Source organism: Tachypleus tridentatus, chromosome 10 (assembly GCF_004210375.1).
Source record: "Tachypleus tridentatus isolate NWPU-2018 chromosome 10, ASM421037v1, whole genome shotgun sequence".
Lineage (NCBI taxonomy): Eukaryota > Metazoa > Arthropoda > Merostomata > Xiphosura > Limulidae > Tachypleus > Tachypleus tridentatus.
This window is the reverse complement of record NC_134834.1, coordinates 5,182,288-5,254,376: the sequence shown is the minus strand read 5'-3', so window position 1 is coordinate 5,254,376 and position 72,089 is coordinate 5,182,288. Positions and strand designations below refer to the sequence as shown.

The window sequence follows — 72,089 nt, the reverse complement described above, 5'->3', positions numbered from 1 at the left end:
GTTTAAATGAACAATGTAAAAATACGTAACTAGATACTAAAGTGTTTATAAACAATATAAGAATATGTGACCTGTCACTAAAGTGTTTATAAGCAATTTAAGAATAAGTAACAAGGCATTAAACATGTCATTAAAGTGCCTAGAAACAATGTAAGAATATGTAACTATATAATAAGGTGTTTATAAACAAAGTATGAATATGTAACCAGTAAGCAAAGTGTTTATAAACAATGTAAGAATATGTAAGGAGTCATTAAAGTGTTTGTAAACAATATAAGAATATATAACAAGTTACTAAAGCGTTTATAAACAAGGTAAGAATAGGTAACTATATAGTAAAGTGTTTATAAACAATGGAAAAATATGTAATCTTTCAGTAAAGCATTTATGAACAATGTAAGAATATGTAACATGTTACTAAAGTTTTTGTAAACAATGTAAGAATATATAACCACTTACTATTACTTACTAAAGTGTTTATAAAAAATGTAAGAATATGTAACCAGTCTCTAAAGTGCTTATAAACAATGTAAGAATATGTAACAATGTAAGGATATTAAATACTGAGTAATGTGTTTATAAACAATGTAAGATTATTTAACTTGTCATTAAAGTGTTTATAAACAATGTAACAATATGTAACATGGCACTATAATGTTTATAAACAATGTAAGAATACGTAACAAGTTACTAAAGTGTTTATAAGCAATGTTACAAAATGTAACCTATCATTAAAGTGTTTATAAACAATGTAAAAATATGTGACGAGTGACAATTGTTTATAAGCAATTTAAGAGTATAACAACTAATCACTGAAGCGTTTATAAAGAATGTTAGAATATGTAACCAGACACAAAAGTGTTTTTGAACAAAGTAAGAAGATGTAATAAGTCACAAAAGTGTTTATAAACAATGTAACAATATGTGACCAGTCATGAAAGTGTTTACGAACAATGTTAGAATATGTAACTTGGTAAATCAGTTATTGATTTTTTAAATCAGTTATTGCTTAAAATATCATTTATTGTTTGTTAAATCAGTTTTTGTTTAGGATATCAGTTATTGTTTGGTAAGTCATTTGAATTTTTAATAAGTCAGTTGTTTGTTTAGTAAATCAGATGGAATGAATAGAAAGTTTATCATACCACCAAATATTCTGACCATAAACCTATTTCGACTAACTTTAAGCTATTAAGTTCGATTGTATTGTAATGATGTTAAAATAACATAGACGCAACATTTTACCCAGAGCTACTCTCGCTGACGTGGCTTCGTGGTTTATCCAAAACGAAACCCAAGACAGCATCACAATGAGAATGGATGGCAGGTACGTTTGGAAGATGAAATAACCAATGTTTCTCTTCAACTCAAAACTCAGAGAAAGCCGCTGGTAGATCCCTGAAAACATTAACACGATATTCATATAAGTCACTTAATTATGATAATAGTACAGACGTCTGAACTTCTTTTCATTTATCAGCGTATCAACTAACTTGTAATTAACTAATCACCTTCACTACACTTAAACATTTTCACTTTTCTCATCCCGCCATCTCTTGAGTTCTTCTGAAGTTATTTATCTCTATGGGTAAATAATTTCAGGTGTTTTTGTCGATAAATTTATCATTTTCTTAATACGCAATTTATCTTTACCTAATTAACTGCTATATTTTTTCTACAATAATATAATATTCTAAAGCGCTTTGCACGAGTAACAGGATATAATAAACTGTATAACAACAAAATATATCTTAACGTTTAAAATTTAATGTGTTATTTCGAATTTTTATATTTATGTGTGTGAATGTGTTTTCTTATAACAAAAGTCACAGCGGGCTATATGCCGAATCCACAGAGGGGAATCGAACCCCTGATTTTAGCATTATAAATCTGTATATTTTTTATGTTTAATAAAATAAATTATAAATCATATCCTAAAGAAATGTTGTTTTTTCTACATACTTTGATTTACGAGAAAAAGAAACTTTTACTCGAATTACCTGTTTTATAGTCCGTGAAAATAAATCATACACAGAAGTATCGGTTTAATCGTGTTTACCTGTGGCTAGAACTTCTGTTCTATCTGTAGTTTCGTATCGTATGATTGAGAACTGAGGTAGCTTGGCCTCTTCTACACCGACAACAGGGTATGGTTTCCAATACATGACGACATCTCGTACAGTGTATCCATCTGGCAGAAAGAAACAGAGATATCGAACTGAAATCATCGAAGTTAGCCGAGAGTTTAAACTAATAACGATAAAGTTTATATATATAGGTATGTATGTATATATATATGACTCTGGGTAATACTTAAGGAAAACAGAAACAAAAACTAAATTTTGAAAGTTATTTACCTACTGACAAGCTGACCCGAGTTTAAGACTTTACAAATTGCAACCTTCTGCAGAATAAGCTGCTATTGTTCTTTAACAATCCATTAAAATTTGTTGTTATTGTTTTAAACCAAGCGCATATAACAAACAATAATCAGGTGAATCAATGTAACTTCTCTTATTTGTTTGTTTTCACATAGATTGAGATGAATAAAATTAAACTGACACAAACATCGACCCAATAATAAATAAGACCTCAGATCTTCAGTAATGAGACACAAACATCGACCCAATAATAGGTAAGGCCTCACATCTTCAATAATGAGACACAAACATCGACCCAATAATAAATAAGACCTCAGATCTTCAGTAATGAGACAAAAACATCGACCCAATAATAGGTAAGGCCTCACATCTTCAATAATGAGACACAAACATCGACCCAATAATAAATAAGGCCTCAGATCTTCAGTAATGAAACACAAACATCGACCCAATAATAGGTAAGGCCTCAGATCTTCAGTAATGAGACACAAACATCGACCCAATAATAAATAAGGCTTCAGATCTTCAGTAATCAGACACAAACATCGACTCAATAATAGGTAAGGCCTCAGATCTTCAGTAATGACACAGAAACATCGACCCAATAATAGGTAAGGCCTCACATCTTCAATAATGAAACACAAACATCGACCCAATAATAGGTAAGGCCTCACATCTTCAATAATGAGACACAAACATCGACCCAATAATAAATAAGGCCTCAGATCTTCAGTAATGAAACACAAACATCGACCCAATAATAGGTAAGGCCTCAGATCTTCAGTAATGAGACACAAACATCGACCCAATAATAAATAAGGCTTCAGATCTTCAATAATGAAACACAAACATAGACCCAATAATAGGTAAGGCCTCAGATCTTCAATAATGAGACACAAACATCGACCCAATAATAGGTAAGGCCTCAGATCTTCAATAATGAGACACAAACATCGACCCAATAATAGGTAAGGCCTAAGATCTTCAGTAATGAGACACAAACATCGAACCAATAATAGATAAGGCCTCAGATCTTCAATAATGAGACACAAACATCGACCCAATGATAAATAAGGCCTCAGATCTTCAGTAATGAGACACAAACATCGACCCAATAACAGGTAAGGCCTCAGATCTTCAATAATGAGACACAAACATCGACCCAATAATAAATAAGACCTCAGATCTTCAGTAATGAGACACAAACATCGACCCAATAATAGGTAAGGCCTCAAATCTTCAGTAATGAGACACAAACATCGACTCAATAATAAATAAGACCTCAGATCTTCAGTAATGAGACACAAAAATCGACCCAATAATAGGTAAGGCCTCAGATCTTCAGTAATGAGACACAAACATCGACCCAATAGTAAGTAAGGCCTCAGATCTTCAGTAATGAGACACAAACATCGACCCAAGAGTAAGTAAGGCCTCAGATCTTCAATAATGAGACACAAACATCGACCCAATAACAGATAAGGCTTCAGATCTTCAATAATGAGACACAAACATCGACCCAATAATAGGTAAGACCTCAGATCTTCAGTAATGAAACACAAACATCGACCCAATAATAGGTATGGCCTCAGATCTTCAGTAATTGGACACAAACATCGACCCAATAATAGATAAGGATTCAGATCTTCAGTAATTGAACACAAACGTCGACCCAATAATAGATAAGGCTCCAGATCTTCAGTAATGAGACACAGACATCGACTCAATAATAGGTGAGGTCTCAGATCTTCAATAATGAGACACAAGCATCGACCCAATAATAGGTGAGGTCTCAGATCTTCAATAATGAGACACAAACATCGACCAAATAATAGGTAAGGCCTCAGATCTTCAATAATGAGACACAATCATCTACCCAATAATAGGTAAGGCCTCAGATCTTCAGTAATTGGACACAATCATCGACTCAATAGCTGATAATGTTTCAGATCTTCTGTAAAAATCACAAACATCGAGTCAAATAAACTAAAGGCTTCAGAATTTCAGTGAGAAAGCAAAGAGTTGAACCCTGAAGAGACATGATCTTAAAGTTAACAAGGTTGTAGATTTACATTACTTGTGTTCCATGTTAACAAGAGACACTACATCAGTTCTGTTACAAGTTAGTTCTGTATCATGCTGACAATATTGTACACCTTAGTTCTGTTATAAGTTCTGTATCACGCTAACAATATTGTACACCATAGTTCTGTTATAAGTTAGTTTTGTATCATGCTAACAATACTGTATACCTTAGTTTTGTTACAAGTTAGTTCTGTATCATGCTAACAGTATTGTACACCTTAGTTTTGTTATAAGTAAGTTCTGTATCATGCTAACAATACTGTATCCCTTAGTTTTGTTATAAGTTAGTTCAATATCATCTTAACAATACTGTATACCTTAGTTCTTGGTGAGAAACACTTTCGTTACATCATACAACCAATAATGTCTCAACAACAGTAAGAAACACTTTCCCTACATCCTACAACAAATAACTTATCAACAACAGTGAAAAAAACTTTCGTTACATCATACAACGAATAATGTCTCAATCACAATGAGAAAAACTTTCCTTACATAATACAACAAATAATGTCTCAACAATATAGAGAAACACATTCGTTACATCATACAACGAATATATTATCAACAACAGTAAGAAACACTTTCCTTACGTCATAAAACAAATAATGTCTCAACAACATAGAGAAACATATTCCTCACATCATACAACGAATAATGTCTCAACAAGAGTGAGAAACACTTTCCTTACATCAAACAACTAATTATGTCTCAACAACAGTAAGAAATACTTTCTTTACACCATACAACGAATAATGTGTCAACAACAGTAATAAACACTTTCCTTACATCATACAACGAACAATGTCTCAACAACAGAGATAAACACTTTCCTTACATCATACAACGAATAACTTATCAACAACAGTAATAAACACTTTCCTTACATCATACATCAAATAATGTCTCAACAACAGTGAGAAACACTTTCCTTACATCATACAATAAATAATGTCTCAACAACAGTGAAAAACACTTTCGTTACATCATACAACGAATAACTTATCAACAACAGTAAAAAACACTTTCCTTACGTCATAAAACAAATGATGTCTCAACAACATAAAGAAACACTTTCCTTACATCATACAAAGAATAATGCCTCAACAAGAGTGAGAAACACTTTCCTTACATCATACAACTAATTATGTCTCAACAACAGTAAGAAATACTTTCTTTACAACATACAACGAATAATGTGTCAACAACAGTGAAAAACACTTTCCTTACATCATACAACGAATAATGTCTCAACAACAGTGAGAAACACTTTCCTTACATCATACAACGAAAATCGTCTCAACAACAATGAGAAATAATTTCCTAACATCATACAACGAATAACTCATCAACAACAGTAAGAAATAACATCATACAACAAATAACTTATCAACAACAGTAAGAAACACTTTCCTTACGTCATAAAACAAATGATGTCTCAACAACATAAAGAAACACTTTCCTTACATGATACAACGAATAATGTCTCAAAAACATTGAGAAACACTTTCCTTACATCATACAACGAAAATCGTCTCAACAACAATGAGAAATAATTTCCTAACATCATACAACGAATAACTCATCAACAACAGTAAGAAACACTTTCCTTACATCATACAACGAATAATATGTCAACAACAGTGAGAAACACTTTCGTTACATTATACAACGAATAACTTATCGACAACAGTAATAAACACTTTCCTTACATCATACAACGAATAATGTCTCAACAACAGTGAAAAACACTTTCTTTATATCATACAACGAATAATGTGTTAACAACAGTGAGAAACACTTTCCTTACAACATACAACGAATAATGTCTCAACAACAGTGAGAAACACTTCCCTTATATTATACAACTAATTATGTCTCAACAAGTGAGAAATACTTTCCTTACATCATACAACGAATAATGTGTCAACAACAGTGAGAAACACTTTCCTTACATCATACAACGAATAATGTGTCAACAACAGTGAGAAACACTTTCCTTACAACATACAACGAATAATGTCTCAACAACAGTGAGAAACACTTCCCTTACATCATACAACTAATTATGTCTCAACAAGTGAGAAATACTTTTCTTACATCATACAACGAATAACTTATCGACAACAGTAATAAACACTTTCATTACATCATACAACGAATAACTTATCAACAACAGTGAGAAACACTTTCCTTACATCATACAACGAATAACTTATCGACAACAGTAATAAACACTTTCATTACATCATACAACGAATAACTTATCAACAACAGTGAGAAACACTTTCATTACATCATACAACGAATAATGTCTCAACAACAGTGAGGAACACTTTCCTTACATCATACAACTAATTATGTCTCAACAAGTGAGAAATACTTTCCTTACATCATACAACGAATATTGTGTCAACAACATTGAGAAACACTTTCCTTACATCATACAACGAATATTGTGTCAACAACATTGAGAAACACTTTCCTTACATCATACAACTAATTATGTCTCAACAAGTGAGAAATACTTTCCTTACATCATACAACTAATTATGTCTCAGCAAGTGAGAAACACTTTCCTTACATCATACAATGAATATTGTGTCAACAACATTGAGAAACACTTTCCTTACATCACAAACGAATAACTTATCAACAATATTGAGAAACACTTTCCTTACATCATACAACGAATATTGTGTCAACAACATTGAGAAACACTTTCCTGACATCATTTCAAACTTTAGATATGTTGTTAAAGCAACTTCTTTCTCCAACAGTAACTGATATGCTTTCATGGATTCTCCTGTTTGCTAAGTAAAAATGAACAACATCAACACGCTAGTAAGTGTCTCAGTGAGATAAAACAGTTATCTTTTTACAAGTTTCTAACCTCATACATGTATCGTATTTTGTATTAAAAGAATAAAAGTTTATTCTAATTTCATAACTGAAAAATAGGTAAAAGAAAAACAGTGCAATAGGGAAAGTTATTGAAACTTTAACGTTTGTTTTACTTACAACTTTCTATCTCTACTGTGCAATTCTGAGAATCCAGAGGATAATAGTGTAGGTCCATCATACAGGCCAGCGTTGTGGTAAACCTGGAATGTTTTTGGTAAAGAAGTCGTTAGCATGTGAAACGAATGAACAAAAACCCTGTTAAGATTAGACGTATCAAATATACACTAAGTCATGACTCTAAGTCATACATTAAGTCATGATCATACACTAAGTCATGAATTAGTTAATCGAGATGCAAGATTACGGGGCTGATATGAAGTCAATAGAGGTTGTTTGCGGAGACAGAATAATTTATTTGTAGCTAAGAAGGTAAGATCATATTTGAGGACACAGATTGCTATAAAAAAACAAATAAACATTGTTTATAATTGAAATATTTAAGAACAAAACTAAATTTGGTATGAAACAAATACACTTCACAAAAAACATTATAGAACTGATAATAAAACACAATACCAACTCTGTATGTATAATAGTTGTTGTTTTGAATTAAGCACAAAGCTACACAATGGGCTATCTGTGCTCTGCCACCGCGGGTATCGAAACCCGGTTTTTAGTGTTGTAAGTCCGCAGACACACCGCTGAGCCACTGGGGGCGTATATAAGAGAAATAAAACAAAGTGATACTTTACACAACCTTTTATGTAAATGTAATAAAAGAAAGTGATACTTTACACAACCTTTTATATAAGAGAAATAAAACAAAGTGATACTTTACACAACCTTTTATGTAAGTGTAATAAAAGAAAGTCATACTTTACACAACCTTTTATGTAAGTGTAATAAAACAAAGTGATACTTTACACAACCTTTTATGTAAGTGAAATAAAACAGATATTTTGCATAACCCTTTACGAAAGTGAAATAAAACAATGTGATACTTTACACAACCCTTCATACAGGTCAAATAAAACAATGTGATATTTAGATAACTCTTTAAATAAGAAAAATAAAACAAAGGGATACTTTACACAACGCTTTAAATAAGTGAAATAAAACATAGTGATACTTTACACAACCTTTTATATAAGAGAAATAAAACAAAGTGATACTTTACACAACCTTTTATGTAAGTGTAATAAAAGAAAGTCATACTTTACACAACCTTTTATATAAGTGACATAAAACAGATATTTTGCATAACCCTTTACGAAAGTGAAATAAAACAATGTGATACTTTACACAAACCTTCATACAGGTCAAATAAAACAATGTGATATTTAGATAACTCTTTAAATAAGAAAAATAAAACATAGTGATACTTTATACAACGCTTTATATAAGTGAAATAAAACATAGTGATATTTTACACAACGCTTTATATAAGTGAAATAAAACATAGTGATACTTTACACAACGCTTTAAATAAGTGAAATAAAACATAGTGATACTTTACACAACGCTTTAAATAAGTGAAATAAAACATAGTGATACTTTACACAACGCTTTAAATAAGTGAAATAAAACATAGTGATACTTTACACAACGCTTTAAATAAGTGAAATAAAAACATAGTGATACTTTAAGCAACCCTTTAAATAAGTGAAATAAAACAAAGTGATACTTTACACAACGCTTTATATAAGTGAAATAAAACATAGTGATACTTTACACAACGCTTTAAATAAGTGAAATAAAACATAGTGATACTTTACACAACGCTTTATATAAGTGAAATAAAACATAGTGATACTTTACACAACGCTTTAAATAAGTGAAATAAAACATAGTGATACTTTACACAACGCTTTAAATAAGTGAAATAAAACAGTGATACTTTACACAACGCTTTAAATAAGTGAAATAAACATAGTGATACTTTACACAACGCTTTAAATAAGTGAAATAAAACATAGTGATACTTTAAGCAACCCTTTATATAAGTGAAATAAAACATAGTGATACTTTACACAACGCTTTAAATAAGTGAAATAAAACATAGTGACACTTTACACAACGCTTTATATACGTGAAATAAAACAAAGTGATACTTTACACAACGCTTTATATAAGTGAAATAAAACAAAGTGATACTTTACACAACGCTTTATATAAGTGAAATAAAACATAGTGATACTTTACACAACGCTTTAAATAAGTGAAATAAAACATAGTGATACTTTACACAACGCTTTAAATAAGTGAAATAAAACATAGTGATACTTTAAGCAACCCTTTAAATAAGTGAAATAAAACAAAGTGATACTTTACACAACGCTTTATATAAGTGAAATAAAACATAGTGATACTTTACACAACGCTTTATATACGTGAAATAAAACAAAGTGATACTTTACACAACGCTTTATATAAGTGAAATAAAACATAGTGATACTTTACACAACGCTTTATATAAGTGAAATAAAACATAGTGATACTTTACACAACGCTTTATATAAGTGAAATAAAATATAGTGATACTTTACACAACGCTTTATATAAGTGAAATAAAACATAGTGATACTTTACACAACGCTTTATATAAGTGAAATAAAACAAAGTGATACTTTACACAACGCTTTATATAAGTGAAATAAAACAAAGTGATACTCATAAAACTTTGTATAATTGTAACATAAAACGTGATCGTCAAGGACCTTTTAGAGTTGTAGTAAATATACTTTACAAACCTCATTGAAGACTGTTGTGATACTTGAAAAACATATGTGAAATTATAGTAAAGCAAAGCAACACTTAATAAAAACTGAAAACAATAAGGTTTATTTTTATCAGTTACTCTGCATCTTTAGTAAAGTTTTTGATGATTTATAAAAGAATTATACGTAAAGTATCTCAAGCATCTATTACTTACACTCAAATGATTTATTTTTGAAAACCCAATCTCTGTTTCACAAGAAGATAGAAGAAATAGCAAATTATTGATATGAATTTCAAAAAGTTTTAAAAAATGGTCTTTTTAAGTATACTTTAGTTTATACTTTGACATAGTTTATACAATGGACTTTACAAGTATAGCATAGATTACAGAATGGACTTTAAAAGTACCCTATAGTTTACACAATGCCCTTTATAAGTATGCCATAGTCCATACAGCGGACTTTAGAAGCATACTATAGTTTACACAATAGCCTTTATAAGTACACTACAGGTTGCACCGTAGACTTTACACGTATAACATAGTTTATACACAATGGACTTTACAAGTACGCTACAGGTTGCACAACAGACTTTATGAGTCTACCATAGTTTACAAAAGGTCTTTATAAGTATACTATCGTTTATACATCGACCTTTATCAGTATGCTATAGTTTAATCAAAGGACTTTACATGTACACTATAGTTTACACAATGGACTTTATAAATACACTACAGGTTACACAATAAAGTTTAAAAGTATACTATAATTTACACAATGGACTTTATAAGTATACTATAGTTTAACCAAAGGACTTTACAAGTATACTTCAGTTCAAACAAATGCCTTTACAAGTATACAATAGTTTACACAATGGTTTACAAGTATACCATAATTTATACAATGGATTTTACAAGTTTACTATAGTTTACAAAATGGCCTTTATACATGTAAGTATGCCATAGTTTATACAATGGACTTTACAAGTAAACTATAGTTTATCCAATGAACTTTACAAGTACACTATAATTTTCACAATGGACTTCACAAGTATACCATACTTTAGACAATGGTCTTTTTAAGTACACTACAGGTTGCACAATAGACTTTATGATTCCACTATAGTTTACCAAAGGTCTTTATAAGTACACAATAGTTTATACATTGGACTTTACAAGTATACTATAGTTTACACAAGTGAATACCATATGCGAAATATTTACTAAACAAGCGAATATCTCAAATTAAAAATTACACGGAGAACTTGTGCAAAGTATGATATACTTATAAACTGTATTGTATAAACTATGGTATACAGTCTATTGCATTAACAATAGTATGCTTACAAAGAACATTGTATAAATTATGGTAAACTTATAAAATTAATTGTGTAAATTATGGTACACTTATAAAATTCATTGTGTTTACAAAAGGTCTTTATAAGTATACCTTTGGATGCCTTTATAAGTTTACCTTAATTTATACAATGGTCTATGTACAATGGTATTTATACCATAGTTTATATAATAAAGTTTATAAGTATATCATACTTTGCACACGTTCTTCGTGTAATTTTTAATTTGAGATATTCACTTGTTTAGTAAATATTTCGGATATGGTATTCACTCGTTAGGAAAGTTTTAAAAGTAAACGAACTTTTAAATCAACAGTGACATGGATGAAATGTTTCAAGAAATAATATACAAGAAAAACAAACCAATTATCGTTTTTTTTAAATCCAAAAGCAACTTTAGATATTTAACCCTAAGAACCAAAAAGTGTTAAATTTGAAACTCACCTCATGCCATATACAATATGGCCGTCAGACTGTAGTCTCACCATTTTGTTCTTTTCAGTTACTTGATGGAGAAAAGAGTTTTTATCATTCGCGAAAAACGTGTCGGGCACCCAGATTTTGTCAGCAAAGTCTCCCGTGAGAGTCAATTCGTACGAGTCGTTGCTAAAGGCCAGACGACTGTCCTGCCAGTACTGGTTGAGATACAAGGTGATTGTGTAATCCTGAAAAACGTATAAAGATAGCTATTAAATAAAAGCCATATAACAATAAATCATAGGAAAAAATAAAATATTCATAGGTATATGTATAGAAATGTTTTGTATTACTTGGATTAATACGCTACAAGGAGACTGAGTGCTTCTGAAAAATAAATTATCGGACCAATAAATAATTATGAATCGTGGGGAATAAAAAATATTTATAGATGTGTAGATATATCTTTTGTAATACTTGGAATATTTATAACAATAAGCAACAAATAATTAGTTTTTTTGGAATATTGATAACGAGAATCTAATAATAAATAGTATCAAAATAATATACATATTTATAAACAAGGCGATACTTTTGTACACGTCATAAAACTAAAGAACTCTACAACAACATACAAGGGCAGCAATCAAGTCCAATATTCCTAGTAACTTCAGATTATTACTTTATCAAACGAAAAGTTTCACCTACATACATTTAAGTATTAAACATACACTTTAAAGATTATACAAATTATAACTTGTAAAATAAAGAAACAGACGTGTTCTATAGACATCTACTTAAAATAATTCAAGATTAACAATACTGTTATATTATTACAACAATAGTGATAAAAAACTACGAAGGTTAACGATGACATTGTTAGGGAGTAATTTAAAAAAAAAAGATTATTAATGTATGTGTAGGAATAACTGAACAATTAAAGAAAGATTATTAATGTATGTGTAGGAATAACTGAACAATTAAATAAAGATTATTAATGTATGTGTAGGAATAACTGAACAATTAAAAAAAAAGATTATTAATGTATGTGTAGGAATAGCTGAACAATTAATAAAAAGATTATTAATGTATGTGTTGGAATAACTGAACAATTAAAAAAAAGATTATTAATGTATGTGTAGGAATAACTGAACAATTAATAAAAAGATTATTAATGTATGTGTAGGAATAGCTGAACAATTAATAAAAAGATTATTAATGTATGTGTTGGAATAACTGAACAATTAAAAAAAAGATTATTAATGTATGTGTAGGAATAACTGAACAATTAATAAAAAGATTATTACTGTATGTTTGGAATAACCGAACAATTAAAGAAAGATTATTAATGTATGTGTAGGAATAACTGAACAATTAAATAAAGATTATTAATGTATGTGCAGGAATAACTGAACAATTAAAAAAAAGATTATTAATGTATGTGTAGGAATAACTGAACAATTAATAAAAAGATTATTAATGTATGCGTTGGAATAACCGAACAATTAAAGAAAGATTATTAATGTATGTGTAGGAATAACTGAACAATTAAATAAAGATTATTAATGTATGTGTAGGAATAACTGAACAATTAAAAAAAAAGATTATTAATGTATGTGTAGGAATAACTGAACAATTAAAAAAAAGATTATTAATGTATGTGTAGGAATAACTGAACTATTAAAAAAATATTATTAATGTATGTGTTGGAATAACTAAACAAGTAAAAAAAAAGATTAATAATGTATGTGTTACAGACAAAACATACCAATAAACATAATATATATAAGTTTACATAGTATTAATAAGAAACAGTTATAGATAAAACATACCCATAAACATAATATGTATACGTGTGCATAGTGTTAAGTAAATACAGTTCTACACAAAACATATCTATAAATATAATATGTATACGTGTGCATACTGTTAAGTAAATACAGTTCTACACAAAACATATCTATAAACATAATATATATACGTGAACATACGGTTTAGTAATTTATATGCAAAAACGGCTCGTTTGGGCTGAGAAAACACTTTACATAGAAGAGCGAACAACGTTTCGACCTTCTTCGGTCATCGTCAGGTTCACAAAGAAAGAGGTAACTGACCGGAAGCTGACCACATGTTTGAAAGGGGTTGTGTAACTGTGTGTCGAAATGTAGAGGGCGGTATTAGATGTTTGAATATATAATTTATTATATTAATATAGGTATAAAGGCGTTCCTTTATATTGGTTTATTTTGGGTTCAAGTTGTTGTATAAGTAAGGCTTCTTTAATTTTACGTTTGTTTATGTTTGTTTCTTTATTTAATATTTGAGTGTTTTCTATGGTTATGTTGTGTTTATTTGACTTGCAGTGTTCGAAAACGTGTGAAGGTGACTTTTTATGTTCTTTGAATCTGGTTTCCATTTTTCTACTTGTTTCTCCAATATAGAAGTCGTGGCAGTTATCACATTGTATTTTATAAATAATGTTGGTGTGGTGTTTGTCAGTGTAGTTTTTACATAGTATAGACCTCAGTTTTGTGCCGGGTTTTTGAATAAATTTGGTATTAATTGGAATGTCATATTTTGTTACTAATTTTTGCCAAATGTTAGTTATTTGTTTGCTGATGTTGGGAATATATGGTATACAGCAGTATATGGTTTCGTGGTTTTTTGATTCGTGAGCTGTATTTACTTTAGTTGGTTGATTTTGCTTTCTGTCTAGGTGTGTGCGTATAATGTTTTCTACGGTTTGTGGAGGAAACTTATTGATATTGGTGAAGTATTGTTTTATTTTGTCTAATTCATCGTTAATTTTATCTGGTGAGCATAGTTTTATGGCTGTGTTTATTTGGTTTCTTAGTATGTTGAGTTTTTGTGTTGTTTCATGTGCTGAGTCCCAAAGAATTTTCTCACAAAACCCCGGCACAAAACTGAGGTCTATACTATGTAAAAACTACACTGACAAACACCACACCAACATTATTTATAAAATACAATGTGATAACTGCCACGACTTCTATATTGGAGAAACAAGTAGAAAAATGGAAACCAGATTCAAAGAACATAAAAAGTCACCTTCACACGTTTTCGAACATTGCAAGTCAAATAAACACAACATAACCATAGAAAACACTCAAATATTAAATAAAGAAACAAACATAAACGAACGTAAAATTAAAGAAGCCTTACTTATACAACAACTTAAACCCAAAATAAACCAATATAAAGGAACGCCTTTATACCTATATTAATATAATAAATTATATATTCAAACATCTAATACCGCCCTCTACATTTCGACACACAGTTACACAACCCCTTTCAAACATGTGGTCAGCTTCCGGTCAGTTACCTCTTTCTTTGTGAACCTGACGATGACCGAAGAAGGTCGAAACGTTGTTCGCTCTTCTATGTAAAGTGTTTTCTCAGCCCAAACGAGCCGTTTTTGCATATAAATTTCTCAACAAGTGGGTTTCTCGTCATCACTGATTATACGGTTAAGTAGTTACAGTTCTAGAGAAAACATACCTATAAACATAATATGTATACATGTACATACTGTTAAGTAGATACAGTTCTACACAAAACATACCTATAAATATAATAAATCTGTATGCTTTGGGTACTTTAAACAAAATACACCTATAAATAAAATAAATACGTATGCTTTGGGTATTCTAGACAAAACACACCTATAAATATAATAAATCCGTATTCTTCAGGTATTCTGGCCTGAGATATCTATAAACATAATAAATCCGATTTCCTCGGATATTCTAGAAAAAGTATGTCTATAAACATAATAAATCTGTATTCCTCGGACATTCTGGACAAAACACACCTATAAACATAATAAATCCGTATGCTTTGGGTATTTTAAACAAAATACACCTATAAATAAAATAAATACGTATGCTTTGGGTGTTCTAGACAAAACACTCCTATAAATATTATAAATCCGTATTCTTTGGATATTCTAGACAAAATACACCTATAAATATAATAAATCCGTATCCTTTAGGTATTCTAGACAAAACACACCTATAAACATAATAAATCCGTATGCTTTGGGTATTTTAAACAAAATACACCTATAAATAAAATAAATACGTCTGCTTTGGGTGTTCTAGACAAAACACTCCTATAAATATTATAAATCCGTATTCTTTGGATATTCTAGACAAAACACTCCTATAAATATAATAAATCCGTATGCTTTGGGTGTTCTAGACAAAACATACCTATAAATATAATAAATATGCACTCTTTAGGTTTTCTGTACGAAACATACTTACTAACATAATAAATACGAATTCTTCGGATATTCTATCGAAAATAAACCTTAAAACATAATAAAAAGGTGTTCTTTGGATATTGCGCACAAAACATAGCTATAAATATAATAAATCCGTATTATTCGGGTATACTGGGTAAAACATACCTATATATGTATATAATAAATGTGCACACTTTTGATGTTCTGCACAAAACATACCTAAAAACACAATAAATTTGTATTCTCCTTGTGTTCTAAAAACATACCTATAAACAGAATAAATCCCAATTCTTTTGATATTCTGCACAAAACATACTTATAAATATTACAAATCTCCACTCTTTAGGTATTCTGGACAAAATGTACCAAAAATCATAATAAATCCGTATTTTTCGGTAAGTCTGTGGTAAAACACATCTATAAACATAATAAATCCGAACTCTTTGGATATTCTGAACAACACATACCTAAAAACATAATAAATAGGTATTCTTTGGATATTCTGCACAAAACCTAGCTATAAATATAATGAATCTGAACTCTTTTGGTTGTGTAGATAAAACATACCTAAAAACATAATAAATCAGTATCCTTCGTGTTGTCAGGGTAAAAGACACAATTAACATAATAAATCCAAATTCTGCGGATATCCTAGATAAAATACACCTATAAACATAATAAATCTGTATTTTCCACGTATTTTGAAGAAAACATACCGATAAATATAATAAATCTGTATTCCTCGGATGCTCTGGACAAAACATACCTAAAAACATAATAAATCAGTATGCTTTGGGTATTCTAGACAAAACAACCTAAAAACATAATAAATCAGTATGCTTTGGGTATTCTAGACAAAAAACCTAAAAACATAATAAATCAGTATGCTTTGGGTATTCTAGACAAAACAACCTAAAAACATAATAAATCCGTATTCTTCAGGTATTCTTGCCTAACATATCTATAAACATAATAAATCGGATTTCTTCGGATATTCTAGAAAAAGTATATCTATAAATATAATAAATCTGTATTCCTCGGACATTCTGGACAAAACACACCTATAAACATAATAAATCCGTATGCTCTGGGTATTCTGCACAAAACATACCTACAAATATAATAAATCCGTATTCTTTGGATATTCCAGACAAAAACACATATAAATATAATAAATCCGTATTCTTTGAATATTCCAGACAAAACACACCTATAAATACAATAAATCCGTATGCTTTGGGTATTTCAGACAAAACACACCTATAAATATTATAAATCCGTATTCTATGGATATTCTGCACAAAACATACCTATAAATATAATAAATCCGTATGCTTTGGATATTCCAGACAAAATACACATATAAATATAATAAATCCGTATGCTTTGGATATTCCAGACAAAACACACATATAAATATAATAAATCCGTATGTTTTGGGTATTCCAGACAAAACACACCTATAAATATAATAAATCCGTATGTTTTGGGTATTCCAAACAAAACACACATATAAATATAATAAATCCGTATGCTTTGGGTATTCCAGACAAAACACACATATAAATATAATAAATCCGTATGTTTTGGGTATTCCAGACAAAACACACCTATAAATATAATAAATCCGTATGTTTTGGGTATTCCAGACAAAACACACATATAAATATAATAAATCCGTATGCTTTGGGTATTCCAGACAAAACACACATATAAATATAATAAATCCGTATGTTTTGGGTATTCCAGACAAAACACACATATAAATATAATAAATCCGTATGCTTTGGGTATTCCAGACAAAACACACCTATAAATATAATAAATCCGTATGCTTTGGGTATTCCAGACAAAACACACCTATAAATATAATAAATCCGTATGCTTTGAATATTCCAGACAAAACACACATATAAATATAATAAATCCGTATGCTTTGGGTATTCCAGACAAAACACACCTATAAATATAATAAATCCGTATGCTTTGGGTATTCCAGACAAAACACACCTATAAATATAATAAATCCGTGTGCTTTGGATATTCTGCACAAAACATACTTATAAATATAATAAATCCGTATGCTTTGGGTATTCCAGACAAAACACACCTATAAATATAATAAATCCGTATTCTTCGTGTGTTCTAGACAAAACACACCTATAAATATAATAAATCCGTATGTTTTGGGTATTCCAGACAAAACACACCTATAAATATAATAAATCCGTATTCTTTGGGTATTCCAGACAAAACACACCTATAAATATAATAAATCCGTATTATTCGTGTGTTCTAGACAAAACACACCTATAAATATAATAAATCCGTATGCTTTGGGTATTCCAGACAAAACACACCTATAAATATAATAAATCCGTATTCTTCTAAACATAATAAATATGCACTCTTCAGGTATTCAGCACAAAACATACCTATAAACATAATAAATCCGTATTTCTCGGATATACTGAACAAAACATACATAAAAAGATAATGAATCCGTATTCTTCGTGTTGTCTGGGTAAAACACACCAATAAACATAATAAATTCGTACTCTTCGGGTTCCCTGGACAAAACACACTGATAAATATAAAAAATCTGAGTTCTTCGTATATTTTCTACAAATCATACCTATAAACATAATAAATGCATATTCTTTGGGTATTCTGTAGAAAGCATACTTATAAATATGATAAATCCGTATTATTGGGGTATTCTGGGTGAAACATACCCATAAGCATAATAAATTCAGAATGTTGAAATATTTTGTATATCTCCTGACTACAAGATTTCACTGAATGTTTACATATTATACTTATTGTATTTACTCTTTCTATCGCTGATTTATCGTATCTTCTCTCTATAATATAAAACATGTGGCCTGTTTTCTAAATATATTTCTACATTGTACTAATACAAGGGTAATAATAATAAACGTGTACCATATTAACTTCAGATATAGTGTCGAAACTGGCTATGGTAAGGTCCATTCCGATGTAAAGAGGTGGTCCTGAAAAAATTAAACAAACTACAGATTTATAATTTATACTTTTAGGCGTCAATATAACTTAAATTATCTGGAATTAAAATGACTTTATACTATCAGGCTTGTTTGTTTTGAATTTCGTACAAAGCTACACGAGGGCTATCTCCGCTAGCCGTATCTATTTTTGCAGTGTAAGACATTTACTTTAATAATAAATTACTTTCAGAATGTTGAACATTTACCACAGATTTTTGGACATCAAAATAAAAAATGTACAAAATAACAATAATTAGTTTTATTCAAAGTGATGAGTATAACATTATGTTATGTATTAATATGTATGTATAATTAATAAGTATATATATATGTATTAATAACAAATCATTCGGTATCGTTCTTTAAAATAATAATGTACCTGGCACTACAACTTAACAGAATCACCACTGCGTGTAAGAAACACTATTTTCATAGTAGCTAATAGCACAACTTAAAAAGAATCACCAATATGTGTTAGAAACACTAGCTGGTAGTAACACTGTGTGTGAGAAAATCTACTTTCATTGTAGCTGGTAGTACAACTTAACAGAATCACCAATATGTGTTAGAAACACTAGCTGGTAGTAACACTGTGTGTGAGAAAGTCTACTTTCATTGTAGCTGGTAGTACAACTTAACAGAATCACCACTGTGTGTTAGAAACACCAACTGGTAGTAACACTGTGTGGCAGAAAGTCTATTTTCATTGTAGCTGGTAGTACAACTTTACAGAATCACCACTGTGTGTTAGAAACACTAACTGGTAGTAACACTGTGTGGCAGAAAGTCTATTTTCATTGTAGCTCGTAGTGCAACTTAACAGAATCACCACTGTGTGTTAGAAACACTAACTGGTAGTAACACTGTGTGGCAGAAAGTCAACTTTCATTGTAGCTGGTAGTACAACTTTACAGAATCACCACTGTGTGTTAGAAACACTAACTGGTAGTAACACTGTGTGGCAGAAAGTCTATTTTCATTGTAGCTCGTAGTGCAACTTAACAGAATCACCACTGTGTGTTAGAAACACTAGCTGGTAGTAACACTGTGTGGCAGAAAGTCAACTTTCATTGTAGCTGGTAGTACAACTTTACAGAATCACCACTGTGTGTTAGAAACACTAACTGGTAGTAACACTGTGTGGCAGAAAGTCTATTTTCATTGTAGCTGGTAGTACAACTTAACAGAATCACCACTATGTGTTAGAAACACTAACTGGTAGTGCTACTGTGTGGCAGAAAGTCAACTTTCATTGTAGTCTTAGCACAACTTCACAGAATCACCATTATTTGTGTGTGTGTGAGAAACAAAGTATGAAACAATGTTTCTACGTTAAGTCTGCAGTCTAATAACATGTAATAAACGGTACCCAGTATTAGAAAGAATATACTTACCACCGAAGTCGGGTCTCAATCGGATATCGTAGTTGCTTAATATGGTTTTCAACACGTGTGTGACATTGTCCAATTGGCCAGGTAGGCGAGGAAACTGACAACAGCTGGGGTAAAACAAGATACGTGTATTGTACCAGTTACCGTCTTAAAATGTTTCACAGATATTCTATCATCAAATACCCCAGTCTATTATTTTAATCTAAAATATCTCCATTTGTTCCACTGTTTTAAGTACTACCTCAAAAGTAATATTTTTTTGTGATAACCAATTATTATAATAAGCTAATACTTATAGATAGACGTCAATTTGTTTTGGAATTTACCTTCCAGTCTTGCATTGAAATTTGAATACCAGGTATCAAATATTATTGTACAATATTCTAGAGAGAAGATTTGTTATATTGCATTGAACTGATCATACGTGGTATGTGTCATCTTACATTCAAATTTATCATATGTGCTGTGTGACATTTTAAATTCAAATTTATGATACGTGGTATGTGACATCTTGAATTCAAACTGATCATACGTGGTTTACGACATTGTACAATCAAACTGGTCATACCAGGTATATGGCATAGCACAATCAAACTGGTTATACCTGGTATGTGACATTGTACAATCAAAGTGATCATATCTGGTATATGACATTGTACAATCAAACTGATCATACCTGGCATATGACATAGTACAATCAAACTGATCATGCCTGGTATATGACATTGTACAATCAAAGTGATCATATCTGGTATATGACATAGTACAATCAAACTGGTCATAGCAGGTATATGACATTGTACAATCAAACTGATCATACCTGGCATATGACATAGTACAATCAAACTAATCATGCCTGGTATATGACATTGTACAATCAAAGTGATCATATCTGGTATATGACATAGTACAATCAAACTGGTCATAGCAGGTATATGACATTGTACAATCAAACTGATCATACCTGGCATATGACATAGTACAATCAAACTGGTCATACCAGGTATATGACATTGTACAATCAAACTGATCATACCTGGCATATGACATAGTACAATCAAACTGGTCATACCAGGTATATGACATTGTACAATCAAACTGATCATACCTGGCACATGGCATAGTACAATCACACTGGTCATACCTGGCATATGGCATAGTACAATCAAACTGGTGAAACCTGGTATATAACACAGTACAATCAAACTGGTCATACCAGGTATATGACATTGTACAATTAAACTGATCATACCTGGCATATGGCATAGTACAATCACACTGGTCATACCTGGTATATGGCATGGTACAATCACACTGGTCATAACTGGTATATGGCATAGTACAATCAAACTGGTCAAACCTGGTATACGGCATAGTACAATCAAACTGGTCATACCTGGTATATGGCATAGTACAATCAAACTGGTCATACCTGGTATATGGCATAGTACAATCAAACTGGTCATACCTGGTATACGGCATAGTACAATCAAACTGGTCATACCTGGTATATGGCATAGTACAATCAAACTGGTCATACCTGGTATATGGCATAGTACAATCAAACTGGTCATACCTGGTATATGGCATAGTACAATCAAACTGGTCATACCTGGTATGAACTGTACGTTCATTCGTATCCCAATTAATATATGACACACAAAAACCTATCATAACTCATATATGATATCGTACATTAAAACTTATCACAAATGGCATAAAATTTATACCTTTAAAATATTACTCCTGTATGAGAGTAAGTCCTAAAAATAATAGAAAACATATCTGTATCATATAAAATAATAAGTCTTAGCTACCTACAAATTAAAACAAGATAATATTTATTTAAACACGTGTTACTCAAAATCAGTCTTTGAAAGTTAACACATGCAGATGTTTATCTAAACACGTGCTACTTAACATCAGTCTTTGAAAGTTAACATATACAGATGTTTACCTAAACACATGTTACTTTACATCAGTCTTTGAAAGTTAACACATACAGATGTTTATCTAAACACGTGCTACTTAACATCAGTCTTTGAAAGTTAACACATGCAGATGTTTATCTAAACACGTGCTACTTAACATCAGTCTTTGAAAGTTAACACATACAGATGTTTATCTAACCACGTGCTACTTAACATCAGTCTTTGAAAGTTAACACATACAGATGTTTGTCTGAACATGTGCTACTTTACATCAGTCTTTGAAAGTTAACATATACAGATGTTTACCTAAACACATGTTACTTTACATCAGTCTTTGAAAGTTAACACATACAGATGTTTATCTAAACACGTGCTACTTAACATCAGTCTTTGAAAGTTAACACATGCAGATGTTTATCTAAACACGTGCTACTTAACATCAGTCTTTGAAAGTTAACACATACAGATGTTTATCTAACCACGTGCTACTTAACATCAGTCTTTGAAAGTTAACACATACAGATGTTTATCTGAACATGTGCTACTTTACATCAGTCTGCGAAAGTTAACACATACAGATGTTTATCGAAAAAAGTGCTACTTAACATCAGTCTTTGAAAGTTAACACATACAGATGTGTATCTAAATACGTGCTACTTAACATCAGTCTTTGAAAGTTAACACATGCAGATGTTTATCTAAATACGTGCTACTTAACATCAGTCTTTGAAAGTTAACATATACAGATGTTTATCTAAACACATGTTACTTTACATCAGTCTTTGAAAGTTAACACATACAGATGTTTATCTAAACACGTGCTACTTGTTATATGACATTGTACAATCAAACTGATCATACCTGGCATATGACATAGTACAATCAAACTGGTCATACCAGGTATATGACATTGTACAATCAAACTGGTCATACCAGGTATATGACATTGTACAATCAAACTGATCATACCTGGCATATGACATAGTACAATCAAACTGGTCATACCAGGTATATGACATTGTACAATCAAACTGATCATACCTGGCACATGGCATAGTACAATCACACTGGTCATACCTGGCATATGGCATAGTACAATCAAACTGGTGAAACCTGGTATATAACACAGTACAATCAAACTGGTCATACCAGGTATATGACATTGTACAATCAAACTGATCATACCTGGCATATGGCATAGTACAATCACACTGGTCATACCTGGTATATGGCATGGTACAATCACACTGGTCATAACTGGTATATGGCATAGTACAATCAAACTGGTCAAACCTGGTATACGGCATAGTACAATCAAACTGGTCATACCTGGTATATGGCATAGTACAATCAAACTGGTCATACCTGGTATATGGCATAGTACAATCAAACTGGTCATACCTGGTATACGGCATAGTACAATCAAACTGGTCATACCTGGTATATGGCATAGTACAATCAAACTGGTCATACCTGGTATATGGCATAGTACAATCAAACTGGTCATACCTGGTATATGGCATAGTACAATCAAACTGGTCATACCTGGTATGAACTGTACGTTCAATCGTATCCCAATTAATATATGACACACAAAAACCTATCATAACTCATATATGATATCGTACATTAAAACTTATCACAAATGGCATAAAATTTATACCTTTAAAATATTACTTCTGTATGAGAGTAAGTCCTAAAAATAATAGAAAACATATCTGTATCATATAAAATAATAAGTCTTAGCTACCTACAAATTAAAACAAGATAATATTTATTTAAACACGTGTTACTTAAAATCAGTCTTTGAAAGTTAACACATGCAGATGTTTATCTAAACACGTGCTACTTAACATCAGTCTTTGAAAGTTAACATATACAGATGTTTACCTAAACACATGTTACTTTACATCAGTCTTTGAAAGTTAACACATACAGATGTTTATCTAAACACGTGCTACTTAACATCAGTCTTTGAAAGTTAACACATACAGATGTTTATCTAAACACGTGCTACTTAACATCAGTCTTTGAAAGTTAACACATACAGATGTTTATCTAACCACGTGCTACTTAACATCAGTCTTTGAAAGTTAACACATACAGATGTTTGTCTGAACATGTGCTACTTTACATCAGTCTTTGAAAGTTAACATATACAGATGTTTACCTAAACACATGTTACTTTACATCAGTCTTTGAAAGTTAACACATACAGATGTTTATCTAAACACGTGCTACTTAACATCAGTCTTTGAAAGTTAACACATGCAGATGTTTATCTAAACACGTGCTACTTAACATCAGTCTTTGAAAGTTAACACATACAGATGTTTATCTGAACATGTGCTACTTTACATCAGTCTGCGAAAGTTAACACATACAGATGTTTATCGAAAAAAGTGCTACTTAACATCAGTCTTTGAAAGTTAACACATACAGATGTGTATCTAAATACGTGCTACTTAACATCAGTCTTTGAAAGTTAACACATGCAGATGTTTATCTAAATACGTGCTACTTAACATCAGTCTTTGAAAGTTAACATATACAGATGTTTATCTAAACACGTGCTACTTTACATCAGTCTTTGAAAGTTAACACATACAGATGTTTATCTAAACACGTGCTACTTAACATCAGTCTTTGAAAGTTAACACATACAGATGTTTATCTAAATACGTGCTACTTAACATGAGTCTTTGAAAGTTAACATATACAGATGTTTATCTAAACACGTGTTACTTTACATCAGTCTTTGAAAGTTAACACATACAGATGTTTATCTAAACACGTGCTACTTAACATCAGTCTTTGAAAGTTAACACATACAGATGTTTATCTAAATACGTGCTACTTAACATCAGTCTTTGAAAGTTAACATATACAGATGTTTATCTAAACACATGTTACTTTACATCAGTCTTTGAAAGTTAACACATACAGATGTTTATCTAAACACGTGCTACTTAACATCAGTCTTTGAAAGTTAACACATACAGATGTTTATTTAAACACGTGCTACTTAACATCAGTCTTTGAAAGTTAACACATACAGATGTTTATCTAAATACGTGCTACTTAACATGAGTCTTTGAAAGTTAACATATACAGATGTTTATCTAAACACGTGTTACTTTACATCAGTCTATGAAAGTTAACACATGCAGATGTTTATCTAAGCACGTGCTACTTAACATCAGTCTTTGAAAGTTAACACATACAGATGTTTATCTAAACACGTGCTACTTAACATCAGTCTTTGAAAGTTAACATATACAGATGTTTATCTAAACACGTGTTACTTTACATCAGTCTATGAAAGTTAACACATGCAGATGTTTATCTAAGCACGTGCTACTTAACATCAGTCTTTGAAAGTTAACACATACAGATGTTTATCTAAACACGTGCTACTTAACATCAGTCTTTGAAAGTTAACATATACAGATGTTTACCTAAACACATGTTACTTTACATCAGTCTTTGAAAGTTAACACATACAGATGTTTATCTAAACACGTGCTACTTAACATCAGTCTTTGAAAGTTAACACATGCAGATGTTTATCTAAACACGTGCTACTTAACATCAGTCTTTGAAAGTTAACACATACAGATGTTTGTCTGAACATGTGCTACTTTACATCAGTCTTTGAAAGTTAACACATACAGATGTTTATCGAAAAAAGTGCTACTTAACATCAGTCTTTGAAAGTTAACACATACAGATGTGTATCTAAATACGTGCTACTTAACATCAGTCTTTGAAAGTTAACACATGCAGATGTTTATCTAAATACGTGCTACTTAACATCAGTCTTTGAAAGTTAACATATACAGATGTTTATCTAAACACATGTTACTTTACATCAGTCTTTGAAAGTTAACACATACAGATGTTTATCTAAACACGTGCTACTTAACATCAGTCTTTGAAAGTTAACACATACAGATGTTTATCTAAATACGTGCTACTTAACATGAGTCTTTGAAAGTTAACATATACAGATGTTTATCTAAACACGTGTTACTTTACATCAGTCTTTGAAAGTTAACACATACAGATGTTTATCTAAACACGTGCTACTTAACATCAGTCTTTGAAAGTTAACACATACAGATGTTTATCTAAATACGTGCTACTTAACATCAGTCTTTGAAAGTTAACATATACAGATGTTTATCTAAACACATGTTACTTTACATCAGTCTTTGAAAGTTAACACATACAGATGTTTATCTAAACACGTGCTACTTAACATCAGTCTTTGAAAGTTAACACATACAGATGTTTATCTAAACACGTGCTACTTAACATCAGTCTTTGAAAGTTAACACATACAGATGTTTATCTAAATACGTGCTACTTAACATGAGTCTTTGAAAGTTAACATATACAGATGTTTATCTAAACACGTGTTACTTTACATCAGTCTATGAAAGTTAACACATGCAGATGTTTATCTAAGCACGTGCTACTTAACATCAGTCTTTGAAAGTTAACACATACAGATGTTTATCTAAATACGTGCTACTTAACATCAGTCTTTGAAAGTTAACGCATGCAGATGTTTATCTAAATACGTGCTACTTAACATCAGTCTTTGAAAGTTAACGCATGCAGATGTTTATCTAAATACGTGCTACTTTACATCAGTCTTTGAAAGTTAACACATACAGATGTTTATCTAAACACGTATTACTTAACATCATTCTATGATATTTAATACATAGATATTAATCTGAACACGTATTACTTAACATTATTCTATGATATTTAATACATAAATATTAATCTAAACACGTATTACTTAACATCATTCTATGATATTTAATACATAGATATTAATCTTAACACGTATTACTTAACATCATTCTATGATAATTAAGACATAGATTTTCATTTAGAACATGCCGTACTTACTATCATTTTATGATAACAATTAAATGTTTATATAAGACGTGCTACCTACTATCTAATATTCTATGATAACCAAGACATACACCTGTTTATGTAGCACGTGTTGCTATTTTATAACAATGTTATGTTGAAGTCATGTGTCTTCATAATGTTAAAAAACACGTTGGATCAAAGTCTTGATAGAAAGGAAATTAAAACCTTATAACACAAGCATTTTCGAACGGTCCACCTTCCGAAAGCGCTCAGGTTATAGGGTTTTTATTCTGTTAGTCCTGTATCTGATATATATAATTCAAGAATGTTATACCTCTATGATGCCAAAGCAAGTCCTTGTTTATTCGAACTCTAAGCTAACAACGAGGAACCTACTAATATGAAAGTTGTTGTAACCGACAGCATAAGATTTCAATAAAGACACCGACTGTCGTTAAAGGTAATGAAACAAGACAGATTAATTTGACACATGACAAAAACCAACTACGTTTGTCTCTGTGGCTGCGTTTTTAAAATATTGTGACTTAGGAAACTTACCTTCGTACAAAGAAGAACGATATTTCTAGTAAGTGCAGAAGTATGACCTTTCTCCCTTCCATCTTTGTAGATACGCACAAGGCTTTTGAAAGTCTTAACTCTCCATATTTCAACTAGAGCGCATGCTCTTCAACGTCACTCCAGCTGCTCGAATCTGTTACGAAAACCAGCCACTGCCGTACGAACCGAATCTCTCTCGATTCGTGTCTATTTTAATACGTTGGGTTTAATGTTGTTTCACCGAAATACCTAGAACTGTGTAGAAAGGAATTCTTAGTGCTTCTCAGATATTCATCACGCCTTGTGGTAAAAAAAACAATCGGAAAACGTTTGAAATTTATTAATCACAAAATCGTATTTTCGTAATATCATTAAGATATTCTGAACACTTTCCACGGGAAATTATGTACTTGATAATTTCTTAGTTTATCATCATTTATACAAGTTGGTTATAAAAAAGGCATATGAGTGAAAACGGAACCTAGGAATTGCAAAGTATAATGTTATAGCAAGTTACTGCCATGTGTAGTCATCAGTATAAATAGTTTGCACAACAAAAACAAATTAAATCACATTGTAAGGCCAAAATTCTGTGTACCATAGAAGTAGATAAACGTCTCAAAAGATGGGAAATGTTGAAGTAATCATAAAGACAAATCCCTGGCAAGTGGAGCAGGTCATAACTAAGCCTTGTTGTAGTTGTTAAGAGATGCTGTTTAATACATGTTTTATTTATGAAACCTAACTAAATTTGTCTTAAGCAGCATCATATAAAAGCCTTATTATATAGACTTCTAATAATGCTATATAACAAATAAATCTTAACACCTTGGCTCTCACACGACCAACCGTGGGCCGTAAGTCTTCCAGTAAGACCCACACGACCCACCGGTGAGTCGTACTCTATTTCCTTCTTAAAGGGTCACTTAATAGATGGGACACAATGGCTACATGTACACTCTTCCAAATAAAAGTGATTATAAAACGACTAGTGGACCTTGGAAAGTATCGTCGAAATAAGCTTGGGAGCCAACGTGTTAAATACTTGACACTGCACACATTCCCAAATAAAGATGGCGCTTTTAAATCAAAGCTTGTATTTAGTGGAGTGTTCCAGCAGAATATATACTTATTTTAATTGTTGGTCTTTCTTTGTTCTTTTACAGAGAAGAAACTGATACAATTATCTTGCATTTTAAAAGAATTGATAAATAAAATTATTTAAAAATTGAAAAACTTTCTCAGAGCCTTCTATGTAGTTAAAAACAATTTTAATATGTGTTGTTTCAATGTATTATCATCTTCGAAATTTTAAGAAAATTACAATAGGAAAAGGATTTTTGTAAATATAATTGACATATCCGGGCAAAACATTTATTTCAAGATAAGGAGACCGATACAATAGGTCTCACTATAACTTCCAAATATATACATTAGTACAGCAAGTATTACAATTTCTTCCCTATATAAAGATTGATACGGCATGTATTACAATTTCTTCCCTATATAAAGATTGATACAGCATGTATTACCATTACTTCTAAATATAAAGATTTATACGGCAGGTATTACAATTACATCCCTACATAAAGATTGATACGGCAGGTATTACCATTACTTCCCACTATGAGGATTGATACGGCAGGTATTACCATTACTTCCCAATATAAAGACTGATACGGCAGGTATTACCATTACTTCCCAATATAAAGACTGATACGGCAGGTATTACCAATTCTTTCGACATTCCTATTTGTATCTTCTACAGAGGTTTTTGTGTTTTATACGGATATTTTTATGTTTTCTATGGAGGTTTTTGTTTTCTATGGTAGTTTTCTCACTTATTGCCTTTCCTCAGGTCATCATGTAATATTATCAGACGATTTCGTCACACTCACCTATAACGTTTTCCACTAGATTTCTTCTATTCGCAGATCTTAAATGTTTATGTTTCTTTTCGAGAGTTAAGAATTTCTTGTCACGAAATTCCTAATGAGACTTTAGTTATGACTTTTCCTAATACTAGTAAATAGCTCTTAAATATTTGAAACAAATTCAGTTGAGAAATATTATTATTAGAAGGAATATTCAAATAATGTTCAGATGTATTTTAAGCCTAGTTATTGTTAACATTTTTTAAATATAAGAATTGTATTTCTTCCTATTTCTATGTGGAACAATTGTAAATCTACGGACTTACAACAATAAAATCTAGGGCCCGATTCACTGAGATAGACACAGCAGATATTTCAATATAACTTTGCCCTCAAACGAAGTTGCTACTCTACTGAAATAACCAGCTATTGTTTATTAACGTATCTCTCCTTGTTATCAAATGATGTGTTGACTTAAAAAAAAACAGTTAACGAGCATGAAGAAACAAGTGAATTTAAGGGTATTTTAGGGAACATATGAATTTAAGTGTTTTATAACACGCTATCTAAACAACATGTGAATTTAATGATATTATAACATGCTATCGAAGATACATATAAGTACAAGTCTTTTATAACAAGCCATCGAAGGAACATACGGATTTAATTACGAATACTGGTAATCAGTAAATATGGAAATAACAACAATTTCCTTCTGCCAAGCGCAAAGCACCACATTATATAAACGACAGTATTATTTACTGGTTTCTGTATATTGCGCATCTCAAGACAACCGACCAATTTGTGTTTAGCGGATATACCTTTAATTTAATATATAAACTTTGTGTGAACTGAAAATATGTATATTGATAAAAAGATAATACAAAAAAACACAACATATCGATTCTAATACAATGAAAAAGGAAAATAATTGTTATTGTTTAGGTACTGATAAACTAGAGATAATATTGTGTAAACCCGTGATAACGACACAGCATGGAGAAACTGATAGAATATAAAGATAATACACGAAATGAAGAGAATTAAAACAATGAAGGTAATAATACATAACACATAAACAACGTTACGTTAACAAAATGAAAGTTATAACTCATGGACGACACAGCATGGAGAAACTGATAGAATATAAAGATAATACACGAAATGAAGAGAATTAAAACAATGAAGGTTATAACACATAACACATAAACAAAGTTACGTTAACAAAATGAAAGTTATAACACATGTACGACAAGAGTTGAAGATTATATTAACTGATAATACATACAATTTATAAGCTAAAAAGTCATTACTTGATGAAACTCTATAGTTACAAAACTGAAAGGAGCAACATAACTGTATGTTTCATTGATATAATGTTTATTTAATGGTCTCACCAGTATAACCATCATTAGGCATTGATATAGAGTAGTTTCGAAACAACAGTTAATAAACTAAAGATAAGCTTCCTATTTTACCTACTAGATGGCAGAGGTAGCAAAAACTTCCTTAAACTATGGTACTATATGTACACAACTCTCATAACAAAGGCAATGTTCTTAAATATCAAACGAAGTAAAATGTTTTCTTGAATACGTATTATTACTCTTCCGTTATAGTAATAAAAAGTGATAATATTTAAGACGTTAACTTACGTGGATATAAAAATGTATAACATTTAGTATTACTGTTGTATTGATGTAATAAAAAGTGATAATATTTAAAACGTTAACTTACGTGGATATAAAAAATGTATAGCATTTAGTAATACTGTTGTATTGATGTAATAAAAAGTGATAATATTTAAGACTAACTAACTTGAATATAAAAAATGTATAACATTTAGTAATACTGTTGTATTGATGTAATAAAAAGTGATAATATTTAAGACGTTAACTAAATAGATATAACAAATGTATAACATTTAGTAATACTGTTGTATTGATGTAATAAAAAGTGATAATATTTAAGACGTTAACTTACGTGGATATAACAAATGTATAACATTTAGTAATACTGCTGTATTGATGTAATATAAAGTGATAATATTTAAGACGTTAACTAACTTGGATATAAAAAATGTATAAAATTCAGAATTACTGTTGTATTAGTTTAATAAAAGGGGGAAAAAGAAGTATTTTCTTCTGACAAAAACATCACAATACATTATCCATACGACAATATTATTTCACAATACATTATCCATACGACAATATTATTTCACAATACATTATCCATACGACAATATTATTTCACAATACATTATCCATACGACAATATTATTTCACAATACATTATCCATACGACAATATTATTTCACAATACATTATCCATACGACAATATTATTTCACAATACATTATTCATACGACAATATTATTTAATGGTTTGTGTATATTCTGCATCTCAAGAATACGGACTAATTTGTTTTTAGCGGATGAATCTTACATTTCCAATATAAACTTTATGTGAATTGTAAACGTGTGTATTGAGAAATTGCACGAAATGCAGAGAATTAAAACCATAAAATTTATAACACAAGGACGACATTGCTTGGAGATTATATTAACTGATAATACATACATTTTATGAGCTAAAAAAGTCATTACTTGATGAAACTCCATAGTTACAAAACATAAAGGAACAACATTACTGTATGTTTCATTGATATAATATTCATTTAATGGTTTCATCAATAAAATCATCATTAGGTTTTGATACAGTGAAATTTTAAAACCTCAGTCAACAAACAACATATTAGCTTACTAGATGGAAGATGTAGCAGAAATAAGCTTTCATGAAGAACGGTAAAATTTCTATACATATATATATATATTCAACAATCCCATACCAAATGTAATGTTCTTACTTATCGCACGAGGTTAAAATGTTTCTCGAATACTTATTATAACTCTTCTACTAGAGCAATAAAACGTGATAATATTTGTGACGTTAACTTACTTGGATATAAAAATGTATAACATTCAGTAATACTGTTGTATTGGTATAATAAAAAGTGATAATGTTTTGATATTAACTCACTTGAATATAAAAATCTACAGCATATTGTATTATTGTTCTATTGGTGTAATTAAATATGATAATTTTTGCGACGTGAACTTACACTGATATGAAAATCAATAACACTTAGTATTACTGTTCTATTGGTGTAATTAAATATGATAATTTTTGTGACCTTAACTTACTTCGATAAGAAAATGTATAACATTTAGCATCACTGTTGTATTGGTAACTAGGCACAAACACGGGTCTACAGCTCAGCACATTACCTCACGAATTATTCTCGGCTGTTGTTTTACCTCAGTTAATAAATTAGTAAATTGTCTTTTGCAAGGAGTCTCTGTCCATATTTGTAGAGTAGCAACTTCGTTTGAGGGTAGAGTTATATTGAAATATCTGTCAGTAAATCGGGCCCTAGATTTTATTGTTGTAAGCCCGTAGATTTACTATTGTTCCACATAGAAATAGGAAGAAATACAATTCTTATATTTAAAAATGTAAACAATAACTAGGCTTAAAATACATCTGAACATTATTTGAATATTCCTTCTAATAATAATATTTCTTAACTGAATTTGTTTCAAATATTTAAGAGCTATTTTCTAGTATTAGGGAAAGTCATAACTAAAGTCTCTTTAGGAACTTCGTGACAAGAAATTCTTAACTCTCGAAAAGAAACATAAACATTTAAGATCTGCGAATAGAAAAAATCTAGTGGAACACGTTCTAGGTGAGTGTGACGAAATGGTCTGATAATATTACATGATGACCTGAGGAAAGGCAATAAGTGAGAAAACTACCATAGAAAACAAAAACCTCCATAGAAAACATAAAAATATCCGTATAAAACACAAAAACCTCTGTAGAAGATACAAATAGGAATGTCCAAAGAATTGGTAATACCTGCCGTATCAATCTTTATATTGGGAAGTAATGGTAATACCTGCCGTATAAATCCTCATATTGGGAAGTAATGGTAATACCTGCCGTATTAATCTTTATATTGGAAAGAAATTGTAAGACCTGTTGCATCAATCTTTATGTTTTGAAAGTGATAGTGAGACATGTTGTATCAACCTACACACTTGGAAGTAATGGTAAGACTTGTTTTATTATTTTTTTATACTTCAAAGTGATGGTAAGACCTGTTGTATTAATCTTTATATTTGAAATTAATGGTAAGACCTATTATATCAATATTTATGTTTTGAAAGTAATTGTAAAACCTGTTGTATCAATCTCCACACTTGGAAGGAATGGTAAGATGTGTTGTATCAAACTCCATATTAGGAAGTAATAGTAAAACCTGTTGTATCAATCTCCACACTTGGAAGGAATGGTAAGATGTGTCGTATCAAACTCCATATTAGGAAGTAATAGTAAAACCTGTTGTATCAAACTCCATATTAGGAAGTAATAGTAAAACCTGTTGTATCAATCTCCACACTTGGAAGTGAAGGTAAGATGTGTCGTATCAATCTTTATATTTGAAGTAATAGTAAGACCTGTTGTATCAAACTCCATATTAGGAAGCAATAGTAAAACCTGTTGTATCAAACTCCATATTAGGAAGTAATAGTAAAACCTGTTGTATCAAACTCCATATTAGGAAGTAATAGTAAAACCTGTTGTATCAAACTCCATATTAGGAAGTAATAGTAAGACTTGTTCTATGAATCTCCATATTTGAACGTAATTTTTGCGACATAAATTTATATCGATATAAAAACGTACAACATTTAGTATTACTGTTGTACTGATGTAATAAAAGTGATAAATTTTGTGACGTTAACTTACTTGGTTATATGAAAATGTACAATATTTGTGATTACTGTTGTATTGGTCTAATGAAGAGTGACAGTTTTTGTGACGTTAAGTTACTTCAATATAAACACGTATAACATTTAGTGTTACTGTTGTATTGGTCTAATGAAGAGTGATAGTTTTTGTGACGTTAAGTTACTTTAATATAAACATGTATAACATTTAGTGTTACTGTTGTATTGGTCTAATGAAGAGTGATAGTTTTTGTGACGTTAAGTTACTTTAATATAAACATGTATAACATTTAGTGTTACTGTTGTATTGGTCTAATGAAGAGTGATAGTTTTTGTGACGTTAAGTTACTTTAATATAAACATGTATAACATTTAGTGTTACTGTTGTATTGGTCTAATGAAGAGTGATAGTTTTTGTGACGTTAAGTTACTTCAATATAAACATGTATAACATTTAGTGTTACTGTTGTATTGGTCTAATGAAGAGTGATAGTTTTTGTGACGTTAAGTTACTTTAATATAAACATGTATAACATTTAGTGTTACTGTTGTATTGGTCTAATGAAGAGTGATAGTTTTTGTGACGTTAAGTTACTTTAATATAAACATGTATGACATTTAGTGTTACTGTTGTATTGGTTTAATGAAGAGTGATAGTTTTTGTGAAGTTATCTTATTCGTATATAAAAAAATACAACATTTAGTATGACTCTTGTAATGTAACAATATTAAGTATATTATGAATTTCTTATATGCAGACAACCACATTTTGTTCGATTTCTTATTGTATTATTTTTGTTTTGTTATAATGATTGTTTCTGTTGTTTTATGATTAATTTTATATTTATTTTTAACTGTATGTTTTTTTCTGTCTGTAAGTCATGTGATGTTTTTGGATGTTTGACAAAATTTTTGTTGGCAAATAGGGTTTCCAACTGGATCAATAATGCATTATAATAATTTTTAATAAGGTCGTTTGAATAGAATATTCTATTTTATGAAATCTCTAGTTTCTATGGATTTAGTTCTATTCTCTATAGGTAGCTTGTTCTGATCAAAAATTTATATGCATTAAGTTAGTGTATCACTCTGACTGAAAATGGTTCTCTGAAACTTTCATTACTAATATAATGCAGTATGTTTTGATTGTACTTCGTAGTACTGGCAGCGGAAGCCTTCGCTAGTCACGCGATGACGTTAAACAGTGTTGTAAATAACAGATAAACGAAGGACTGCACTTAATATTCGTTTTACATATATGTAATTATTGTTAGCGAAATACCTGTATTTATAACTTGGCTTGAGAGTTTTACATACGTGTAATTGTTGTTAGCGAAATACCTGTATTTATAACTTGGCTTGAGAGTTTTACATACGTGTAATTGTTGTTAGCGAAATACCTGTATTTATAACTTGGCTTGAGAGTTTTACATACCTGTAATTATTGTTAGCGAAATACCTGTATTTATAACTTGGCTTGAGAGTTTTACATACGTGTAATTGTTGTTAGCGAAATACCTGTATTTATAACTTGGCTTGAGAGTTTTACATACCTGTAATTATTGTTAGCGAAATACCTGTATTTATAACTTGGCTTGAGAGTTTTACATACCTGTAATTATTGTTAGCGAAATACCTGTATTTATAACTTGGCTTGAGAGTTTTACATATATGTAATTATTGTTAGCGAAATACCTGTATTTATAACTTGGCTTGAGAGTTTTACATATGTGTAATTATTGTTAGCGAAATACCTGTATTTATAACTTGGCTTGAGAGTTTTACATCTGTGTAATTATTGTTAGCGATATACCTGTATTTATAACTTGGCTTGAGAGTTTTACATACCTGTAATTATTGTTAGCAAAATACCTGTATTTATAACTTGGCTTGAGAGTTTTACATACCTGTAATTATTGTTAGCGAAATACCTGTATTTATAACTTGGCTTGAGAGTTTTACATACCTGTAATTATTGTTAGCAAAATACCTGTATTTATAACTTGGCTTGAGAGTTTTACATATGTGTAATTATTGTTAGCGAAATACCTGTATTTATAACTTGGCTTGAGAGTTTTACATATGTGTAATTATTGTTAGCGATATACCTGTATTTATAACTTGGCTTGAGAGTTTTACATACCTGTAATTATTGTTAGCAAAATACCTGTATTTATAACTTGGCTTGAGAGTTTTACATACCTGTAATTATTGTTAGCGAAATACCTGTATTTATAACTTGGCTTGAGAGTTTTACATATGTGTAATTATTGTTAGCGAAATACCTGTATTTATAACTTGGCTTGAGAGTTTTACATATGTGTAATTATTGTTAGCGATATACCTGTATTTATAACTTGGCTTGAGAGTTTTACATACCTGTAATTATTGTTAGCAAAATACCTGTATTTATAACTTGGCTTGAGAGTTTTACATACCTGTAATTATTGTTAGCGAAATACCTGTATTTATAACTTGGCTTGAGAGTTTTACATATATGTAATTATTGTTAGCGAAGTACCTGTATTTATAATTTGGCTTGAGAGTTTTACATATATGTAATTATTGTTAGCGAAATACCTGTATTTATAACTTGGCTTCAGAGTTTTAGATATGTGTAATTATTGTTAGCGAAATACCTGTATTTATAACTTGGCTTCAGAGTTTTACATATGTGTAATTATTGTTAGCGATATACCTGTATTTATAACTTGGCTTGAGAGTCTTACATGCCTGTAATTATTGTTAGCAAAATACCTGTATTTATAACTTGACTTGAGAGTTTCACATACGTGTAATTGTTGTTAGCGAAATACCTGTATTTATAACTTGGCTTGAGAGTTTTATAAAATTCTGAACCACTGAAAGTAGTTATTGCTTTCTAATCATAATGATAAGTCAGGTTACTAACAGCTGTGTAACCTGTGAACTATCATATAGCTTTTCCATAGATCTTACTTTCATGTGAGGTGATCGATTTCATTACATATACTAGTAATATTAAACTGTGCTTTACCTAAGACATAATAAATCTTCTTTTACTGGAGGAACTTTCAAAATATGGTAAGCTTTGTCCAATTGTACTAAACCTTGCTTTATCTAAACATTACTGAACTTTATCCTAACCAAAGCAAAGAAAACCTTATTTTATCATAAAATATCTTAAACATTGCTTTATCAAAAACATAGTAAATCTTAATTCATCATAAGATATAACAAACATTGGTTTATACGAAACAGAGTAAACCTTACCTTATCATAGAATATGGTAAACTTTATCATAAAACATAGTAAACCTTACTTTATCATAAAATGTAATAAACCTTACTTTATCATAAAATGTAATAAACCTTACTTTATCATAATATATAACAAACAATAGTTTTATACGAAACAGTAAACCTTACTTTACCATAAAACACAGTAAACTTTACTTTATCATAAAATATGACAAACAATGGTTTTATACGAAACAATAAACCTTACTTTACCATAAAACACAGTAAACTTTACTTTATCATAAAACACAGTAAACTTTACTTTATCTGAAACTTTATCATGTCATTAGTTAATTGTTTTTGTCGTTGTGAAAGGTTTTAAGTCCAAAAAAGAAATGGATGGGTAATCGCCACAGCTACCAACATAGCATTAGCAGGTGGATAGCTCATAGCTACCAACATAGCGCTAGTAGGTGGATAGCTCATAGCTACCAACATAGCGCTAGTAGGTGGATAGCTCATAGCTACCAACATAGCGCTAGTAGGAGGATAGCTCATAGCTACCAACATAGTGCTAGTAGGTGGATAGCTCAATAATATGCCAGTAGTAACCATTATTTACATTTGTGTTACTAAGACGCCAATAGCTACAAAGTGCGTTACTAGGACACAAATAGCTAAAAAGTGCTTTGTTAGCACACGGATAGCTAAACAATGTGTTACTAGAACACTAATAGCTAAAAAAATGTTTTGCTAGGACACGAATAGCTAAAAACTAGGTAAATATGTACTAGGACACAAAGAGCTACAAAGTAGTTTTAGCTCTTCGTGTCCTAGAACGTGCGTTGCTAGGATACGAATAGCTTAAAAATGCGTTGCTAGGACAAGAATAGCTAAAAATGTGTTACTAGGACACAGATAGCTAAAAAATGAATTACTAGGACAAGAATAGCTAAAAATGTGTTACTAGGACACAGATAGCTAAAAAATGAATTACTAGGACAAGAATAGCTAAAAATGTTTTACTAGGACACAGATAGTTAAAAATGAATTACTAGGACAAGAATAGCTAAAAATGTGTTACTAGGACACAGATATAGTTAAAAAATGAATTACTAGGACAAGAATAGCTAAAAATGTGTTACTAGGACACAGATAGTTAAAAAATGAATTACTAGGACAAGAATAGCTAAAAATGTGTTACTAGGACACAGATAGTTAAAAAATGAATTACTAGGACAAGAATAGCTAAAAATGTGTTTGTAGGACACGAATAGCTTTAAAGAGCTTTGCTAGGACATGAATAACTAAAATGTGCGTTGCTAGGACGCGAATAGCTAAAATGTGCGTTGCTAGGACATAAATAGCTAAAATGTGCGTTGCTAGGACGCGAATATCTAGAAAATGATTAACCTGGGGTAGTTGATGAGCATGGACAGAGGGCGCTATTCACCAGCTCGGGACATTCACTCTATTCCACTTGTGTCATGAAATGTTCAAGAAGACTTATCACGATGTAAGTTTATTATTATTATTTAGTTCTTTCTGGCCACACTCCACAGGCGAGGATAGTCCATGTTTCCACTTTCTCAGAGGATGTGATGATTTACACATTCACACTGGCAGCGACCACGTGAAAACAAAAACACTTATATTTCCAGTGACTAAACATTTGATTATGACTGCTTATCATCGTTTTGTAAGGCATATATTAAGTAATGTAGAAAAATGTAATAACATTACAAACAAAAAATCAGAACAATAAACGTCTATAGAGACAAGTTTGTAAATTGTATTGTAACACAAATGAATCTTGTTCAATTCAAACGTTAACATTGTTTTCACATAATGTTAGACAAAATTACCTTAAAACTGTAAGAATTATTATTAAAACTTACAAGTCACATATTTGTCTAACATAATGTTAGACAAAATTACCTTAAAACTGTAATAATTATTATTAAAACTTACAAGTCACATATTTTAAAATAAGAAATGAATATATAACATGTAGAAGGGAAAGTTTAAACCATATGTATAGTGTATATATTAAAACTAAACTTAATTGTATTCGACACAATTTTCTATCAACAGTAATTAAACTATAATTGTTTCATCTAATTTGCTGCCTAAAACTTGTATATTTTATGTACAATGACTATATGTTAAAGTACAAATACCATATCAAATAATAACAAAACACGATAAAGCTGGAAAGTGGTTGAATATACTCAAGCACAGCTTTTATTACAAACTGAATTACAAAATATGTTTCTATTCTATATATATGCAAAAACGGCTTGTTTGGGTTGAGAAAATATTTTACATAGAAGGTCGAAACGTTGTTCGCTCTTCTATGTAAATTATTTTCTCAACCCAAACGAGCCGTTTTTCTATATATATTTCTCTACAAGTGGGTTTTCTCAACATCACTGATAAGTTTCTATTCGTTTGTTCTTAATTTCACGCAAAGTAACACGAGGGCTATCTGCGCTAGCCGTCTCTAATTTAACAGTGTAAGACTAGAGGGAAGGTAGCTAGTCATCACCGCCCACCGCCAACTCTTAAGCTACCCTTTTATCTACGAATAGTGGAATTCACTGTACATTATAACGCTACTACGGCTAAAAGGACGAGCATATTTCGTACGGCGGGGATTTCAGCCCACAATCCTTACCTTACGAGTCGATCGCCCTAACCACCTAGCCATACCAAGCCGTTTCTATTTAGACAAACAAATTTAATGGGTCTGTATTAATTACTAACTAATGTTTCAAATATTAATGATAGTATAGAAAATAGTCCTTCATGTAAATTAATATTTCAAGTTACGATATTATAAATACTCTCAACCCTTAAAAAATAAATGTTAGTTTTATGTTTTCAGGATGAAAACATAGCTTTGAAATTCATAATTAATATAATACACTCTTACAGGCTACCTTCCGGTATATGAGTTATTCAAAGTTTGCATGTTCTATTAAAGGAAAACTTGTTACATGAAAAACTAAAAAGAATCAAGCATGTTACAAGAAAATCTACAGTTTCAATGTTTTGTGATTAAGAAGCGTCTACATAAGTTTGAAGTTAAATTAACGTGTTAATAAAAACATAAACATACATAAACCTTAGAAGTTTGTTGGCTAGTTAACATGAATATCACTGGAAGAAATGTTCAAGAAAGCAGCTGACCAGTGCCACGTAAAAAAATTAGTTGTATAGCTGCTGGTAATAACTTGACTCATTTAAAAACTTGTTAGTTCTATAGGTGTTGGTAACAGGTTGACTCATTTAGAGACTTGTTACTTTTATAGGTGTTGGAGGTAAGTTGACTCATTTAAAGACTTGTTACTTGTATAAGTGCTGGAGATAGGTTGATTCATTTAAAGAATTGTTTTTTCTATAGGTGTTGGAGATAGGTTGACTCATTTAAATGCATGTTACTTTTATAGGTGTTGGTAATATGTTGACTCATTTAAAGACATATTACTTCTATAGATGTTGGAGATAGTTGACTCATTTGATAGAAAATGACTGAGTAGACTTTGTTTGTTTTTGAACTTCGCGCAGCTACACGATGGCTATTTGTGCAAGCTGTTTCTAATTTAGCAGAATAAGACTAAGGGAAAGGTAGTTAGCTAGTCATCACCATCCACCGCCAGCTCTTTGGCTACTATTTTACTAATTAATAATGTGATTGGCAGATACATTATAACGTCCCTACGGCTGAAAGATCGAGGATGTTTTGGTATGACGGGGATTCGAACTCGTAACCCTCAAGTTACGAGTTGAGTGCCTAACCATCTGACCGAATGGTTAGAGTTCGATTAAGTTCGGTTAATTTCAAAAGTATAGTTTATTCTGCTTTTTATGATTTATCAATGACATAGTTGAGATGTGATTATTTTCTATTAAACACGTGTTCCCAGTTATGTTGTACGTTAGATTAATTTTGTTATCTGCTGTTATAGTTTGTTGCTGGTATTTTTTGAGAAATTCCTCGAGCGAAACTTTAAGCTGAAGATATACCAAAACATGAGTCCTATTATCATTTTATTCTATATTTCCTGGTAGAAGAGCAGAAAAAAACATCATAAGAACAGAAAATCTCCACTTATTGTTCTCCTCAATATCTATGTTATTTCTGTGAAAACAACTGAAGAAATGAATTATTAATTTTTTATACTTAACAAATAAAGTAGAAGTTGGGAGAACAGAATTTAATTACAGTTTCTGCAAATATAATGAAGAAAAACTAAGTCTTGATTAGAAAACTCTTTCTAGACAATAAAATAATATAATTACAGTTTTCTCCATTGGTCAGTTGAACTGTTGTTTTTTAACATAATATAATTACAGTTTTCTCCATAGGTCAGTTGAGCTATTGTTTTTTTTAAATAATATAATTACAGTTTCTCCATAGGTCAGTTGAACTGTTGTTTTTTAAAATAATATAATTACAGTTTCTCCATAGGTCAGTTGAACTGTTGTTTTTTAATAATATAATTACAGTTTCTCCATAGGTCAGTTGAACTGTTGCTTTTTAAAATAATATAATTACAGTTTCTCCATAGGTCAGTTGAACTGTTGTTTTTTAAAATAATATAATTACAGTTTCTCCATAGGTCAGTTGAACTGTTGTTTTTTAAAATAATATAATTACAGTTTTCTCTATAGGTCAGTTGAACTGTTGTTTTTTAAAATAATATAATACAGTTTTCTCCATAGGTCAGTTGAACTGTTGTTTTTTAAAATAATATAATTACAGTTTCTCCATAGGTCAGTTGAACTGTTGTTTTTTAAAATAATATAATTACAGTTTCTCCATAGGTCAGTTGAACTGTTATTTTTTAAAATAATATAATTACAGTTTCTCCATAGGTCAGTTGAACTGTTGTTTTTAAAATAATATAATTACAGTTTTCTCCATAGGTCAGTTGAGCTATTGTTTTTTTATAAAATATAATTACAGTTTCTCCATAGGTCAGTTGAACTGTTGTTTTTTTAAAATAATATAATTACAGTTTCTCCATAGGTCAGTTGAACTGTTGTTTTTTAAAATAATATAATTACAGTTTCTCCATAGGTCAGTTGAACTGTTGTTTTTTAAAATAATATAATTACAGTTTCTCCATAGGTCAGTTGAACTGTTGTTTTTTAAAATAATATAATTACAGTTTCTCCATAGGTCAGTTGAACTGTTGTTTTTTTAAAATAATATAATTACAGTTTCTCCATAGGTCAGTTGAACTGTTGTTTTTTAAAATAATATAATTACAGTTTCTCCATAGGTCAGTTGAACTGTTGTTTTTTAAAATAATATAATTACAGTTTCTCCATAGGTCAGTTGAACTGTTGTTTTTTAAAATAATATAATTACAGTTTCTCCATAGGTCAGTTGAACTGTTATTTTTTAAAATAATATAATTACAGTTTCTCCATAGGTCAGTTGAACTGTTGTTTTTAAAATAATATAATTACAGTTTTCTCCATAGGTCAGTTGAGCTATTGTTTTTTTAAAATAATATAATTACAGTTTCTCCATAGGTCAGTTGAACTGTTGTTTTTTAAAATAATATAATTACAGTTTCTCCATAGGTCAGTTGAACTGTTGTTTTTTAAAATAATATAATTACAGTTTCTCCATAGGTCAGTTGAACTGTTGTTTTTAAAATAATATAATTACAGTTTTCTCCATAGGTCAGTTGAACTGTTGTTTTTTTAAAATAATATAATTACAGTTTCTCCATAGGTCAGTTGAACTGTTGTTTTTTAAAATAATATAATTACAGTTTCTCCATAGGTCAGTTGAACTGTTGTTTTTTTAAAATAATATAATTACAGTTTCTCCATAGGTCAGTTGAACTGTTGTTTTTTAAAATAATATAATTACAGTTTCTCCATAGGTCAGTTGAACTGTTGTTTTTTAAAATAATATAATTACAGTTTTCTCCATAGGTCAGTTGAACTGTTGTTTTCTACAATAATATAATTACAGTTTTCTCCATAGGTCAGTTGAGCTATTGTTTTTTTAAATAATATAATTACAGTTTCTCCATAGGTCAGTTGAACTGTTGTTTTTTAAAATAATATAATCACAGTTTCTCCACAGGTCAGTTGAACTGTTGTTTTTTAAAATAATATAATTACAGTTTTCTCCATAGGTCAGTTGAACTGTTGTTTTCTACAATAATATAATTACAGTTTTCTCCATAGGTCAGTTGAACTGTTGTTTTCTACAATAATATAATTACAGTTTCTCCATAGGTCAGTTGAACTGTTGTTTTTTACAATAATATAATTACAGTTTTCTCCACAGGTCAGTTGAACTGTTGTTTTTTTAATGTGTGACAAGAATATAAGTGTAACTTAATTAAGTTATTTCTCTCTCAACTTGAACAAACTAGTGACCAAACTGCTTCTATCCATGTCAGGTGAAACCTTTACCTCTTAGTCTCGCCCCTCCTACGCTCCGCCCATTGTTCTGCCAATTCTACGTGACAACAGCTCGCGACACAAAACTCAAGCACGAGACAATTTGATCAGACCAAAAAAAGACTTAGATGAGAACTAAAGCAATAGAAAACTAGGTCGTTAAAAGTGGTAAGTGTTTTTTGTTATAACATCAAGTCCTTAATGTGTTTTGTGTTGTTTTGTGTTATAACGTCACGTCCTTAATGTACTTCGTGTTGTTTTGTGTTATAACATCAAGTCCTTAATGTACTTCGTGTTGATATATGTTATAACATCAAGCCCTTAATGTACTTCGTGTTGATTTGTGTTATAACATCAAGTCCTTAATGTGTTTTGTGTTGATTTGTGTTATAGCATCAAGTCCTTAATGTACTTCGTATTGTTTTGTGTTATAATATAAAGACCTTGATGTCTTCTCATATGATTATTTTCTGTGAAGTTAATATTTTCAAGTGAATTTCTGAGTGTTATTTCACATGTCTGTTAAGTTCGTATCATGTAAATATTGAGATACTGATGTTTCTTCTAACTTTCAGCCAATTCCCTTTTGTATGTTGACATTCTTGTAAAAGTATTTTTTACGAATCTTTCCTTCCAGATCCAACTTTATTACATTAATATCTACAAGTTTCCAAATATCTTACAAATAAATAAAATTGTATTATTATTTAACATCCGTGATTTTTACTATCATCCTTTTTACAAATCACGTACATTTACTTAAGATATCAAATAATGTTTTTAAAAATAAGAAAACAAACTGTCATTTTATGAACCAGAGTTAAAATTTAGAAAATAAACTTAAAATTATATTAAACGTATCAAAATAAAACACAATGATTTCCAAGATTCCTTGCTCTTAATTCAACAATAACTCTTTCAAATCCCAGTTTCTTTTAATCAATAATAATTTATATCAATCCCTTTACGGCCAGATTTCACAATGACCTAATAAATCATATAGACTGTCACCACAAGTGACAGTATACCGTAAAGATTGTCACCATAAGACCCCATCCTTCCTTACCTTAACAATATACCGTAAAGATTGTCACCATAAGACCCCATCCTTCCTTACCTTAACAATATACCGTAAAGATTGTCACCGTAAGTACCCATCCTTCCTTACCTTAACAACATACCGTAAAGATTGTCACCGTAAGTACCCATCCTTCCTTACCTTAACAATATACCGTAAAGATTGTCACCGTAAGTACCCATCCTTCCTTACCTTAACAACATACCGTAAAGATTGTCACCATAAGTCTCCATCCTTCCTTACCTTAACAATATACCGTAAAGATTGTCACCGTAAGTACCCATCCTTCCTTACCTTAACAATATACCGTAAAGATTGTCACCGTAAGTACCCATCCTTCCTTACCTTAACAATATACCGTAAAGATTGTCACCGTAAGTACCCATCCTTCCTTACCTTAACAATATACCGTAAAGATTGTCACCGTAAGTACCCATCCTTCCTTACCTTAACAATATACCGTAAAGATTGTCACCATAAGTCTCCATCCTTCCTTACCTTAACAATATACCGTAAAGATTGTCACCATAAGTCTCCATCCTTCCTTACCTTAACAATATACCGTAAAGATTGTCACCATAAGTCTCCATCCTTCCTTACCTTAACAATATACCGTAAAGATTGTCTACATAAGTCTCCATCCTTCCCTACCTTAACAATATACCGTAAAGATTGTCACCATAAGTCTCCATCCTTCCTTACCTTAACAATATACCGTAAAGATTGTCACCATAAGTCTCCATCCTTCCTTACCTTAACAATATACCGTAAAGATTGTCACCGTAAGTACCCATCCTTCCTTACCTTAACAATATACCGTAAAGATTGTCACCGTAAGTACCCATCCTTCCTTACCTTAACAATATACCGTAAAGATTGTCACCATAAGTCTCCATCCTTCCTTACCTTAACAATATACCGTAAAGATTGTCACCATAAGTACCCATCCTTCCTTACCTTAACAATATACCGTAAAGATTGTCACCATAAGTCTCCATCCTTCCTTACCTTAACAATATACCGTAAAGATTGTCACCATAAGTCTCCATCCTTCCTTACCTTAACAATATACCGTAAAGATTGTCACCATAAGTCTCCATCCTTCCTTACCTTAACAATATACCGTAAAGATTGTCACCATAAGTCTCCATCCTTCCTTACCTTAACAATATACCGTAAAGATTGTCACCATAAGTACCCATCCTTCCTTACCTTAACAATATACCGTAAAGATTGTCACCATAAGTCTCCATACTTCCTTACCTTAACAATATACCGTAAAGATTGTCACCATAAGTCTCCATCCTTCCTTACCTTAACAATATACTGTAAAGATTGTCACCATAAGTCTCCATCCTTCCTTACCTTAACAATATACCATATAGTTTGTCACCATAAGTTCCCAATCGTCATTAACTTTAAGAATATAGCATATAGATTTTCACATTAAGTTCCCACCCTTCCTTTACATTAAGAATACACCTATAGCTTGTCACGTATAGATTGCCATGATCAGTTCCAGCTCTTCGTTAACTTTAAGAACATACCCTGTAGACTGTTACGATACGTCGAAACCGTACCTCAACTTTAACAATATACCGTGTATATCGTCACAATAAGTCTAGTCTTCCATAACTGTAACAATATACCGTATAGGTTGTTACGATAACTTCCTCCTCTTAATTAACAGTAACAATATATCTTATAGATTGTCACTATAAATTCCCCTTTTAATTAACAGTAACAATGTATCGTATAGATTGTCACGATAACTTCCCCTCTTAATTAACAGTAACTATATATCGTATAAATTGTCACGACAACTTCCCCTCTTAATTAACAGTAACAATGTATGGTATAGATTGTCACGATAACTTCCCCTCTTAATTAACAGTAACAATGTATCGTATAGATTCTCAAGATAACTTCCCCTCTTAATTAACAGTAACAATATATCGTATAAATTGTCACGACAACTTCCCCTCTTAATTAACAGTAACAATGTATCGTATAGATTGTCACGATAAATTCCCCTCTTAATTAACAGTAACAATGTATCGTATAGATTGTCACGATAACTTCCCCTCTTATTTAACAGTAACAATGTATCGTATAGATTGTCATGATAACTTCCCCTCTTAATTAACAGTAACAATGTATCGTATAGATTGTCACGATAACTTCCTCCTCTTTATTAATAGAACAATGTATCGTATAGATTGTCACGATAACTTCCTCCTCTTATTTAACAGTAACAATGTATCGTACAGATTGTCACGATAACTTCCTCCTCTTTATTAACAGTAACAATGTATCGTACGGATTGTCACGATAACTTCCTCCTCTTAATGAACAATAACAATGTATCGTATAGATTGTCACGATAACATCCCCTCTTAATTAATAGAACAATGTATCGTATAGATTGTCACGATAACTTCCTCCTCTTAATTAACAGTAACAATGTATCGTATAAATTGTCACGACAACTTCCCCTCTTAATTAACAGTAACAATGTATCGTATAGATTGTCACGATAACTTCCCCTCTTAATCAATAGAACAATGTATCGTATAGATTATCACGATAACTTCTCTTAATTAACAGTAACAATGTATCGTATAGATTGTCACGATAACTTCTTCTCTTAATTAACAGTAACAATGTATCGTATAGATTGTCACGATAACTTCCTCCTCTTTATTAACAGTAACAATGTATCGTATAGATTATCACGATAACTTCTTCTCTTAATTAACAGTAACAATGTATCGTATAGATTGTCACGATAACTTCCTCCTCTTTATTAACAGTAACAATGTATCGTATAGATTGTCACCATAACTTCCTCCTCTTTATTAATAGAACAATGTATCGTATAGATTGTCACCATAATTTCCTCCTCTTTATTAATAGAACAATGTATCGTATAGATTATCACGATAACTTCCTCCTCTTTATTAACAGTAACAATGTATCGTATAGATTGTCACGAAAACTTCTTCTCTTAATTAACAGTAACAATGTATCGTATAGATTGTCACGATAACTTCCTCCTCTTTATTAACAGTAACAATGTATCGTATAGATTATCACGATAACTTCTTCTCTTAATTAACAGTAACAATGTATCGTATAGATTGTCACGATAACTTCCTCCTCTTTATTAACAGTAACAATGTATCGTATAGATTGTCACGATAACTTCCTTCTCTTTATTAACAGTAACAATGTATCGTATAGATTGTCACGATAACTTCCTCCTCTAAATTAACAGTAACAATATATCTTATAGATTGTCACTATAAATTCCCCTTTTAATTAACAGTAACAATGTATCGTATAGATTGTCACAATAACTTCCCCTCTTAATTAACAGTAACAATGTATCGTAAAGATTGTCACGATAACTTCCCCTCTTAATTAACAGTAACTATATATCGTATAAATTGTCACGACAACTTCCCCTCTTAATTAACAGTAACAATGTATGGTATAGATTGTCACGATAACTTCCCCTCTTAATTAACAGTAACAATGTATCGTATAGATTCTCAAGATAACTTCCCCTCTTAATTAACAGTAACAATATATCGTATAAATTGTCACGACAACTTCCCCTCTTAATTAACAGTAACAATGTATCGTACTTATCGTCACGGTTGGTACCAACCCTTCCTTAACTTTAGCAATATACCAAATAGATTCTCATTATTCTGTTCCTTAAGTCTAAGAATGTATTGTATAGCAATATACCAAATAGATTCTCATTATTATCTTCCCTAAGTCTAAGAATGTATTGTATAGCAATATACCAAATAGATTCTCATTATTATCTTCCCTAAGTCTAAGAATGTATTGTATAGCAATATACCAAATAGATTCTCATTATTCTCTTCCTTAAGTCTAAGAATGTATTGTATAGCAATATACCAAATAGATTCTCATTATTCTCTTCCTTAAGTCTAAGAATGTATTGTATAGCAATATACCAAATAGATTCTCATTATTCTCTTCCCTAAGTCTAAGAATGTATTGTATAGCAATTTACCAAATAGATTCTCATTATTATCTTCCCTAAGTCTAAGAATGTATTGTATAGCAATATACCAAATAGATTCTCATTATTCTGTTCCTTAAGTCTAAGAATGTATTGTATAGCAATATACCAAATAGATTCTCATTATTCTGTTCCTTAAGTCTAAGAATGTATTGTATAGCAATATACCAAATAGATTCTCATTATTATCTTCCCTAAGTCTAAGAATGTATTGTATAGCAATATACCAAATAGATTCTCATTATTCTGTTCCTTAAGTCTAAGAATGTATTGTATAGCAATATACCAAATAGATTCTCATTATTCTGTTCCTTAAGTCTAAGAATGTATTGTATAGCAATATACCAAATAGATTCTCATTATTCTGTTCCTTAAGTCTAAGAATGTATTGTATAGCAATATACCAAATAGATTCTCATTATTCTGTTCCTTAAGTCTAAGAATGTATTGTATAGCAATATACCAAATAGATTCTCATTATTATCTTCCTAAGTCTAAGAATGTATTTTATAGCAATATACCAAATAGATTCTCATTATTCTGTTCCTTAAGTCTAAGAATGTATTGTATAGCAATATACCAAATAGATTCTCATTATTCTGTTCCTTAAGTCTAAGAATGTATTGTATAGCAATATACCAAATAGATTCTCATTATTCTGTTCCTTAAGTCTAAGAATGTATTGTATAGCAATATACCAAATAGATTCTCATTATTATCTTCCCTAAGTCTAAGAATGTATTGTATAGCAATATACCAAATAGATTCTCATTATTCTGTTCCTTAAGTCTAAGAATGTATTGTATAGCAATATACCAAATAGATTCTCATTATTCTGTTCCTTAAGTCTAAGAATGTATTGTATAGCAATATACCAAATAGATTCTCATTATTATCTTCCCTAAGTCTAAGAATGTATTGTATAGCAATATACCAAATAGATTCTCATTATTCTGTTCCTTAAGTCTAAGAATGTATTGTATAGCAATATACCAAATAGATTCTCATTATTCTCTTCCCTAAGTCTAAGAATGTATTGTATAGCAATATACCAAATAGATTCTCATTATTATCTTCCCTAAGTCTAAGAATGTATTGTATAGCAATATACCAAATAGATTCTCATTATTATCTTCCCTAAGTCTAAGAATGTATTGTATAAATTATCACGCTAAGTCTTCACCATATGTTAACTTTAAGATTATAATTTATGTATTGCTGGGATAAGTTCCCACACTTCTTTCACTTTAAGAATGTTCAGTTATATTGTCACATTAACTTCTCACTTTTCCTTATCTTTAACAACATACTTTAAAAACTGTCACCATAACTTCACTAACATTAACAACATACCGTAAAGATTGTTACGATAACTTCACTAACATTAACAACATACCGTAAAGATTGTTACGATAACTTCACTAACATTAACAACATACCGTATAGATTGTTACGATAGCATCCCACCCTTCACTAACATTAACAACATACCGTAAAGATTGTTACGATAGCTTCACTAACATTAACAACATACCGTATAGATTGTTACGATAACTTCACTAACATTAACAACATACCGTATAGATTGTTACGATAACTTCACTAACATTAACAACATATCGTATAGATTGTTACGATAGCATCCCACCCTTCACTAACATTAACAACATACCGTAAAGATTGTTACGATAACTTCACTAACATTAACAACATACCGTATAGATTGTTACGATAACTTCACTAACATTAACAACATACCGTAAAGATTGTTACGATAACTTCACTAACATTAACAACATACCGTAAAGATTGTTACGATAACTTCACTAACATTAACAACATACCGTATAGATTGTTACGATAGCATCCCACCCTTCACTAACATTAACAACATACCGTAAAGATTGTTACGATAACTCCACTAACATTAACAACATACCGTAAAGATTGTTACGATAACTTCACTAACATTAACAACATACCGTATAGATTGTTACGATAGCTTCCCACCCTTCACTAACATTAACAACATACCGTATAGATTGTTACGATAGCATCTCACCCTTCACTAACATTAACAACATACCGGAAAGATTGTTACGATAACTTCCCACCCTTCACTAACATTAACAACATACCGTATAGATTGTTACGATAGCTTCCCACCCTTCACTAACATTAACAACATACCGTATAGATTGTTACAATAGCATCCCACCCTTCACTAACATTAACAACATACCGGAAAGATTGTTACGATAACTTCCCACCCTTCACTAACATTAACAACATACCGTATAGATTGTTACGATAGCTTCCCACACTTCACTAACATTAACAACATACCGTATAGATTGTTACGATAACATCCCACCCTTCACTAACATTAACAACATACCGTAAAGATTGTTACGATAACTTCCCACCCTTCACTAACATTAACAACATACCATAAAGATTGTTACGATAACTTATCTAACATTAACAACATACCGTATAGATTGTTACGATAACTTCCCACTCTTCACTAACATTAACAACATACCGTATAGACTGTTACGATAACTTCACTTCCATTAACAACATACCGTATAGATTGTTACCATAACTTCACTAACATTAACAACATATCGTATAGATTGTTACCATAACTTCACTAACATTAACAACATACCGTATAGATTGTTACGATAACTTCACTAACATTAACAACATATCGTATAGATTGTTACCATAACTTCACTAACATTAACAACATACCGTATAGATTGTTACGATAACTTATCTAACATTAACAACATACCGTATAGATTGTTACGATAACTTCACTAACATTAACAACATACCGTAAAGATTGCTACGATAACTTTTCACCCTTCACTAACATTAACAACATACCGTATAGATTGTTACGATAACTTCACTAACATTAACAACATAGCGTAAAGATTGTTACGATAACTTCACTAACATTAACAACATACCGTAAAGATTGTTACGATAACTTCCCACTCTTCACTAACATTAACAACATACCGTAAAGATTGTTACGATAACTTCCCACCCTTCCTTAAATTTAACAATATTCTGTACAATTTGTCACGATAACGATACTTAGCCCTTAACTAGCAGGTACGTTTTGGTGTTGTGTTACGATACTTAACACTTGACTAGCATGTACGTTTTAGTTTAGTTTTACAATACTTAACACTTGTTTAGCATGTACATTTTTTGTTTAGTTTTACTATACTTAACACTTGTTTAGCACGTACATTTTTTGTTTAGTTTTACTATACTTAACACTTGTTTAGCACGTACATTTTTGTTTAGTTTTACTATACTTAACACTTGTTTAGCACGTACATTTTTGTTTAGTTTTACAATACTTAACACTTGTTTAGCACGTACATTTTTGTTTAGTTTTACTATACTTAACACTTGTTTAGCACGTACATTTTTTGTTTAGTTTTACTATACTTAACACTTGTTTAGCACGTACATTTTTTGTTTAGTTTTACAATACTTAACACTTGTTTAGCACGTACATTTTTGTTTAGTTTTACTATACTTAACACTTGTTTAGCACGTACATTTTTTGTTTAGTTTTGCTATACTTAACACTTGTTTAGCACTTACATTTTTTGTTTAGTTTTACTATACTTAACACTTGTTTAGCACGTACATTTTCTGTTTAGTTTTATGACACTTAACATGTGACTACCAAGTACATTTTTTGTTAATTTTACAATACTTAACAATTGAATAGCAGGTACTTTAGTTGTCGTTTTCTGTTACTTAATACTTAACTAGCAGGTACTTTATTTGTTTTACGATACTTATCACTTAACTAGAAGGAACATTTTTTAATTTTACGGTACTTAACAGTTAACTAGCAGGTACTTTATTTGTTGTTTTACGATACTTAACACTTTACTATCAGGTCCATTTTTTTTAGTTTTATGATACTTAACAGTTGACTAGCATGTATTTTATATTTTGTTGTACGATACTTAACACTTAACTAGTAGGTACCTTCTTGCGATACTTAAAATTTAACTGGCTGGTAATTTATTTGTTGTTTTACGATCTTTAACACTTAATTAGCAGGTACATCTTTTATTTTGTTTTACGATACTAACGCTTAACCATCTGGCACATTTTTTGTTAGTTTTTCGATACTAAACACTTAACTGGCAGGTATTTTATTTGTTCTTTTACCACATTTAACACTTAACTAGCAGGTACTTTTTTGTTGTTTTGCGATACTTAACACTTAACTAGCAGGTACTTTTTTGTTGTTTTGTGATACTTAACACTTAACTAGCAGGTACTTTATTTGTTGTTTTACGATACTTAACACTTCACTAGCATGTATTTTATTTGTTTTTTTACGATACTTCACACTTAACTAGTAGGTACATTTTTTGTTTTGTTTTACGATACTTATCACTTAACTATCAAATAATTTATTTGTTGTTTTACGATACTTAACACTTAACTAAGTAGTACATTATTTGTTTATTTTTACGATACTTAACACTTAACTAGGAGGTACATATTTTTTTTTACGATATTTAAGACTTGACTAGCAGGTACGTTTTTTGTTTTGTTTTAGGCAATTTAACACTTAACTAGGAGTTACATTATTTTTCTAGTTTTACGATACTTAACACTTAACTAGCAGGTACTTTATTTGCTGTTGATTGTACTTGATTAGCAGATAAGTTTTTTGTTTTGTTTTTAAATTGGAAATATTCTATGCCGAATTAAAAGACCATATATACAATTAACAGAAGAATGTAATTAAAGAAACACTCTATATAAAAAGAGCAAAATGCAAACATGAAAGCTAAGGAAATAAAAGACAATATATCAGCAACAAACCAAGACCCTCTGACAAGCCCAACCGTGAATGATTGACTTGTTTCCGGGTTGCTCGGCAACCAGAAAGTTTCGTTTCTGTACAACACAGGATTGAAGCCCACGCCCATAGCAACAGTAAATAATCCTTGTCAGTCATTATTAATTACTATATAGAGAAATAATACTATTTCTATATTGTATCCATTTGTTAAGCAAAACATTTTAAACAGCGCACTATAAGTATCACTTGGTTTTCACGAAAGAAAACGACATAAAAAGGATATAAATATACAAATAAGGATTACAGAGTAAAGCACAGGATATCAGAAACATTGATAACAAAGGAGAAACACTGAAAAGACTAGAATGCATAATTCTAGGAAGAGAAATCGAACACAAATATAAAAACTAAATAGCAAACACGACAGAACAATATGTATATACAGGTATATACTATGTAGTAAACTAACAATAGAAACTATACACAGATACACCTATGTAATAGACATTAAATCAATAATACAAAATATAAACAACTATAGGTATGTACTAGCTAGTAAATCAAGAATAAAAACTCTACCCAGATCAGGTATGCACTAACAAGTAAGTCAACAATAAAAACTCTATACTGATAAAGGTATGCACTAATACCACTTCTACACAACAGCATCTGTTATTTATATATACTAAACACCAACAATAACAACCCTGTACAACAGTATCTGTTATTTATATATTCCAAACATCAACGGTAACCACTTTACACAACAGCATCTGTTATCTACATATACTAAACACCAACAATAACGACACTACACAACAGTATATGTTATTTATATATACTAAACATCAACAATAGCCACCCTGCACAATAGTATATGTTATTTATATATACTAAACACCAACCATAGCAACTCTGTACAATAGTATCTGTTATTTGTTCAACAGGTAGTAAGATATTTCCTTTATGTTACAACGCCTATAAAATCAAATTAACATAGAATATTTTTACGACAAAACTACAAGATATGTTTACCTAGACAATGTTCAAATGGTATTTTGATAATGTTTACTCTTTGTATGCGCTGTCTTCGATGTTTTTTGAATCACGCATAAGCATGTTCAAAAGGTTTGCTCAATGAGACATTCACATACATATAAAATATAATTTAGAACTTCATCACACGGCTGAGGGGCTATTTTGGTTGATACTATTGTAAATTGCCTCCTACTAGTACAGCGGTATATCTTCGGACTTACAAAGGCAAAAAGGTTTTGCTATAAGAAAACACACACTGTTATAAATTATCATTATTTTTTTAGTATTTGCATCTGTTCTTAGAGAATATAAAATATTTTACGTATGTTTTACCCATATTACAGTTAGAGTTTGTTTGTTTTCCAATAAAGTAAATATAGACTTTTAAATTGTTAATCAGAGCAGTAGAATTTGAAACTCACAATTGTTCAGATTAAAATACTTATCATTATAAAACAGCAATTCACAGTGTTGCAAAGCTTCATAAACTACATCCGACAGTTTATTCCTAATGGTTGTCAGTCTGCTAACTGAAACAAAACAAGAAGATGTTTTCATCTGTTTTGTAAATCTCTGTTTTATCTTTTCCAGATTCTTCAAGCATGTCTCAAGCTTTCCAAGTAATCTTCTTCTTACTATGGTTAACACTTCTTTCTCATCCAGCTCAAGGTAAGCTCCGAGTTTTACAAATGTAATTGTTTATTATTGGTGTGTTAAACTTATTATTCTCATATAACCTTCATATACAGAAGATTTTATAGGTTTCTCAATACGACCGAACGTTAAATATTCTGTGTTATGTATTCATCAGGGTGGATGTTTAAATAGTTCTCTGCGTTATGTATTCATCAGGGTGAATGTTTAAACAGTTATCTGTGTTATGTATTCATCAGGGTGAATGTTTAACCAGTTCTCTGTGTTATGCATTCAACAGGGTGGATGTTTAAATAGTTCTCTGCGTTATGTATTCATCAGGGTGAATGTTTAAACAGTTATCTGTGTTATGTATTCATCAGGGTGAATGTTTAACCAGTTCTCTGTGTTATGCATTCAACAGGGTGGATGTTTAAATAGTTCTCTGCGTTATGTATTCAACAGGGTGGATGTTTAACCAGTTCTCTGTGTTATGTATTCATCAGGGTGAATGTTTAACCAGTTATCTGTGTTATGTATTCAACAGGGTGAATGTTTAACCAGTTCTCTGTGTTATGTATTCAACAGAGTGGATGTTTAACCAGTTCTCTGTGTTATGTATTCATCAGGGTGAATGTTTAACCAGTTATCTGTGTTATGTATTCAACAGGGTGAATGTTTAACCAGTTATCTGTGTTATGTATTCAACAGGGTGGATGTTTAACCAGTTATCTGTGTTATGTATTCAACAAGGTGGATGTTTAAACAGTTCTCTGTGTTATGTATTCAACAATGTGGATGTTTAAACAGTTCTTTGTGTTATGTATTCAACAGGGTGGATATGTAACCACGATATTTGTATCACTATTCTGGAACAATCCACGAACAAGTCCTACGCCGAACAGCAATGTCTCAAAGAGAACGGTTCCTTGCTGAAGCTTCTCTCCGTTGATCACTGGAGGAACATTCGTGATCTGCTCCTTCAGAGGAACAACACCTTGGAAACTCTATGGACAGCGATGTATTTTGACCCTGATAGCGTCTCGTGGCGCTCAGAGAAAGAGACAGTCCTGAACACGAGTAGCCTTCCTTGGTTACTAGTTAACGTTACCCCGGACTCAGAAAATAAAACGTGTGGATGTTTGCGAAAATCTTCTTATTACAAGCTGGATCTGTGTGACTGTTCGTCCACATTTCCATCCATTTGTCATCAGATCGGAAAGTATTTGTTTTCACTTTATCCATAACAATGAGACAGTAAAGCTGTATTTATCTAAGGTGTTAGGACATGAAAGTATCGTCTAAATTTGTCTGCAGTCAGAAGACAGGAACGTATCATTTTACATAATCTATAACAATGAGACAGTGAAGTTTTATTTATCTAATGTCGTAAGACACGAAAACATGGTCTAAGTTTGAGTACAGTCAGAAGACAGGAAAATGATATTCAAGTTAATCTATAGCAATGAGACAAACACTAAATAGAAAATGGACACGAAGTAGAATACCAAGTAACTTAGAGACACTACGTAGAACACTAGCTGTGTAAAATACACTAAATAGAACACTAGCTGTGTAAAGTACACTAAATAGACCACTAGCTGTGTAAAATACACTAAATAGAACACTAGCTGTATAAAGTACACTAAATAGACCACTAGCTGTGTAAAGTACACTAAGTAGAACACTAGCCGTGTAAAATACACTAAATAGAACACTAGCTGTGTAAAGTACACTAAATAGAACACTAGCTGTGTAAAATACACTAAATAGAACACTACCTGTGTAAAGTACACTAAATAGACCACTAGCTGTGTAAAGTACACCAAGTAGAACACTAGCCGTGTAAAATACACTAAATAGAACACTAGCTGTGTAAAGTACACTAAATAGAACACTATCTGTGTAAAATACACTAAATAGAACACTAGCTGTGTAAAGTACACTAAATAGAACACTAGCTGTGTAAAATACACTAAATAGACCACTAGCTGACTTAAAGACACTAAGCAGAACACTAGCTGACTTAAAGACACTAAGTAGAACACTAGCTGACTTAAAGACACTAAGCAGAACACTAGCTGACTTAAAGACACTAAGTAAAACACTAGCTGACTTAAAGACACTAAGCAGAACACTAGCTGACTTAAAGACACTAAGTAAAACACTACTTGACTTAAAGACATTAAGTAAAACACTAGCTGACTTAAAGACACTAAGCAGAACACTAGCTGACTTAAAGACATTAAGTAGAATACTAACTAAATAAAAGATACTAAGTAGACCACTAGCTGACTTAAAGACACTAAGTAAAACACTAGCTGACTTAAAGACACTAAGTAGAACACTACCTGACTTAAAGACACTATGTAAAACACTAGCTGACTTAAAGACACTAAGTAGAATACTAACTAAATAAAAGACACTAAGTAGACCACTAGCTGATTTAAAGACACTAAGTAGAACACTAGCTGACTTAAAGACACTAAGTAGAACACTAGTTGACTTAAAGACACTAAGTAAAACACTAGCTGACTTAAAGACACTAAGTAAAACAGTAGCTGACTTAAAGACACTAAGAGAATACTAACCTACTGAACGACACTAAATAGAACTTTAACTGACTAAGGGTACAAAGCAGAATGTTAGAAGATTAAAAGACACCAAATGAAATAATCATTGACAAAATATATAAAGATGAACATTGAGTTAGTAGTTGTACACTGGAAGTCTTAAAATATGCAGTGGATCTTATTAAAGCTCTCCATCAGATAGTGATTGTTACATCTTCATTTTCAGATTGCCGAAAAGACTATTTTCTGTATAAAGAGAAGTGCTTCAAGTATTACAGAGTATCACAGATTTACAGTGAGGCAGAAGCTAAATGTGAAAGTGAATCTGAAGGTCTAGCTATAGTGCGTGACACTGAACAACAACAGTTCCTGGACACTATGTTTGATTCTATTGGAGGAGTTTACACCGTGTGGACTGGTACTCGTAGATTTTCAGTGAACGGAGTTCAGGAGTGGAAACATCGTGATGGATCGTTAATTGCTCAGGAACTCTGGTACCCTGGAGATCCAAACAATCCCACAAGAGAAGCTTGTGCAGGATTGTGGTATGACGGATCACGCAGTCTAGTTAGTGACGTATGTAGTTACAAGCATCAGTTCTTATGTGAAGACATTAAGAGAATACACACAAATGGTAGGTTAAACTAAGATTTCGTGAACATAAGACACACCAATGTTAGGTTAAACTAAGACCTCGTGAACATAAGACACACCAATGTTAGGTTAAACTAAGTCTCTAAAATAAGCCACCACAATATTGTATATCCATAATCCTTTAACTAATCTTCACCTTTATAGAGAGGTGTTTTTTTTTTATCCTCTTGTAACAAAACTTGACCTTTGAAACATACTTTGTCACGAAGAGAATCAATCGTTTATTGTGGGTAATTATTTACCTGTTTTCTGTGGTACTTCTTGTGTCCCCCTGTTGGACAATGGTAAGTATAAGAAATGAGAATCTGTTTTTTGTGTTCACCACGGGAACACACCGATTTGTAAATGTTTTTTTCATAAAAAAGACAAAGAAACACTGAATTTTACTTTTTTTAATGTTTCAACATGCAGGAAAAATATCATAATTTATCTGTTTATTCCGTAATACTTTCATTAAAACCCACTAATATAGAAAGTTTACCCAATAAACAAGTGATATGACTTAGTAATTACAGCGTTTCATTTAAAAATATAGACACGTGTCGGTAATTCCTTACTTTCCTTCTTTGTTCACTTTGATTTTAGCTTCTTGGGTCCCTGCTTGTCCTGACGCATTTTACTTGTATGAAGGTTTCTGTTACCAATTCTTCACTGATGAGCATGTAGCAGATGTAGCAGGAGATGTTTGTAAAACAAACAACAGTTTACTTGTATCTCTTCATCATCACCGACAGATGGCCTTCCTCAGTAACCTTGTAGGAAACAGTGGTAAGAAAACGTTCTTTGTCGGATTGAAGTGGGATGGTGAAAACAATGTTTGGAACCGAAGCGATGGATCACAAATGTATTACAGCGACCCCATGTGGGATGATGGTGAACCAACGAACGAGCAAGAAAATAGATGTGGAACTCTAAATCTAGAAAATGACGGAGCAGTGATAAGAACTGAATCTTGTAATACTAGCTACCCTTTCTTCTGTCAGAAAAGAGGTAAGAACTCACTGTTGGTGAGGTCAGAGATAAATATTCTAACACTAACTATCCTATTTTCTGTCAGAATCCCGGTAAAACATCACTGTTGGTGTGATCAGAGATGGATATTCTAACATTAACTACCCTTTTCTTGTCAGAAACCAGATAAAAACTCACTGTTGGTGTGGTCAAAGATGGATATTATAATACTAACTGTCTTTTCTTCTGTCAGAATCCCGGTAAACCTTCACTGTTGGTGTGATCAGAGATGGATATTCTAGCACTAACTACTCTTTTCTTGTCAGAAACCAGGTAAAACCTCACTGTTGGTGTGATCAGGGATGGATATTCTAACATCAATTATCCTTTTTACTGTCAGAATTCCGGTAAACCCTCACTGTTGGTGTGATCAGAGATGGATATTCTAACACTAACTACCCTTTTTTGTCAGAAACCAGGTAAGAACTCACTGTTGGTGTGGTCAGAGATGGATATTCTAACAGTAACTATCCTTTTTTCTGTCAGAATTCCGGTAAAACCTCACTGTTGGTGTGATCAGAGATGGATATTCTAACACTAACTACCCTTTTTTGTCAGAAACCAGATAAAAACTCACTGTTGGTGTGGTCAAAGATGGATATTATAATACTAACTGTCTTTTCTTCTGTCAGAATCCCGGTAAACCTTCACTGTTGGTGTGATCAGAGATGGATATTCTAGCACTAACTACTCTTTTCTTGTCAGAAACCAGGTAAAACCTCACTGTTGGTGTGATCAGGGATAGATATTCTAATACTAACTATTTTTGTGAACCTGACGATGACCGACGAAGGTCGAAACGTTGTTCGCTCTTCTATGTAAAATATTTTCTCAACCCAAACGAGCCGTTTTTGCATATAAATTTCTCACTGTTAGTGTGATCAGAGATGAATCTTGTAACACTAACAGTCCTTACTTCTGTCAGAAACCAAGTAAGAACTCACTGTTGGTGTGATCAGAGATGAATCTTGTAACACCAATTATCCTTTTTTCTGTCAGAATCCCGGTAAACCTTCACTGTTGGTGTGATCAGAGATGGATATTCTAACACTAATTACTCTTTTCTTGTCAGAAACCAGGTAAAACCTCACTGTTGGTGTGATCAAAGATGAATCTTGTAACACTAACAGTCCTTACTTCTGTCAGAAACCAGGTAAAACCTCACTGTTGGTGTGATCAGAGATGAATCTTGTAACACTAACAGTCCTTCTGTCAGAAACCAAGTAAGAACTCACTGTTCGTGTGGTCAGAGATGAATCTTGTAACACTAACAGTCCTTACTTCTGTCAGAAACCAAGTAAGAACTCACTGTTGGTGTGGTCAGAGATGGATATTCTAATACTAACTGTCCTTACTTCTGTCAGAAACCAAGTAAGAACTCACTGTTGGTGTGATCAGAGATGAATCTTGTAACACTAACTGTCCTTACTTCTGTCAGAAACGAGGTAAAGCCTCACTGTTGGAGTGGTCAGAAATGGATATTCTAACACTAACTATACTTTTTTCTGTCAGAATCCCGGTAAGAACTCACTGTTGGTGTGATCAGAGATGGATATTCTAACACTAACTATCCTTTTTTCTGCCAGAATCCCGGTAAAACATCACTGTTGGTGTGATCAGAGATGGATATTCTAACATTAACTACCCTTTTCTTGTCAGAAACCAGGTAAGAACTCACTGTTGGTGTGATCAGAGATGAATCTTGTAACACTAACGGTCCTTACTTCTGTCAGAAACCAAGTAAGAACTCACTGTTGGTGTGATCAGAGATGAATCTTGTAACACTAACTGTCCTTACTTCTGTCAGAAACGAGGTAAAGCCTCACTGTTAGTGTGATCAGAGATGAATCTTGTAACACTAACTGTCCTTACTTCTGTCAGAAACGAGGTAAAGCCTCACTGTTGGTGTGATCAGAGATGAATCTTGTAACACTAACAGTCTCTTACTTCTGTCAGAAACCAAGTAAGAACTCACTGTTGGTGTGGTCAGAGATGGATATTCTAATACTAACTGTCCTTTTCTTGTCAGAAACCAGGTGAGAACTCACTGTTGGAGTGGTCAGAAATGGATATTCTAACACTAACTATACTTTTTTCTGTCAGAATCCCGGTAAGAACTCACTGTTGGTGTGATCAGAGATGGATATTCTAACATTAACTACCCTTTTCTTGTCAGAAACCAGGTAAGAACTCACTGTTGGTGTGATCAGAGCTGAATCTTGTAACACTAACGGTCCTTACTTCTGTCAGAAACCAGATAAAACTTCACTGTTGGTGTGATCAGAGATGAATCTTGTAACACTAACAGTCCTTACTTCTGTCAGAAACCAAGTAAGAACTCACTGTTGGTGTGATCAGAGATGAATCTTGTAACACTAACAGTCGTTACTTCTGTCAGAAACCAGGTAAAACCTCACTGTTGGTGTGATCAGAAATGGATATTCTAATATTAACTGTCCTTACTTCTGTCAGAAACCAAGTAAGAACTCACTGTTGGTGTGATCAGAGATGAATCTTGTAACACTAACTGTCCTTACTTCTGTCAGAAACGAGGTAAAGCCTCACTGTTGGTGTGATCAGAGATGAATCTTGTAACACTAACTGTCCTTACTCCTGTCAGAAACGAGGTAAAGCCTCACTGTTGGTGTGATCAGAGATGAATCTTGTAACACTAACAGTCTCTTACTTCTGTCAGAAACCAAGTAAGAACTCACTGTTGGTGTGGTCAGAGATGGATATTCTAATACTAACTGTCCTTTTCTTGTCAGAAACCAGGTGAGAACTCACTGTTGGAGTGGTCAGAAATGGATATTCTAACACTAACTATCCTTTTTTCTGCCAGAATCCCGGTAAAACCTCACTGTTGGTGTGATCAGAGATGAATCTTGTAACACTAACGGTCCTTACTTCTGTCAGAAACCAGGTAAAACCTCACTGTTGGTGTGATCAGAAATGGATATTCTAATATTAACTCTCCTTACTTCTGTCAGAAACCAAGTAAGAACTCACTGTTGGTGTGATCAGAGATAAATCTTGTAACACTAACTGTCCTTACTTCTGTCAGAAACGAGGTAAAGCCTCACTGTTGGTGTGATCAGAGATGAATTTTGTAACACTAACTGTCCTTACTTCTGTCAGAAACGAGGTAAAGCCTCACTGTTGGTGTGATCAGAGATGAATCTTGTAACACTAACAGTCGTTACTTCTGTCAGAAACGAGGTAAAGCCTCACTGTTGGTGTGATCAGAGATGAATCTTGTAACACTAACTACGCTTTTTTATGACGAGAAACCCACTTGAAGTTAAAATGTATTCTCAAGACGGCTGGTATTAGTAGTAGAATTTTAATTAAAATGTAGTACAGAACAACATTTCGACCTTCTTAGGTCGTCTGAAACGTTTTTCTGTACTTTATTTTAATTAAAGCTCTAATACCCATACCAGCCATTTTAAGAACACAAATTATTGGTTAGTTGATGAATTATGTATTTAGTAAGTGTTTACTTATTTTCTTTATTCAAATAACAGACATTTGAAAAACATTGTAAATAGCCTGTGTTATGTTTTAATATAATCGTTGTGTTCTAAATCGTTCAAATATCAATGTTACAATGATGAAATGTTCTAAGTTTGTTTTTCTTAGAGAAACGTAAGACTAGCTTTTAATATTGGAAATATTCTGGTCACAATTGTTTCAAATCTATGTTCTGGAAGACTTTTTAATTCAAATATCTGTTATCGTTGTTTACTGTTTCCAGCTTGCCCACCAGGTTACTACGGTTACGAATTTGAGTGCTTCAGAATAATTCCTGTTCGTGCAGTGTACGAAAAGGCTTCTGAATTTTGTGATGTAGATGGTGCTGTTGTAGCCAGAGTTTCGAATAGCAACACGCAACAGTTTCTAGAATCGCTGGCAAAAAAATCAGAACTGAAGGATGAAGAGTTCTGGATTGATCCAAACTCTGGGATTAAACCAAATATTAGGTTGTTAGGAACTGAAAGCTGCGTTTCATTAGGCATGTCTAGTTCAATCATTCTCCAGGTACACTGCTCCTTGGAAAAATATTTCGTCTGTCAAATAGAGTTTAAAGATGAAGGTAAGACAAGGGTTACTAAACACTAATTTAATGTTATATGAATGAAATAAAAATCATATAACCCGAGCGCAAACTGGGAGTGTTATATGATACACTTTATACAGCATAGAATACACGTCTTGCATGGCTTATATTGTACAGAATACATATCTTGCATGGTTTATATAGTACAGAACACATATCTTGCATGGTTTATACAATACAGAAGACATATCTTGCATGGCGTATACAATACAGAATACATATCTTGCATAGCTTATATAGTACAGAATACACGTCATAACTAACTCATGCAATACAGAATACTTTTTATAACTCATTTACACAGCAAAGAATACATAATACCTCATATATATACGCTACGTAATACATGCCATACCAGTTTTATACAGTAGAGAATATACATTCCATACACTATAAAACACCTAATGTTATACGTATTTTAGAGTACATAATTATATTATTACAGAACATACAAACAAACACAGTGCCCTAACTCGTTCATATAGTGTAAAATATTTCATAAGATGCTAAATAGTGTAGTTCGGTTGTCACACCAACATCTAAGTATACACTATGAGCGACATTGTCGTGAAATACACCTCCATAGCATATTATTTTGTCAAGAGTAAAGCAGCCAATTATATCAGGTCATCCCATAAGTAATGTCCGAAAATTTAACACAGAAAGTGCATCATTATTTCTGTCTTTGTAGAAGTCTTTAATGACTAAAGTATATAGTAGGACGTGTATAAAAATGTTCAGACAAATAAAAAACTAACCCAACTCCACTTTTTCAGATCATTAATCAAATAAACCCTTATGAAGATGAATGTGTCTGAGAAAAACATTAGACATATAGTGTTTTATGAGTTTAAAAAAGGTAATAGTGCAGTAGAAACTACCTGAAACATTCAAGATGTTTATGGTGCGGAGTCTCTCAATGAAAGAAAACGTCGAACTTGGTTTCAGAAGTTCAGATCAGGTGACTACAGCTTAAGTAATGCGCCACGTTCAGGTCACCCTGTTGAGTTTAATGATGACCGCCACGTTCAGGTCATCCTGTTGAGTTTAATGATGACTTGCTGCTGGCTGCACGTGATGAAGATTGTGCTTTAACAGTTGAAAAACTAGTATAGAAGTTTAATTCAACCCATTCAACAGTTCACTGTCATCTGCAACAGCTTAGGAAGGTCTCAAAACTTGGAAAATGGGTCCCCCATGATTTGACAGAAGCCAACCTTAGAGAAAGCGTGGACACATGCACTTCTCCGCACACTCGCGAACGTAGAACTTTTTTTAGACAGGTTAGTGACTGGAGATGAAAAATAGATATTTTATAAAAATGTTAAGCGCCGCAGATAATGGCTCAGTGCAGGTACACTGGCTAAAGCACAGCCCAAAATAGACGACCACCCTAGAAAAGTCTTGCTAAGCATTTAGTGCGATATTGTTGGTGTGGTCCACTTTGAGTTGCTGTCACTCAATGTAACGATTACATCAGACTTCTATTGTCAGCAGTTAGAGCGCTTGAATGTTGCACTGAAAGAAAAGAGGCCTGCTTTGATCAATCATAAAGGTATTGTGTTACACCAGGATGATGCACGGTCCCATACAGCAAGAACCACATCTGTAAAGATTGAAGAGCTAGACTGGGAAAAACTCCCACATCTTCCTTATTCTTCAGACTTTGCTCCATCTGACTATCATCTATTTTGAATTTTGCAGAACTGTCTTAATGGAAAAGAGCTTGGAACACATGAAGATGTCAAACTACCCTCTCTACATTCTTTTTCGCCAAACCCTAAGAATGATATAGAAGTGGCAGTCAGAAGCTTCAGAATCGTTGGCAGGAAGTAATTAATAATAATGGAACATTCACTTTTGTGAACCTGACGATGACCGAAGAAGGTCGAAACGTTGTTCGCTCTTCTACGTAAAATATTTTCTCAACCCAAACGAGCCGTTTTTGCATATATATTTCTCTACAAGTGGGTTTTCTCGACATCACTGAATGTGTACAATACATTACTACCAACATTTTAAAACGTTCAGTAAAATGTACAAAATAATTATACATATATAGTACAACATTCAGGAAATTATACAATACACTTACATCTATATAGTAAAACATCCAATCAACTGTAGAGTACACTTATATCCACATACTAAAACATCCAGCCAGCTACACAATACACTTATATCCATGTCAGTAAAACATCCAGCCAACTACACAATACACTTATATCCATGTCAGTAAAACATCCAGTCAACTACACAATACACTTATATCCATGTCAGTAAAACATCCAGTCAACTACACAATACACTTATATCCATGTCAGTAAAACATTCAGCCAACTACACAATACACTTATATTCATGTCAGTAAAACATCCAGCCAACTACACAATACACTTATATCCATGTCAGTAAAACATCCAGCCAACTATATATCAGTATAGAAAAACATCAAGGCAGCTACACAATACACTTATATTCATATAGTAAAACATCCTGTCACCTGTACAATACACCTATGTCCATATAGAAAAAATCATCTAGTCAACTGTAAAATACTTATATCGATATAGTAAAACACCCATCCAGCTACATAACACACTTATATCCATAGAGTAAAACATCCAGCCAACTACCAATACACCTATATCCATCTAGTAAAACATCCAATCAACTGTACGATACACCTGTATCCATATAGTAAAACATCAAGTCAGCTACACAATACACTTATACTCACGTAGTAAAACATCCAGCCAACTGTACAATATACGTATATCCATATAGTAAAACATCCAGTTAAATTTCTTAGCTCTTTGTTGCTTAGAGATCATTAACAATATAATTTGTATTATTTAAACTTCAATAGTTCCCTAATTCTTTTCCACAGAATCTAACAACGTCAATAACATTTGTCTGGAAAGGTCAAACAGACTCATCCATAATATTTTAGTTTTTAAAGCTGACAAGGATTAGTTTAATTTAAAATCATTATTTGTGTTCGTTATTACAAGATGAGTTTATGCATTTCTGCTATAATAATTCACCAACGCTCAAATCGAATATAGTACTGCTTTGTGTTGAAATAACATAGTGCTCTTTTTAGCACTAATATTTACTCTAAAAACGCTGTTAAATTATTACACGTTTCAGTAAATAAGCAACGATAATTTCTTAACGTACTTTTGACATCAAAATTGTATTTCTTGATTAATCTATAATATATTATAATAGCTGAACTAATCAACGAATTTTTTTTTCTTTCAAAACGTATATTTTATTCATAACGTTTGTAGTGATGGCTCTTGAGGCCAATCACAGAAGTTTCTTTTTCGTGCCTTCTGCCGTGATATTCCATTATATTCTTGAGTATTTCAATCAGATGGTAAGTACAAGGTAAGTACTAAAATATTTTATCCTGTGTAATTGGTGTGTGAAACGTGTGCTCTGAACAAAGTAGAAGTGAGAGTTGAACAACCACAAAGTGTTATATCGTCTGAAACCCGTATGGCAGGTTTATGTTGTTTTTATTTTTCCAACAAGTATTTCAACGTTATTCTCTGATAGTTTATGGTTTATTTCTTGTCCATTCCATATGCAAAATCCCATTTTCATTTTACATAATTTGAATGGTTAAATATACAGATCTAACTCTTCCTTTTCAACTAAGCATCTGAAACTATTTGTTTAAAGAACCCAACACCTTACCATGTTAGGCCTAATGATGGTAACTGTGTTACAGAAAAGTAGGCTTTAAGTAATATTAAATATTTTACCTTTCATTGTGCCAAAAAAGAAAATATATTTTGTGTTTTGCACTTTTAGTATAGTAGAATAATGTGCTTGAAAATAAAATAAAAATAGGGTGGCATTCAAACTGCAGATTCAAGACTTTAGCCAGATTTGAAAAAAGTAAATACCGTCGTATCGTGATAGAACCTTATAAAGTAGTTCACCATTTAAACGACACGCGTGAAAATTTGGTAAACGAGCTAGTAAAGTGTTAATTAAGACAACAATAAAATATATTTTTATTGAAACTTACATTTTCAGATCAAGGGTTTTCTTTATACCTTTCATAGGTTAAAAACAATGTTAAAATTAGACGTTCTTTACTTAGCTTTTCAAAACAAAGTTTGCTCTTTTTCACGGAGAAAGAGTCTATGAAGCATGTTTAATATGGTGTGTCCACTGTAATGTGTAATATGGCGTGGTCAGTGTAAAGTACAGTATGGTGTGGTCACTGTAATGTTGAATATCGTATAGTCACTCTAATGTGTAGTATGGTGCGGTCAATGTAAAATACAATATGGTATGATCACTGAAATGTCGAATATGGTATGGCCACTCTAATGTGTAATATGGTGTGGTCAGTGTAAAGTGCAATATGTGTATGGTCGCTCTAATGTGTAATATGGTGTGGTCAGTGTAAAGTACAATATGACGTGGTTACTCTAATGTTGAATATGATGTGGTCAGTGTACAATGCAATATGATATGGTCACTCTAATATGTAATATGGTGTGGTCAGTGTAACGTACAGTATGGTGTGGGCACTGTAATGTTGAATATGGTGTGGTCACTGTAATGTTGAATATGGTGTGGTCACTGTAATGTTGAATATCGTATAGTCACTCTAATGTGTAGTATGGTGCGGTCAATGTAAAATACAATATGGTATGATCACTGAAATGTCGAATATGGTATGGCCACTCTAATGTGTAATATGGTGTGGTCAGTGTAAAGTGCAATATGTGTATGGTCGCTCTAATGTGTAATATGGTGTGGTCAGTGTAAAGTGCAATATGTGTATGGTCGCTCTAATGTGTAATATGATGTGGTCAGTGTACAATGCAATATGATATGGTCACTCTAATATGTAATATGGTGTGGTCAGTGTAACGTACAGTATGGTGTGGTCACTGTAATGTTGAATATGGTGTGGTCAGTGTAAAGTACAATATGATATGGTCGCTAATGTGTAATGTGGTGTGGTCAGTAGAATATGGTACGCTTACTGTAATTTAGAGTGTGGTGTTATAACGACTTATTATAAATCGATACTTTCAGTGGGCGATCCTTGTGTCTTGTCACTCACATCGTTGTTAGCTATGAAATTAATTCAAGATAAAAGAATCCTTAGTTCAAGTAATATGTTCTGTAAGGATGATGAATTACACTAAGTAACAAAATTTTTACTTTTTTTTGTTTCTGGACAGAAAGTGTTATTTCCCAATTGCTTATGCCTAAAATAAATGGAAAAAAAAAACAGCCTATTTTCCTCTTCAAACTTTGCTTTTGTCACCTGGGAGCGTATAACGAAAACATGATGGGAGACTGTATTTGGGGGCTGATACGTGAAAGTGATTTACATTACAGTCACAAATCTCGAAAAACTACTCGCTTCTAAACATTTTTGTTCATTTTTGTATAACTTTAGTATAAATAAATGTAAATCTTGATTCATATGTTGTTTTATTCAGACCTCATGTAAATGAAAATGTGCAAATTTGCCCTTTTTACATATAAAATAGGTTAATTTCTAAATTTCATTATCCGGGTCACAAAAGCAAAGTTTGTAGGGAATAATGGCCATTTTCTGTACTTTTGCAATATAAGCAGTTAAGAAATAACACATACTATCCAGGAACAAAATTTGTGTTACATAGTGTTATTCAAATATATTTGTTTATTCGGTTTCTGACAGTTTTCAATTGTTACATATAATCTGATTTACAATATGTTAAAAAGTATTAATTGCATAAAACAATCACAATATAGGGTTAATATACTTAAACAATCATAATATAGGGTTAATATACTTAAACAAACGTAATATAGGGTTAATATACTTAAACAATCATAATATAGGGTTAATATACTTAAACAAACGTAATATAGGGTTAATATACTTAAACAATCATAATATAGGGTTAATAAACTTAAACAAACATAATATAGGGTTAATATACTTATCTTCCAGAAAATCAGGTATTCATTACACGGCCACATTTATAAAATCTAAATTATTAGACGTGAATGCAGAAGAAACAAAACTACATAAATATCATATCTAATACTTGAAATGTTCAGTATTAGGTTGAACGCCATTATTGCAAAATTAAGATAAACAAATAAAGCCCTCAAGTGGTACAAAGGTACGAACTGCCACCAATCAAATTTCGATACTCTGTTGTGTAACTTTGAGCTTGATCTAGACAAATAAGTAAATAAATAAAATTTGTGAAACGTGCGGTTGTTTTTATTTTTATGTTTATTTTAGATTAACATCAGGCTAAAAATTTCACGGTTTTTAGACTTAGGCATTTAGGACGTTAGGCTCACAATCTATGAGTTGTAGAATCAAATACCCTGGCCGAACTTACATCTTGACCGTTATAATGTGACAGTCATTTCCATTATTCATTGGCAAAGAGTATCTGAAGAGTTGGCGGCGGGCAGTATTGACTAACTGTCCCTCTATTCTAGATTCCTTACTTAAATATTAGAAACATCTAGCGCAGGTGGCACTCGGACAGCTTCGCGCGAAAATTCAACAAATTAGACTAAACTCTTGTTTCCAAAGCATCAGTCTGGAAAAGTGCCCCCACTCCGTCAATAGCAGCAACGAACCTACAACCAGTCCTAAATAACATCGAAGAATACTGCCAGAAATACAGAATCAAAATTAATATTCCAAAAACCCAAGTCATAGTATTCAGCAGACTGAATAAGCTGAAAAAAGATCCACCAAAACTCTATATGAATGGATCACTTTTACTGACTGCTACTTCTGCTAAATTTCTAGGTCTAACCTATGACTCAAAATTAACGTGGCTACCACATATTAAAAATGTACTGATACGAATCTGGAAAAGAGCAAACTATGCAAGAAGTCTTTCAGGTAAAATCCAAGGAACATCACCAGACAACATACTTAAAATCTACAAAACGTACATTAGACCAACAATAGAATATGCATCACCTGCCTGGATTAACATAGCACCCACACATGTACAGAAACTTCAACGTATACAAAATTCTGTACTAACTTCAGCATATAAAGTACCACGTAGCACCTCAACCACATTCATGCACAAGTATGCAAACATAGATACAATAGCTGAAAGACTCTTGCATAATTCTCTAAAATATTTCAATAAGAATTGGCATAAAAATGACTTAATGTGTGATCTCGACAGATATCACGTACATGATGTAAATGGTCCTAAATACCTCTCCCCTTTTAACATATATTTAAGAAATGTAACACAAGCTGGCCACTATGCACTAGACACTTAGTCCTTGTTTCTTTTTATTTTTATATAATTATTATTTTCTTTTTTAAACATTATTTTTTTATTTTCATTTTTATTTTTTAATATTTTTTTCTCTTTTGAATTATTATTCAAGTATTGAATAATAATAATTATAATTACTTTCTTTTCTGTGTGTGTGTTTGTGTTACTACAAGTAGTAGTAGCATTCTCTCAATCGAGAAAAAGGAGAAAAATACAAAAAAAAATATATATATATATGAAAATACAAAAAAATATATATATGAAAAAAAAATTAAATGAAGAAAAAAAAAAACTTCTTGTTCGTCCATGCATGGACTGAGCCCTGAAATGGACCTGAGTATGATGTTATACTTTAAAGCCCAAAGCTTTAAAAAAAAAAACCAAAAAAAAACCTAAAGACAGACGCTATAATCGTTCGGGAGGGAGGAAGAGGTCAAATGTACCTGACCCTCCTGGGTATTTAACATCATCAATACCCAAATACCGACAAGGTGAAACTTCC

The 72,089-nt window shown here is 31.6% G+C and overlaps 3 protein-coding genes across 4 annotated transcripts in view; 2 read left to right on the top strand and 1 right to left on the bottom strand.

The window, feature by feature from the left end:
• The window catches only part of LOC143228678 (gamma-aminobutyric acid receptor subunit beta-like), a 31,207-nt gene extending 3,112 nt beyond the window's left edge, over window positions 1–28,095 (bottom strand). The window contains exons 1-7 of one of the 2 annotated variants that reach the window (XM_076459938.1): window positions 27,931–28,095; window positions 20,549–20,652; window positions 19,075–19,142; window positions 11,886–12,106; window positions 7,488–7,570; window positions 2,060–2,191; window positions 1,246–1,398 (exon numbers count right to left, since the gene is read on the bottom strand). In XM_076459938.1, coding sequence (XP_076316053.1) covers window positions 1,246–1,398; window positions 2,060–2,191; window positions 7,488–7,570; window positions 11,886–12,106; window positions 19,075–19,142; window positions 20,549–20,652; window positions 27,931–27,992 — 823 coding nt within the window. In that variant the 5' untranslated portion in view covers window positions 27,993–28,095. The remainder of the gene's footprint in view (window positions 1–1,245; window positions 1,399–2,059; window positions 2,192–7,487; window positions 7,571–11,885; window positions 12,107–19,074; window positions 19,143–20,548; window positions 20,653–27,930) is intronic. The other variant, XM_076459937.1, reaches the window with a different exon arrangement.
• A 16,221-nt stretch (window positions 28,096–44,316) lies between these two features.
• Window positions 44,317–57,728, top strand: LOC143228677 (uncharacterized). The gene is made up of 3 exons (XM_076459936.1): window positions 44,317–44,423; window positions 55,887–55,964; window positions 56,763–57,728. Exons 2-3 carry the CDS (start codon window positions 55,898–55,900, stop codon window positions 57,173–57,175), a joined length of 480 nt encoding a protein of 159 aa, XP_076316051.1. The 5' UTR covers window positions 44,317–44,423; window positions 55,887–55,897; the 3' UTR covers window positions 57,176–57,728.
• On the top strand, window positions 57,723–71,589 carry LOC143228676 (C-type mannose receptor 2-like). The gene is made up of 3 exons (XM_076459935.1): window positions 57,723–59,135; window positions 59,741–60,145; window positions 63,924–71,589. The coding sequence occupies exons 1-3, from the start codon at window positions 58,880–58,882 to the stop codon at window positions 64,286–64,288; spliced, it is 1,026 nt and encodes a 341-aa protein (XP_076316050.1). The 5' UTR covers window positions 57,723–58,879; the 3' UTR covers window positions 64,289–71,589.
• Window positions 71,590–72,089: the final 500 nt, after the last annotated feature.

What these genes read in the sequence shown, in the direction of transcription:
- LOC143228677 (XM_076459936.1), top strand. Translation starts at nt 55,898, where the DNA reads ATGTCTCAAGCTTTCCAAGTAATCTTCTTCTTACTATGGTTAACACTT. An exon ending in TCTTTCTCATCCAGCTCAAG is followed by an intron (nt 55,965 to 56,762) that starts GTAAGCTCCGAG and finishes TGTATTCAACAG; the next exon opens with GGTGGATATGTAACCACGAT.
- LOC143228676 (XM_076459935.1), top strand. Translation starts at nt 58,880, where the DNA reads ATGTTTGATTCTATTGGAGGAGTTTACACCGTGTGGACTGGTACTCGT. An exon ending in TAAGAGAATACACACAAATG is followed by an intron (nt 59,136 to 59,740) that starts GTAGGTTAAACT and finishes CTTTGATTTTAG; the next exon opens with CTTCTTGGGTCCCTGCTTGT. An exon ending in TTTCTTCTGTCAGAAAAGAG is followed by an intron (nt 60,146 to 63,923) that starts GTAAGAACTCAC and finishes TACTGTTTCCAG; the next exon opens with CTTGCCCACCAGGTTACTAC.